The following is a 72,089-nucleotide window of genomic DNA, read 5'->3' as shown; positions in this document are numbered from 1 at the left end:
TGGGTGCTGTGGGGGCCAGAGGGGCAGAGTGGAGCTGCTGCCTGCGCCCAAAACAGGCCAAGTGACCCGCCGGCGTGGTATCACGACACCCCAACTGCAGCTGGGGCCGAAGAGAGTAGCTGCCCACACCTGGAACAGGACCAGCGACACTACAGCGCGTTAGCCAAGTCACCCCATTTGGAGTCGGGGCTGTGCAGAGCCGCTGTCTGAGCCTGCAAGGTAGGAAGACCTTCGGCCCACTTGCAGGACAGGTCCGGTAGCCTGCCAGCGTGTTGGACACGTAGCACCGAGGCAGTCATGTCACACTGGTTGGAGTGGGGGTGGAGCAGAGCCGCCGCCCGTGTCTGGAAAAGGCCCAGCGACCCGTTGGAGAGGCAGTCAGGTAGCCCCATTTGGAGTGGGGGCTAAGCAGAACTGCCGCCCAAGCCCGCAAGGTAGGCAGACCTGCCACCCACCGGCGGAACAGGCCTAGAGGCCTGCCAGCGTGGTAGACTCGTCACACCAATTGGAGTAGGGGCCGAGCAGAGCCACCGCCCACATCCGGATCAGGACCAACGACCTGAGGGCGTGGTAGTTACGTCACCACAACTGGAGTGGGGGCATAGCAGAGCTGCCACCCGCGCCCGCAGGGTGGGCAGACCTGTGACTGACCAGCATGGTAGACAGATCACCCTAATTAGAGGAGGAGCACAGCCACTACCCGCCCTGCAAGGGAGATTTTCCAACTATACAAGAGCAATATAAATAAATAGGGGGAAAATTTCAAAAACACAACAGTTTCACCAAGCAGAAAGAAACGCGAGCAATATGAAAAGACAAGGAAAGAAAGGACCACAAGCAATGCAGGTCAACTCAACTTTAGAATAGGTAATAGCTGCAACAGATGGAATGTCAGATAAAGAGTTCAGGATATACATGCTTCAGATGATCTGGAGTCTCAAGGAAGACATGAGACAGCAATATCAGACAATGAAAGATCACTTTGACAAGGAATTACATAAACAAATCCAGGAAGCAAAAGATCAATTACACAGGGAGATAGAGGTAATAAAAAACAAACAAATAGAAATCCTAGAAATGCAGTAAGCAATAAACCAACTTAAAAACTCAATTGAGAATACTACCAGCAGAGTAGATCACTTACAAAACATTTAAAGAGGAACTAACACCAATACTTTTCAAGCTATTTCAGGAAATAGAAAAAGAGGGAGAACTTCCAAATACATTCTACAAGGCCAACATCACCCTGATGCCTAAACCAGACAAAGACACTTCAAAGAAAGAAAACTACAGACCAATATCTCTAATGAACCTAGATGCAAAAATCCTCAATAAAATTCTGGCGAATCAGATTCAAAAACATATCAAAAAAATTATAAACCATGATCAAGTAGGATTCATCCCTGAGATGCAAGGCTGGTTCAATATACGGAAATCAAAAAATAAGAACCATATGATCATCTCGATAGATGCAGAAAAAGCATTTGACAAAGTACAGCATCCTTTTATGTTCAAAACTCTAGAAAAATTAGGGATAACAGGATCATACCTCAACATTGTAAAAGCAACCACAGGCCAGCATCATTCTGAATGAAGAAAAATTGAAGGCATTCCCTCTAAAATCTGGAACAAGACAGGGATGCCCTCTCTCACCACTTCTGTTCAACATAGACCTCGAAACACTGGCCAGAGCAATTAGACAGACGAAAGAAATTAAAGGCATAAAAATAGAAAAAGAAGAACTTAAATTATCACTATTTGCATGTGACATGATTCTATACCTAGAAGACCCAAAAGGGTCTACAAAAAAACTACTAGAACTAATAAATGAATTCAGCAAAGTGGCAGGATATAAAATCAACACGCATAAATCAAATGCATTCCTGTATATCAGCGACAAATCCTCTGAAACGGAAATGAGGACAACTACTCCATTCACAATATCCCCCCCAAAAATAAAATACTTGGGAATCAACCTAACAAAAGAGGTGAAAGACTTATACAATGAAAACTACAGAACCCTAAAGAGAGATACAGAAGAAGACCTTAGAAGATGGAAAAATATACCCTGTTCATGGATAGGCAGAACTAACATCATCAAAATGGCGATATTATCAAAAGTTCTCTATAAGTTCAATGCAATGCCAATCAAAATCCCAACAGCATTTCTTGTAGAAATAGATAAAAGAATCATGAAATTCTTATGGAAAAATAAAAGACCCAGAATAGCAAAAACAATGCTAAGCAGGAAGTGTGAATCAGGTGGTATAGCGATACCAGACTTCAAATTATACTACAGAGCAATAGTAACAAAAACAGCATGATACTGGTACCAAAACAGGCGGGTGGACCAATGGTACAGAATAGAGGACACAGAAACCAATCCACAAAACTACAACTATCTTATATTTGATAAAGGGGCTAAAAGCATGTAATGGAGGAAGGATAGCATCTTCAACAAATGGTGCTGGGAAAACTGGAAATCCATTTGCATCAAAATGAAACTGAATCCCTTTCTCTCGCCATGCACAAAAGTTAACTCAAAATGGATCAAGGAGCTTGATATTAAATCAGAGACTCGGCATCTGATAGAAGAAAAAGTTGGCTATGATCTACATACTGTGGTGTCGGGATCCAAATTCATCAATAGGACACCCATAGCACAAGAGTTAACAACTAGAATCAACAAATGGGACTTACTCAACCTAAGAAGTTTTTTTCTCAGCAAAAGAAACAATAAGAGAGGTAAACAGGGAGCCTACATCCTGGGAACAAATCTTTACTCCTCACACTTCAGATAGAGCCCTAATATCCAGAGTATACAAAGAACTCAAAAAATTAGACAATAAGATAATAAATAATTCAATCAACAAATGGGCCAAGGACCTGAACAGACACTTCTCAGAGGAGGACATACAATCAATCAATAAGTACATGAAAAAATGCTCACCATCGCTAGCAGTCAGAGAAATGCAAATCAAAACCACCCTAAGATACCATCTCACTCCAGTAAGATTGACAGCCATTATGAAATCCAACAACAACAAGTGCTGGAGAGGTTGTGGGGAAAAGGGCACTCTTGTTCATTGTTGGTGGGACTGCAAATTGGTGCAGCCAATTTGGAAAGCAGTATGGAGATTCCTTGGAAGGCTGGGAATGGAACCACCATTTGACCCAGCTATTCCCCTTCTCGATCTATTCCCTAAAGACCTAATAAGAGCATGCTACAGGGACACTGCTACATCGATGTTCATAATAGCACAATTCACAATAGCAAGATTGTGGAACCAACCTAGATGCTCTTCAGTAGATGGATGGATAAAAAAAAAATGTGGCATTTATACACAATGGAGTATTACTCTGCATTAAAAAATGACAAAATCATAGAATTTGGAGGGAAATGGATGGCATTAGAGCAGATTATGCTAAGTGAAGCTAGCCAATCCTTAAAAAACAAATGCCAAATGACTTCTTTGATATAAGGGGAGTAACTAAGGACAGGGTGGGGACGAAGAGCTTGAGAAGAAGATTAACATTAAACAGGGATGAGAGGTGGGAGGGAAAGGGAGAGAGAAGGGAAATTGCATGGAAATGGAAGGTGATCCTCAGGGTTATACAAAATTACATATAAGAGGAAATGAGGGGTAAGAGAAGAATAATGCAAGTGGAAGAAATGATTTACAGTAGAGGGGGTAGAGAGAGAAGAGGGGAGGGGAGGGGAGGGGGGATAGTAGAGAATAGGATAGACAGCAGAATACATCAGACACTAGAATGGCATTATGTCAATCAATGGAATTGTAACTGATGTGATACAGCAATCTGTATACGGGGTAAAAATGGGAGTTCATAATCCACTTGAATCAAACTGTGAAATATGATATATTACGAAATATGTAATGTTTTGAACGACCAACAATAAAAAAAAAAGAAAGAACACTATTTTTTCCTTAATTGAGTTTCTTGTTTCTGTGAATGAATTTGGGGAATAAATTCCTGAAAGTGGAATTCCTGTATCAATACAGTATATTTAAAATTGTTAAAACACATGGCTATGTTCCATGTTGAAGGAGCCTACCAAATATATTCAATCAACATACTGAGGAAGATCTTTTTGCCTTCATTTAAAAAATTTTTTTTCTTAGTTATACATGGACACAATATGTTTATCTTGTTTATTATTATTATTATTATTTTTTTTAATGTGGTGCTGAGGATTGAACCCTGTGCTTCACATGTGCAAAGCAAGTGCTCCACCACTGAGCTACAACCCTAGTCCTTTTCCAACATTGTAACAACATGAGTTATAATGAAAATTCCTTCTTGTTTTTTATATAGCAGAAAGTAAATCCAGGGACTCATGCATGCGAGGCAAGTGCTCCACCACTGACCTACATCCCTAGACTCTGTTTTGAAAGTTTTTAACACTTTCTAATATGCCATTTAAGTGTGTATTTCCTTTAACTTTCTTGTGTCTAATATTAGTGAGGCCATGCTTATCTTTCCTATTGAAGAAGCATTTAGGAATCTATATTTATCTGTGGGAATTTGAGAAGAGTTCCATAATTTTCATCACTTTTTTCATTGATTTTGGGCGGATGACATTGATGAAATCTAATTATTAATAATTAGTACTTTCAAAAGCATCAAGCATTCCATCTTATATACTTTATTTCCACTTTGCCTGAGTCAAATTCAATTTTTTCCCCTACCATTCATTTCAATATGTTTTCTTGCTTAATGTTTAATTATGATTTCAAATTTTTCACTTCATAACACTTAGCACCATAAGTCAAGAACTCTGGATACCCAGTGTAATCTGAACTCTCCAGATTCCAGGTTCACATTGCCTCCAAGCTTCATTACTTTTCTGCTCCAGGAGAAACACTCATATAGTTTTAAGGCAAGAACATATCAGCAGTCAGAATTGGGTGAAACTTGTGGGTGGGTGGGGGGAGAACATCACTGATTATAGCTCTAGATTGCTAAAAGAATAGGTAGCAGAAGAAAAAATTCAGGAAGAAGAAACTACCTAGAGTGTTGAGAGCCACGGCAGGGTCAAGATGGTGCCTGGCATTTTGCCAGAAGAATGGGTTCCTGCTGCCTCAGGTGCCTGCTATTTTTGAGCACTAGTGGAGTTCCTAGAGAGTTGGGGTGGGTGGAGTTCGGTTGAGTTCAGGTTGATTGCTTCTGAGGTTCCCGAAGTTCAGGTGGAGCTCTCCGGAAGTTCCTGGAGAGTTAGCATGGGCAGCGGGCCGGGTGAGTTCTAAAAATAAAGTTCATTGGTGCTAGAATCTTCAAGTGGCTTGTGATTTGTGCCTAGCCAGACTGCAGCACTAGGGGTCCAGGAAAAAGCAAGTGTCTGGAGCTGCATTGGCAATACAAGTCACAGTGGTCATCCTGGAGTTTGATCTGTCAAAGTTGTGTGCAGTATCTGAAAAGAAAGAAAGAAAGATGAAGAGAGAGAGAGAGAGAGAGAGAGAGAGAGAGAGAGAGAGAGAGAGAAATGAAAGAGAGAGGAAAGAGAAGGAGAGGCCAGTAAGGAAGGAAGAAAGTCCTTTGGATTGAAACAAAATGCCAAACTAATACTACATGCAAAGACCTTAGGGTGAAATTTCAACACAAGAGACAAATACTAAGAACAATATAAATGTAAATGTCAATTCAAAGGATCAACCTTTTGTACTTGGACTTAAAAACCTAGGGAACTAGCATCTCATGTGTTAATTCAAAATCAAACTGCTTCATTCTCTTACACACTAAGGGGTGTAAGGTTTCTGATGCAATTTGAAGTCATCCCTCACTTTCCTTCTTAGTCAAATAAATGCTACAAATAATACTACTTATTAAACCCACTTTCTTCCCAGAATTATATACCAGAAGACCTTAGCACATTCTAGCATACCAGAATTATTTGCTATATATTCATTACAATTACTTTCTGTACTATTTTTTTTTCAGTTATTCCACTGGAGCAAAAATATAGCTGCATTTTGATATTTTGTATACTACCCCTGAGAAACAGTTCTCTGGCTTTCTGAATACTAAATTAATTGTAAAGATAAATCTTGCCATGTGAGTTAGGACAGCACAGGTTTGTAATCTCAGGGACCTAGAAGGCTGACACAAGAGGAATTCAACTTCAAGACAGGGCAGGAAGAGTGGCACACACCTATAATCCCAGTGGCTGGGGAAGCTGAGAAAGGAGGATTGGGAGTTCTAAGCCAGCCTCAGCAAAGGTCAGTTGCTACAGAATTCAGTGAGACCCTGTCTCTAAATAAGATACAAAATAGGGCTAGATATGTGGCTCAGTGGTTGAGTACCCCTCAGTTCAATCCTGGTATGGAAAAAAAAAGAGAGAGACAATTCAGCAACTTCATTAGATCATGTCTCAAAACAAAAACTAAAAATTTCTGGAGATATGTTTTGTAAGGTTGTCAAAAACTAAAGCCCTATGATTTCAATTTCAAATTTTAAAAATGCTAGGAAAAGTAGGGTCCATGAAGGCCATCTTTAGTAGAGTTCCTTGGAGGGGCCCTGGCAGCAAAATGCTCTGGGTGGAGTCTTTAGGAGGATCTATGCCAGTGGGTGCATATCAAGGCCCAAAGTTTGAAGGTTTAGCTTCTGGGGTCTCTTAAGCAGTCTCGCAGTGAGTGCAGTCAAGTGTGTAGTGGCAGCTGTGACCCAGACTGGGAGGCTTGCCATCTTCTCTGGCTGGACTTGATTATCTACTGCTGAGGGCCATTGTCAAGTAGGAATGACGCATCGAAATTTCCTTGCCAAGCGTACCCCATGCTGCTTAGAGGACATTCGATGGGACATTGCATGCATGCTTTAATAAGGTGACCTTGCTCAAGGACCAAGGCGGATCCGGGTTTAGAGCTGATCAGGTTTGAGGAAGTAACCGGCTCCTTGAGTTTAAGGCGTTGCCAGTTTAAAATAATGGGTTTTAGGGAAGTTGGAGGTTGAAGATTATTGCTGGGATTAGGGTGTTCCTGCTGCTTGTTCCCATTGAGTTCTTGTGAGATTAAAATGGGATTTGGAGATAGCCTCGTGGAGTAGGTGAATTGTTCAGGAGACGGCAGAACTCGATTGCCCCTGGACTTGTGTGGAGGCGGTGTGAGAGCGGGAATAAAGAACTGCTGTTTGAACCTACAAAGGTGTGTGGTGGCTCGTGATTCTGGTGCCAAGCCAAGACCTTGGCAATCTACTCTGGCTTCTTAACTCCTTTGAACCCTAAATGCCTGGTCAGACTGTGAATCTCTTTAAGCAGAAGGTTGTAGGTGGGTTTGAATATAAGATAGGCATTGGTGTCAGTTAGTCAACTGCAAGGTGACAGGGCACCCCTGAAACAGCCTTGGGGGAAACTGGTGACAGGGTAGCACAGAAGATCATTTCCCATCTGGGTTCTCAAGACTGCAGTGTATCTGCTTGGAGATGCAGTGCATATACACCAGTGCTCTGGATACCCACCTCTTCCCTGGAGACCACTAACCCAAGCTGCCAATGTGCAGAAAAAGAACAATGAGGGAGAGCCCCCTTAGATTCAGACTTGACCCACTTAGATATGGATGTGGTCTCTAACCACCCAGTGGTCTGAGCCTCCTCTTTCCCCAACATCCCCAGCAGAAGTACACTACACCCAAGAATTTCATGTTTTGGCACAATTTTATTGAGGAAGCCGAAGAAAAGTGCACAAGAGTTCTGAAGCCTCCATGGTAGACTAGCAAACACAAGCTTTACTTCTAGGTGATCCCTTCGAAAACACCTCCAAACATGGTTGCAGGGGAAATCTCAATGCTTCTGGGTCCCAAAGGTTACAGACTCAAGCAACCTCAGGGAGTCTTGCACAGAGGGCCTGAATCCATTCCCAGTAGCCTTGGTTTTTCTTCTGGCTGCTGGTGGGGGCAGGGGGAAGACAGCTCTTAAAAGGGTCACCACCAGAGGTCTTGGCCTCTAGACCTCCCTCACCTGAGCATCTGGAACACAAAGGAGCCCCAGCGGGTGGTCGATGGCAGGGCATCTTCAAGACCCCTGACTTTCCTGGAGTTGCCTGCGGCTTTGAAGACACCTGGTCCAGGACAGGAGGCTCTGTGTCCTGATGCAAGGTGCCCTGTGCTCTGGGAAAGTCATTTTTCCATGACCAGTGCCAGAGAAGAGGCCCTTGGGGTATAGAATGCAGGTCACGGTGCAATTGTAGAAGGGCAGCGACTGGGACCCAGGATATATGGAGCTAAGGGTTGGAGGTCTCTGGAACCCTGTTGCCTGGTCTGCAGTATATGCCAAGCCTGTGGCACACAGCAGGGAAAAAATGCTGCTCCATGGCATTGTGGGCCTCACATCAGGTACCACCAAGTATATGGGACTCAGCAGGCAACAGATTTAGTGTTCTGAAACTTCTCTGGCCTCCAGGGAGTTTCTAACCACCTACAGGAAATCTGGGTGGTGTTTGCTTTAATCCTGAAAGGAAATTCCATTACAAAGCTCAATTAAGGAGATTAGCAACAACAAGAAAAACCAATCATCTGTTAGTCTTGGAATTGGAAGGCAGTCTTGCTTCATATAAGTCACTGAAAAATAGACATTTTTCTTCTGGCTTTAGCGGGGTTGTCAGCAAAATACCTAGAGAATCACAACATCGTGTGTTTGCAACCCTTTTCCTTCCTGAACTCTGTCTGCATGGTAGAATACTTTTGACTAGGAATACTTCCAAAGAGCAATTTAAAAATGGGAAATAAGTTTCTGGTTTCAGATCTGGTGCTTTATTTTCATTGATCTCTCACCTCAAACTCCACTCCATTCAATTTAGAACTTGAGAAACAAATTCCCAATATGATTATAAGAGGGCTGGGGCTTGTTGGAATAAATTAGGCCATAATTCCTCATGAAAGATATTTATGGCCCATTATGGAGACTTTGTAAAAAATAATTTAAAGATAACTGTCAGTATCTTATAAACACCCAATAGGATGAAGGTAGAAATCTGTAATAAAAAGGGAAGTGAAAATTCACAAATTTGTAGAATGAAAGAAAAAATCTGATCAAGCAAAAAAGCACAAGGGAAAAAAGAAAGTACATAGATAACTAAAAAACGATGGGGACATGCTAAGAGCCACAGCCAAGTAAAAATGATGCATGGAGTTTTTGGTTGAAAGGTGACACAAGCAAGCCATTGAGATGATATGATTATGTTAAGATCTGCATTCAAATGGATATTAGACCCCTGCTGTCTTCCTCGGTCTGCTAGGGACTCCTGGAGAGTTCCCATTGGTTGGGGAAGTGTGGTAGGAGGGAATTCCGGAGGTGGGATTTCCTGTTGTGTGTGTATATCAGAGAGAATGCAGCATCCATCAGTCAGCTTATTTCCCGGGAGCATACAGGGCATTGGCGGGAGTTTCAAAAATAAAGTTTGTTCCTGCTTGAGTGGCTCCTGATTTTGCGCCCAGCCAGACTGCAGCAGGAACACACTATATCAAAATTTTTGGGATGAAGCAGAAACAGTGACCAGGAAGGTGTAGTAGTCAGGGTTCTCCAGAGGAACAGAATCAACAGGAAGTATGATTATAAAAAGGAGATTGATTAGACTGACTTACTTAATCAGAAGCTGGATAATCCCCAATGGCCTTCTGCAGGCTGTAGAGCTGGAGGAACCAGTAGCTGAAGCCCCCAAACAAGACTGATCAACAGTGCTCTCCTAGTCTGAACAGAATCTTCCGGAAACTCCCTGAACAATCACTTTCAGAGCCCACTTTGGAGGAGTGAAGAAGCAAGAGTCCGATATCTTCAAGTGAAGACAGCAGCAATCAAGAAGGCGTTCTAAGTCTCCCCCGTAGCCGAAGCAGCCGGACACACAGAGCGAGAGCAGCTTGACTGAGGGCTGCCAAGCGGAGCTCAGAGAGGCGCGGCGGGGGGGATCCTACTGAGCTGGATAGAGGGTGACTTGGTGAGCGACCAGCTTTCAGGCATTCTGTCACCAGCCCCTAGAGCACCTCTGCAACCATGACTGGGCTGCTGAAGAGGAAGTTGGACCAACTGGAGGAGGACTCCTCCTCGTTCTGCTCCTCCACCTCCTCTGACTGCGTCTCTCCTTCCTGCTCCCCAAGCTCTTCAGTCTCAGGTGAAGAGAGCCCCTGGGGTCAGATGCCCCTACCTAAACGGGACTTCTGTGGCTCCCAAAGTTTTACCCCTCGGTCCATTTTGAAGCGGGCTCCTCGGGAGCGCCCATGCCGTGTTGCCTTCACTGGCATCACTGTCTTTTACTTCCCACGGTGCCAGGGCTTCACCAGTGTGCCCAGTCGTGGTGGCTGTACTCTGGGCATGGCCCCTAGCCACAGCGCCTGCTGCCACTTCTCCTTGTGTGAGTTTACACAGGAACAAGCCCGGGCTCGGCGCGAGAAACTCCGTCTGCGTTTGAAAGAGAAGAAGCTGGAGATGCTGCGATGGAAGCTTTCAGCCTCTGGAGTACCTGAGGGAGAGGCAGACCTGCCACTTACATTGGATGCCATCAGTGATGCCTCTGTGGAAGAAGACTTGGCAGAGGCTGTGGCAGGCGGCCTGTTGGAAGAAGTGAACTTCCCACCATACCACCCAGCGCGGCGACGGCGTGCTTTGCTGCGGGCTGCGGGTGTGCGAAGGATCGACCGCGAGGAGAAGCGGGAACTGCAGGCGCTGCGCCAATCCCGTGAGGACTGTGGCTGTCGCTGCGATAGGGTCTGTGACCCTGAGACCTGCAGCTGCAGCTTGGCGGGTATCAAGTGCCAGATGGACCACACAGGGTTCCCTTGTGACTGCTGTAAGGAGGGCTGTGAGAACCCCAATGGCCGTGTGGAATTTAATGAGGCGCGTGTGCAGACCCATTTCATCCAGACACTCCAGCGCCTGCAGCTGCAGCAGGGGGCCGAGAGCCTTGGAGAGCTGGAGGCCCCTGCACAGGGCAGCCCACCCAACCAAGGCGAGCAGGACATGGTGTCCTCTTTCCTGCTGGCCAACCCCCCCCCCAGCAAGCAGTGAGCTGGGAGACAATAGCTGCAGCAGTGACATGAAGGATTCTTCCATGACATCTTCCATATCAGACGCTAGTGAGGCCCCAGAGCAACCCACCTCCCAGGCCTGCCTGGCCTTGGCTTCCAGTCAAGCATGGATGATGACAGCCTGGAGCGGATCCTGAGTTTCAGTGACTCTGACCTTGGTGGGTGGGTGGGGGGACTGTGGGAGGCCATCCTCCCACGTGATTTGAGTTACCTCCCTGGCTGGGTGAGAGGCGCTTAGACACAGCTGTGTCAGAGCTTTCCCCACCCTTCTCCAGGTCCAAGGGCTTTTCCGTGCATAGGCATGTCTGGCCACTGCCCTAAGACCCAGTTGTCACCCCTGACCTTGTGATGCTGCCCCCTTTAATCTTCATTGGATGGAATTTTCCCCAGAATTTTTTGTTCCACAATAAAAGTCCACTCACTGACGTGTTCAATCTCTCTCTCTCTCTCTCTCTCTCTCTCTCTCTCTCTCTCTCTCTCTCTCTCTCTCTCCAGTAAACCTTGCTACCACATTCGGTGGCTTGAGGCTGGAGCTGGGAGGAGAAGTCCTGGAGCTGGTTTTAAAGGTAATTAGAGTCTTGCCTCTTTAAGTGGTTTCTCACCATTTGAATCTTCTTTCATGAAGCCAGCATGTGGCTTGCAGGCTAGAGAGGAGGAGGAAGAGGAAGGGGGTGTGGGGAACCTGGACAACCTCAGCTGCTTTTACCCAACTGACATCTTTACTGGTGACCCTGGTGGCCTGGCCAGCTAGACCCACAACTACTTTGGCTCTAGCTTTGTGCCGGGCATCCTGGATGAAAATACCAACCTAGACGCTAGCTGCTTCCTAAATGGTGGCTTTGAAGGGTTGAGAGAAAGTAGCCTCCCTGGCACCTTAGTGCCACCCAGTGTGGACATCCACCAGAGCAACTCGGTGGACCTCAGCCTATCTTTCTGTGACTCCTTCAAGCTACTCCAGTCTCTGCCAGATTATAGTTTGGGGCCTCACTATATCTCTCAGAAGGCTCCTGGCAGCCCGGACAACTTTAAGGCATCCCATGGCCCCTTGCCTGGCCTCTCTCAACCGGGGGATGGCAGCACTTGCTTCTTGGAGTCCCTCATCGGCTTGTCTGAACCAGTTGCCCTGGCCTCGGCCCCCTTCATTGACAGCCAGTTTGAGGACACTGCCCTGGCCTCTCTGGTAGAGCTTGTGCAGGTGTGAGGACCAGGGTACCTTTTCCCTTCCCCAAGAGCCCTGTTGCTGCTTTTTTTTTGTGATTTGGGGTTTCCCCAAGGTCTGTATGCAACGTTTCCTATTGGTTGGCTCAGCCACAGGTATGGGCCCTCCTGGTTTCCATGAAACACTCTGAATTTATTTATTAAATAAATAAATTTTGTATGCTGAAGAGAGGAGATGTTTCCCCCTTTCAGCGGCCTGGCCCCCTACACCCACACAGTGCTCTTCCACCTCCACAGCATGTGGCAGGAAGAGAAGACATGGCTCTCCTGGAGCTTCAAAGACCTCTTTTCAGTCTCTGTATGATATTCCTTAGCCCAAGGACAGTGAAACGGGGCTAATCAGCCTCTTCAGGCTTCTTATGCCACTCTGAGCCCTAGACCTATGGGGTGGCTAGATCCTCTGGACTGTGAAGACTGTAATTTATTTCCATAATTTATTTGGAGACTGAAGCAGCTTTAGTTGTGCCTCTTTGGTTGCTAAGTAGTGCTGGGGGCAGGGTCCCTTTTGTCCTGCATCCTGTCCTGCCTGGGCTTTGGTGTATACCAGGTGTGGATGCAAGCCCTGTGATCTCCTATTAGTTACCTGGTTCAGAGATGGCTGTGTAAGCAGGTGCTGGGCTGGCCAGTTGTGACCAAAACCCCCTTATGCCTGCCCCACCCAGCCCCTTTGCTTCCTGCCCTCCGATCAACTTTCTCTCCTCCAAAAGGCAGTGGCCTCCATTCCCAGTCCATAATGTAGGAAGGGGAGACTAGATGCTCAGAAAGGGCAAGGGATTTGCCTTTGTATGAACATGACCCTGCAGGGCTTTGGAACACTGCACTCTATCACAGCCCACCATGTACCCTGAGGCCATTTGCTAAGGGGTAGCCCCTAGGGCTTTTATGCCTTTTGTTTGCTGATGTTGAATTATGAATTTTGAATTTTACATTAACTTTTATATTGTCCCTCAGTGTCAGAACTATAATTTATTCATTTCTCTGTGTGTCTGTGCCAAGAAAGCTAGGCTCTGGGCCTGCCCCCTTGCCTAGGCAGCCTTGCCAGCCTGTGCTGTGGGAACACATTGTGCCTGAGCGGACAGGTACCAATAAAGAGGAAGAAGAAGAAGAAGGAGAAGGAGAAGAAGAAAGTTCTAGAAGAATTGCACTTGCATCTGCGGTTGCTTCTAGTTCTTCCATCTTTTTTTTTCTATCCAGCCCACCATACTGACCCACTTTAGGGAGGGTCTCCACTTCAGTTGTGATCCACATGCCAATCATTCCTAAATACACCCTCATTGACACACCCAAAAGTCTCTTAATCATTGACATGTCTTAATCCTATCAAGTTGAATGAATGCTAACATTAACAAAGACTACCAAGACTGGATCAACAAGAACACCAGAACAAATCTACAACTATGACTGAGATAAAATCAGGAATCAAACATAAAGGGAGGCTGAGGATGTAACTCAGTGGTATGGAGTACTTGCAGGGGGCTTTCCCTGTGTTCAGTGTCCACCACTGCAGGAAAAAAAATATCCCCATAAGTGAAAGTTCTGGACATAATGACTTCATCAGTGAATTCCATGAAATATTTAGGTAAGTGATTAGAGAAACATTGCCAATTACTCTCAGTCTCATTCAAAAAATTAAAGAGGAAGGGGGAAAAAGAATTGTAGAACTCTACTCCTAGTTCTACCTGCCAGTGGGTGTATAGAGAACTGTCAGAGTGTGAATTCAAGGAATATTTCAATTGTACCAATATTTCATATTTCTGCCAATAATGTATTTTGCAATTGATGCTGAAAAAGGTAAGCACAAAATAAAGTATTAAATTAGGGACTGTCCTTTATCTGTGGTTCTTCCTGATTGCATTTTCACTGTAAACTCTTAAAAAAAATAAAAGTAGATAAGGATGGCAGAAAATTCAACTACTTTCTTAAAGGTGCATCAACATCTCTAACACATATTGAAAGACCTAAGCAACCTCATTCTACTTGGGACCTCATTTTTCTCTGAAACTTAATCCCTGACCTACTGCAGTCCTAAAGTCAGGAAAATACCACAGAAAAGCTCTGTGGAAACAGTTCTCAGAAAAGCCTCAGATGGTGATTGCCTAAGATAGGCCAAGATATAGAAATATATGAAATTCCAGATGGCCCCCACCTGGGTGTGGTGATCAATATCTAAACTAGAAGCCCTGCAGCTTGGCACGTCTACCCCACCTTGAGACACCCTCACGGTTTAAACCAATCATTTTTAAGTGGGTCAACCCCTTGAACTAACCAATAATCCTTTTCATATTCTTTCCTGCCACTTGATACGCTATCAACAACTCTAAAATCATGTTTTAGAGTTGTTGTTTGATTTTCCCACGGTGTGTGATGATTTGCTAAGAGATGCTATGATGTATGTGGGGTCCCTGCCTTCCCCAAAGAATATATAAAACTGCTGCAAACCCTAGGCTCAGGCCTCTCAGCATCACCAGTTGCTGTGTGTGCATGGAGGACTGAGCTAGCTTGCAGTAAACACTTCTTTGCTATTTACATCCATCTGGGTCTCTGGTGATCTTTTGGAGGTCCCAAATTCAAGCATAACAATATCTGGGTTATCAGTTTCTCTGGGAAAATACTTTGCTTACCGTGTTTTGTCTTCTGGAAAACTCCTTTTGAATCTGAAAAAGTAAAATGTCTCCCTGTAGTCTATCAAAGGTATAAAATTAGGACTTTTGGAATTCACTCTAGGAAATGGAGGGAAGGGTCCAAATGTTCAGACAACTCTGGGATTAATCTGCATGGCTGTTTGGCCCCAGAACAATTACAGAAGTGAAATGAGTTTAACAAGACTTGTAATTAACATACATTTATGATTAACAGGCAAGTGAGAACCTTGTCTGCCCTCTGTGCAAAGGAGACCCCCAGGATCTGTACCATATCCAGCAGACACACACAGCACAAGGCATACTGGCATCCAGGAAACCCATCCTTCCTTTCTCAACCTCCAAAACAAACACAGAAGTGAAAAAAAATTTTTTTCCATAATTTTATTATACAAGGGCCAGAAAATTTTTATGAAAATTCAAAACAGCATAAATTTCTCACATGATTACTAAACTGAGAAACTTTTTAAAAATATTAATTTATTTTTTTTCATTGTAGTTAAACAGAATACCTTTATTTTATCTATTCATATATGGTGCTGAGGATAACCCCAAGGCCCCACACATGCTAGGTGGGTGCTCTACTGCTGAGCCATGACCCCAGCCCTGAGAAATATATATGTTTTAAATACCCTTTCTTTGCAGATGTTCTTCCATTGCATCGTGTTGGCAGAGAACTCATGGCTCTCAAGCCAAGGGGCGGGCAGTGAGCAGTCCAGAGCTACCATTATTCTAAACTCTCTGAGCATGGGTGGGAACCTCAGGCAGCATCCTGCAGACTAGGGTGGGGCTCTTGGCACTCACAGATTGAGACTCTGGAAAGAGCATGGGCAATCTCAGCATCCCTCAGTCCATGGGGGCAGGCTGAATGCTTGTCAGCCAGGTTTTTCAAAGGCATCCTCCTCTCCTGGGGGTACATGGGGCTATTTTGGGGTCTCAAGCATCCTTCCTGGACAAGCAGGTGGCTGTGTACCTCTTATTGAGGTGCTGTGCAATCTGGGTTCATGGAAGGGTCAGGGCGAGATGTGAAACCCACAAGGTCTTAAAAGTATTTGACAGGTGACGTCCTAGTGATCCCAAGAATGAAAGCCCAGCCTGGGATCAAAAGGCAGAAGCCAGGGCCCAGAATTGGATTCCTTGAGGGCTGGCAGTGCCTGGGGCCCTGGAGCTTCATCTCCACAATCCCAGGCCTCCTCCATACGTACAGCAGGGCAAAAGTTTGTCCATAGCTGCAGCTTCTCAGAGGAAGAAAAGTCTTCAGAAACCCCTTCTCTGGTAGTTTCTACTCTTATAATCTCCTCTTGATCTGAACCACAGGGTATAAAGTTGAGGGGAGATAGGATCTCAAGGGCATATTCCTTCATAAAGCAGGATCTCCTAATCCTAAAGGCAGAGCCAATCATTTTGGATGTCAGTGTTCAGTTGAATACATTTTGTTTGTTTATATGTTCAAAAAGATTTTTGAAAATCTCATAATTCCCACTGCTCATTGTGATGGCCCACGCCTGACTACCCTAGTCTCCAAGGAGAGAAAGAGAATGTAGAAGATGAGAGAGTGAATGAGTTAGCCTTGGAGTGTTGTAGGATCAGACAAGGCATGGCACTAAAAATAGCAGGAAACAGTTTTATTTGTCTGCAGCCAGGCTCAGAGGGCACAGCTTTTGCTGTAATCAATCAATCCCCTGAACCTCAAATTCTGGTAGTTTCAGAGTTTTATACTCAGCATGTAAGGGGAGGGGCTCAGAAGTTCACAGTCTGCAGAAGTTCATATAAAAGCAGCTTTTTCTTTCACTGTTTTGGGCAAGTTTACTCTTCAAGGACAACACCTGAAAAGGGGAGAGCTTCTTCTCCCCTCTTTTTTCTCCTCCTGCCTGCTGTTACCATGGAACCCAGTTGGTAACTTATCTTAAAAATGTAGACATCTCTGTGAAGCCCAGCTCAAGGTCAGAGATATTGTTTGCACATTTCTATAAATGACTATACTGGATATGTTTGTAAAAAACTAGTAAGGGGGTATCCAGCACCTGGAGTGCTGTTTCTTCCCGATCAGTGCCCAAGTAAAACAGGGCGACATGAAAATAGAAAGTTTATTTACATTGAACTCTTTTGCTGACATTCCTAAAACCAGCCATGGTGAATATTTTTTGAGAAGCCCAGTTAAGACTCTTCTGTGGAGAAATGTGGTGCCACTTCACTGGGACAGTGGTAATGGGCCAGGGTTAAAGATTAGCATGTTTCTGGGGAGCCTGTTTCCAAGACTACATGGATTTGACCAAGAAAAGCTGCCAGGGCAGGCGACTGTCTGGTTGATTTGCAGCATGGCACTCTCCTGAGGATGAATTTGAGTAGTTCTGTGTCATGGGCATAGGGTTCCAGCAAGGCAGGCCAAGAAACTAGGGATGGTTCTATCCAGGCTGGGTTCTAGGCAAGTGTCTGTGAGGAGGGCAGGCACAATATAGCAACCCCCATGGCCTAGAGAGCAGTTCCCAGTGGAAATGTAGGTTTTCCCACCAGGGTTCTTCCAACTGAGAACATAAGGGGGACTATTGCCCAGAATTTTCTAAGATCAGTGACAAAGGCAAATGGGATATTAATGTCATATCTGCAGATTCCAGAGTTTGCTTCACAGAGGAGTGAATAGTCCATCACTTTGGCCTCTGGGTCAGAAGAAGCAGTGGCAGGGTTGAGAGGGGAGGCAAATGATTGAGCAGCTGCTCAGCATTTGGTGTTTACTGATGGCACTCTTGCACAATCTCAAAGTAGAGTTTATTATGTTGGGTGATGATTGTACTCTTGGAGGCAAACTGCTTCACAAGTTTGGGTCTGATGAACTTTAGCTAAAAAGCGAGCATCTTCACTCTACTCTGCTGTATATCTAGGAAGAACAAATTTAAAAAGAGAAAAAAGAAAAGCAATCATCTTGGATGCAAATATAATAAATCCAATTGTTCTCACTTGTTAATTAGATTAAGGTCAAAATATTTCACAAAGGCTTACTTATCATGCACTCCAGACTCTGTTTTCTTTGTATATGTGATATCCCATGTTCACAGTGCTTCTTCAGGGCATGTACCTCTGCTTCTACAAAGGCTTAATTCATTATCCCAAATCAAACCATAGGTAATGCTGCAACTGAGTCCTCTGTAGAGAACACTGTTAGGAGAAAAGATGGAGATCAATTCTTCAGTCTCGACTGGAATTCTCAGCTACCTGTTTTGTTTCTCTACTGATGAATTCCTAAATTATAAGGACTAAGGGGAAGAGAGAGGTGAGGAGAGCAGGAAAGAGGGATGAGTAGCTATAGAGTTTAAATATCAAATAAACAAATATGTTTCAGATTTAAATTCTTGTCTCAATCTTTAATAGATTGAAGTGTCATTTAAATTTTCTAAGCTCCAGCTGGTGGTCATTGTTCAACCTGTGAAGTGAGAACAAAATTGTTATTTTTAAAAATTAGTTTCAGGATTTTAAGACAGCATAGGTCAGTCAGGCACAGTTGTGGCACACAGCTGTAATGCCAGCAATGGGAAGGCTGAGGCAGAAGGAGTGAAACTTAGTGGTCAGGCTGAGTAAGTGAAGGAGACCCTCTCTCAAAATGATAAAAAAGCCTGGGGATGTAGCTTTGCTCTAGTGACCTGGCTTCAATTCTCAATACTGCAGAAGAAAAAAGGAAATATAAATAAAGTAACAGTTCCTGAGACTTAATACAAAAAATAACCTTTGTAAAGGTATAATCATTCTTATGTGATCATACTGTTACCCTAGAAGCATAACCCGAAAGAAGGACAAATGTATAACTGTGGCCCTTTAAAACATCTCCCTAATGTAAAAGGAATTTTCATGTTCTTCTACCAGAGCCACTTTATTGGTATTTTTTTTTTTTTGAGACAGGGTCTTCCTATATTTCCCAGGCTTTCTATAACTTCAAATTCTCCCACCTCAGGCTCCCGAATAGTTGTGATTATAGGTATGGCCCACTGCTTCCTGGTTATTAGAAATTGGTTATTAAAAATTATCAGAAGCATACATATATTTACATCTTATAGGAACACAGTCCTCTCTGTTTCATGATCCTTTTACCTTCAATGTCATCAACTCTGCATTATTATTCACTTAAGCATTTTCAGAGTGCTTACCTCAGCAAGTTGTTATGAAAAGAGCTACAAGTATGGCATGTTCTCTCTCAAATGTGGAACTTTAGAAACACAAAGTTTACTTGAATGTACAGTAGGAATTATTAGAGTCTAGGAAGTGAGGAGAAGATGGAAGACGAGTTGATGGAAGTGATCAGTGCACTCTGTATGAACAAAGATATAACATAAACCCCTCAATGTTTGTTGTAAATATGTGTCAAGAGATGAATTTTTAAAGCACTACAAAAACACAAAGATGAATAAAACTAATTTTTTTTTCTCCTGTGGGAGCTGGTACAGAATTCTGAAGTCCTAGAGCTCCACCTGGAAAGAGATCACAGTGTGCAATGAAATTCCCCACTTTGGGAAAGCCTTGAGATGGCCAGGACCCAATCTACTTATCTGAGTGTTGCTGAGGAGGATCCTTAAAGTCACAGAAATGACTTCCTTTATGGATAGGATTGGAGACTTCTGAATAAGCACCTATCAGGTCTTGGCAGCCCCAAGCTACTGCAGATGAGGTCCCAGTAGATCAGTGAATGCAAAAGTACAGAAGGGAAGAAGAGCCTGTTGGAGGCCACATGTGTCCCCCAGGGGCATTCCCATAGTCTGCTCCTGCTTTCTTGGTATCTGAAACCCATTTCTACTTCAGATCTGCTGCCCTGTACCGCCCCACAAAGGAGCTCTGCAGATTCACACCTTCCTTGGTTGGGCTGGATGCAATTATAATAAATCCAATTGTTATCAGTTATTAATTAGATTAAGGTTAAAATATTTCACAAAGGCTTACTTATTATGAAATGCCAGTCTCTCTGCTTCTTTTACATATGTGATATCCCATGTTCATAGCACTTCTTCAGGGCATGTACCTCTGCTCCTACAAAGGCTTAATTCATTATCCCAAATCAAACCATAGGTTATCCTGAGGCTGAGAATGAAAATTGGCTGCCTGTGAACTCAAGACTGGCTTTTTTCCAACTTTGAGGCTCTGCAGCCCACTGGAGTTTCCACAGGGGACCTTCTTTCTTCTATACCCGTCTACCTTGTTACTCCTTTTCACCTGAGAGTAGACATATTTTGCTACTGGGAATTATTATGGGACCACTTGTCCTTTTTTTAATATTTATTTTTTTAGTTGCAGTTTGACAAATACCTGTATTTTATTTATTTATTTTTAAGTGGTGCTGAGATTCGAACTCAGGACCTCGCACATGCTAGGCAAGTGCTGTATTGCAGAGTCACAACCCCAGCCCTGGACCACTTATCTTTTATATGTATTTATAGTACTGGGATTGGACTCAGTGGTGCTCTACCACTAAGCCACACATCTAGCCGTTGCCCCTTTTAATTTTTTTTGAGGCAAGGCCTAAGTTTCCCAGGCTGGTCTGGAACTTGCCATGATTCTGCCTCATTCTTTCCAATAGCTGGATTAACAAGCTGGTGTGCCACTGTACCCATCTATGTCAATTTCTTTTACATAATTTATATCTGTATATTTTCCCTTCACTCTAAGGAATATCTCCAACTCTTATCTTTTTTGTATCTGCAATCTTATGACACAAACAAGTAAAACCAAAATGTTCAGCATGGCCAGTCTACCATGTGCTTTTCAAATAGCTGAGGGTAAAAAATTAGCCTTTCAGTTCTATTATCAGGATCATCTATTCCATTTGTTCACACACACTAGAAAGTTATATAACTGCACTGTACTAACTATTAGAAAAACATGGAATAACACCACACAGAGTTCTGCTTTTAGGCTGCTACTCCCTCACCCAACATAAACTCATGAAATATCATTTATTTCCTGGAAGGGATTATAATGCCCTTTCAGAGTCTTTGTTTCTGATGGTGCCATTAGAAGCAGTGGATGATATTCCAAGGATTCTTGTTTTATATTGCACTACCTGGCTCTCCATTCAGTATCTCATTTCTAACACAAATTCAAGAAAATAAAGAAGGAACCTGAGAATGAGGTGAGGCCCTGGAGTTTAATGAAGTCATTAGGTCTGTAGTTCTAGTGATGGCAACTCAGCTGCAGCAGCTTTGTATTCTTTACCAAGGAAAAGACTGGGGAGTGAGCTGAGATGCAAGAACAAGTTGGGAGCTGGGATCTGCCCTGTTCTCTCAGTCTTTGGTCATCCTGACAGGTGTGTGTGTGTGTGTGTGTGTGTGTGTGTGTGGTGGGGGTTAATTAAGTCCTTCTGAGGATGGGTGGGGTTGGAGTGGGAGAGGCAGTCAGGGACTTGTGTTGTCTAGGCTCCAGGCATCCTGCCTGGAAGGTTTGAGAACATAGGAAGAGAAGCTAACCTTATAGGAGAGTTGTGGAAACTTCTGGGGAAAAGAACATAGGAAACAATGGTATAAAAGTAAAAAGTTGGGAAATGCGGTGGAAATAAAGAGACTCAGAACTTACTATATTTTTCTGGAGTGGTGTTCTCAGCCTTTCCCAGAAACAGAATCATGTGGGGAGAAATCCCTCCCTGCTCCACACACACAAAAGAAGCCCCAGAAACCAAGTTGAAAGGTTAAGACATTCCTTGGGGTGTATATTGTGGTATTTTGGGTAAATTTTAATTAATTTCTGTGAGTACATTTTTTGACTTGATACACTAGGATAACAGACTTATTCCCAATGAGGATTAAATGATAGCACATGCAAGGATGATCTCACATTCAGTTATGATTCTGTTTTTTTATGTTTTCACACAGCCTGAGTCCAACACTTACTGCATGGTTGTGTTGTTATATAGGTTTAACACTGGCTCATTTACCAGTGATTACCTTTGGTGAGCTCCCACTCTGCCATATGCTGCATAAATTGGAGAAAAGATAGATGGCATCCCTGACATCTACTTCTTACCCTCAGTGGTGACAATGCTGTCACCTTGTTTTTTAAGTGATACTTTCTCTCCCCAGGTTCGGAATAGTGAATCCAATGATTTCCACAGATTCCATGAGTTCTAGGCGGGTTCAGCTGAGAGACTGCTATTGGCATCTGGGAACCCAGTGGAGTACTTCACTTCTGTGTGCCCTTACCAGGAGGGAGAGGGTGCTCCTGGACATGTGGATGGTAGTGCAGGTGTTGGGTAAGCAGGTGAGTAGCCCTAGTAAAGGAGCAGAAGGCCTTAGGTGAGTGGGGAGCCAGACCACAGCCACAGGTGTACCATCCCAGAGAAGATGAAACCTGTCTTTCAGATACAGTGGCCCCAGGAGATGAAGGGACTATGCTCAGGGTGGGCGCCTGTGCTGACAGCCTCGGAGCCTTGGGTCTTCAGGTATAAGCCTGGGCAGCAGTGCGGGCTTTGCCTCTGCACCACCTCCTTCCTAAGCACAGCTCTTTAAGCTATGTTCTCCAGTTTCTCTTGCCCCAGTTTACCTGTCAACCACTTATAATGCCTGGTGCAATGGGGTTTTCTCCCCACAGGGGCCCAAGTAGCCTTCAGCAGCGACCTGCAGTAGCTAAAAGAAAAAAAGAGAAAGGACTCTTTTAGGCATGCTTAGCGCTTTTTCCAAAAAGCAAACCAGGGGTTTGCAACCTTCTGTCACCACCTAGGGGGCAGCCAGTATAGAGTACCACAATGCCAGAGGCAGTGTGAGGTGGGTGAAATTCCCAGGGAATGACACTTTGCCAAGTGGGGTCCATGCCACTTAGCCTGATGGCAGTTTCCAACCGAAACAAAGTTCTGAGGGGTCTTAAGATAATTGCCTTCTTTGTCTTCATCATTTCTTTTATTCCCCCAAGTGCAAGCCTGTTTCTCAAGTCAGCTTGGCATTTTCTTCAACCCCGACTCGGGGGTGTTGTCCAAGCCCTCCCCAAGGCCACCACGAACTCATCCCTAGTCTTTAAAAACACTAGGGCTCTGACCATAAATGGAAAATTAACATTCCGCAAGTTTAATAATTAGAGAATACAGTAGGAGAAGGTTCACTATAAAATTAATCAATCTCATAAAGCTAATGAACCCTCAGAGCTTCTGAGAAGGTCCCTAGCCATGTAACTTCATAATTGAGGTTTTTCAGTCTTCCTTAAATAGATTTTGCTAGCCCTCCCCAAATTACAAGAGCTTTTCCTCCCTCAAAATCTGGATACACATCTGACTAGACTGGTGATTATCAGAAGTGTGTCTTGGAATTTCAAAGGATATGAATGTCAAAGAGGTGCTAGGAGAGGGGAAAGAGAAAGAAGGAACTAGAAGGACCTGATGGAGAAAGGAAGGAGACTAGATTGGCTTTGGGCTAAAACTCAGAGCTTGGAAGGCCAGAAAAATTGCTCTGTGCCTGGGGCTTCCCTCTGATTCTCTTCCTGCTTGCTGTACTGCCCACTCCATCTCTTTGTGCCTACCCAGGGTCACCATGATGATGCCCTTGTGGGAATGTTGAGTTGCAGGAGATTTAACTGATGACACAGAGTAATATTCCTGGTGACACGGGTATTGTTTTTATTTCTTTTTATTTGACTTAAAATGGTTGTTTTAAATATTTACCAACCTTTAATAACTTACACCCTACAATGTTGAAATTCTTTGTTTTATTTGCAAACTTTAAAACTATAAAAATATCTGTATCCTTTATTATGCATCTTGTATGTTTGTCTTTTGTTACTTTCTATGACTTCTCCAAAACTGATGCAGTTTTAACTTATCTCTCCTATTTGATCAACAGATGTAGGCAGTTCAAAAAGGTTAAATGCCTCAATTCTTTCATTGACATCTACTTTATAATATTTGATTTGTGGCTTATATTTCTATTGGGATGAGATAGATGTGTTCACAATTTCATCTGCCTATGAAAATCACAAATCCCAATATTGGTTTTGCTTATTGATATGAAATGTCTCCATTTTACACAAAACTAATATTTATATTTGTGTCTGTTTCAGCCCCTAGGATATTTATTCTACTACACTGTCTCTTCAGAAAAAATTAAAAAATGAAGAAAAGAGAATGGATTTCAGGTGGCCATATTTGCTACTCACTCTTCTGGAGTGGGCACATCATGTCAGGTGTCATTTCTGATGTTGAAGTTTGTCTTCATACCTGCCTCCCTGGCCTTAAAAAGGGCAGGGATGTCCTTCACCTCCACATTTTCTGCAACTGGCAAAGTACCTGGAGCTTTAGCACTGTGCAAAGTTTGTTGAAGAGCAGAGCAGTTGGCCTGGTGACGATGGAGATGACTCCTCAGCTGATGTCTACTGATCACCAATGGAGCTGAACACTGATTATCACTGTTCTCTCCTCCTTTGCCTCTCCAGAACCAGCCTTTGTGATTCTTATGTCTGAACTCTGAGACCTTTTCTGACTCTGCTCCAGGTCTAGAGCCAAGTCCAGCTTGGCAGTCCTGAGGTCTTGACTGTAGCTTAAAAATCCTAATACCTGTTTCAGCCCTTCTTTGGAGAATTGGCTTAATATCACTTTCATATCCTGTGTCTAATATACAGCATTTGATTTGGCTAACAGGAAAAGCCAGGGTTCTCATCTCAACAAAAGTCTATTTTGTGTAAGATGTTTCCATGTCTCTAGGGTGGAACATTAACACAGTGCTAAGACATTATTATAGGAATGCATGTATAAACTCATTGCTTATACATGGTGGGAATTCAGTGGCAAAAGATGGGTTCCATTTACTCTCTAGAAAATAATTCTTAGGAAGAACTTGCTAGGACCCCGGATGACGCTGTGTACTTCTTTAGTCTAGTGAAAAGGGGGTGCAGTATATCTTCTCTACTTACCATGCTGAGCAGCAGAGAAGCCTCATGCACGTCAAAACTACAGGTCTCTTGAAATATGGGAAGACACAGGAACTAGAAGGGGAGAGAGTGATAGTGGAGAGCTTAGAAGGGTCTCACATCACAACTTCTTCGTTGTTCTGTTTTTTCTTAATGAAAAGTGGATATGGGCACTTTTTTGCCACTTTCTTTGTAAAATTCTGATGCCCCTACATTTCATTCTCTTTCCCGGCCCGAGGTCTCTGCAGTGCCCACCACTCCTTCCTTTCTCTTCTTCTCATGAATGACTGAACACTTTTCAGTGAGATTATCTCTTTATTTAATTTATCTTATTCTGTGGATAATTTATCCTATTCTGTGTTCTTTTTGATCTACTCAGAATGTGTTTTTTTTTTCATTAAAATTTACAACATTATTAAAGCCTTTTCCCTCCAACTCTGGAATAAAAATTTTGTGTTTTTGAAGTCAAGAGAGGAAATACTAGGGGTATGAGGAAGAGCACAGGGATGCATGAGGTCATTAACATCATAGAAATTCAAAAAGTGAGTTAAAATATTTCATTAGTATCCTGTCACATATTAAACATCTGCCTTCTCTCCAATGCAGGTAGGTAGATAGATAGACAGTTATATCTTAGTGACTCTCAAACACTGTTGGTAGGAATATATAAGATAACATCATTTGAAAAAAAATTATGAGAGCTGAGGGTCCAGCTCAGTGGTTGAGCATTTTCCTGGTGGGCTATAGGCTCTGGTTCTGATCCCCAAAGCCACAGAACACATGGTGTTGAGAGCTGAGGAAAAGAGTGGAAGAGAAACCCAATAAGGCAACACAGATTAAGCATTTCAGTGGAGATATTTTATGTATGTAAGTGAGAATGTTTTTAAAACAGAAATTATAAAGGGAGGTGGACTCACCATTATACTTCTAGTGTCTAGAGGTAGAACACCCATAATTTTACTCCTCAGAATGCCTGACTTCTTTCTTGGCCTAGTTCTTAGAGCAAAAGTTGAACAATATCATCTGGGCTAGGTGCTGGTGTTATGGCTCAGTGGTAGACCCCTTGCATAGCATGTGTGAGGAACTGGGTTTAATCTTCAGCACTACAATAAAATGAAGATATTGTGTCCAACTACAAAAAAACAAAACAAACAAAGCAAAACAAAACAACAACAACAACAACAAGGGGCTGGGGCTTTGGCTCAGTGGTAGCGCACTTGCCTGGCATGCATGAGGCACTGGGTTTGATTCTCAGTACCACATATAAATAAATAAAAGATCTATCAACAACTAAAAAAAATTTAAAAAACAAAACAACAACAAAAACAAAAACAAATAAACAAACAAACAAAAACCAGTTAGGCTTGGTGGCCCACTTCTGTAATTCCAGGCACTTGGGATGCTGAGGAAGATGGATGGCAAGTTCAAGACCAGCCTCAGTAACTTAGGAAATTCCTAAACAACTTTACAAGACCTTGTCTTAAAAAAGAAAAGAGCTAGACATGGTTGTACATGCCTGTAATGCCAGTGATTCAGGAGGCTGAAGCAGGAGGATGGTGAGTTCAAAGCCAGCCTCAGGAATTTACGCTAAACCCTTAATAACTTAGTGAGTCTGTCTCAAAATATAACCTAATAAGGGCTGAGATGTGGCTCAGTGGTTAAGAACTCAGGTTCAATTCCCAGTATAAATAAATGAATAAATAAATAGATTAGATTTGGGCTCAGTGGTTAATCTCCCCTGAGTTCAATGCTGGTACAAAAATTAAAAGTCTAGAAATCATAGGAACAATAGGAAAGCCCACTTTATCCCAACACTGGAAAGCAAACTCTTAACAATGGTATGATCTAAAGTTAGTATCTCAGAGAAGACTTGCCCCATCACTAAAGCTGCCTTTATTTCTGACCAGGGAAAGCCCTATTCCCTGCTGATGAAATAAGTTTGTTATTTTGTTAAAAAATAATTTTTTATTTAACTCTTTTTACAAGTATACATGTTTTTTGTTTGTTTGTTTGTTTTTTACTATATTCTTCCTTAAAGATAGATTACAATTTACTTTTTTTGAATTAAAGGACAGGGGAGTTTATCTTGTTATACAAACTATCTATACTGATTTCACATAACATGGTAACAATTTATGAAATGTAAAAATAATCTCTCTGCCTTTCCATTTTTGAAACCACTCTATTTCTAGTCTTCAGATAATACTGAGCCAAGCCATGTGTAAAGGTAAAATTTCCAAGCTGATTCTAAACCGCAGAGCCTGAGTTAAAGTGTAAAAGACCAGGCATCCTAAAGTTTCCAAAGTGCAGAGATTGGGTTAAAAAGTAAAAGACTAGGTATTGTTAGAGTCCCTCTGCTACCCCCAAAACCTGTAATCCCTGTAGCTGTTAGGACAATACTGGAACTGCCCAGTAAATATTTCCACTGACTTTCTGGTTGTTTAATAGCTAAGGGTTCCAAGTTGCTTGGCACGTAGGCATTGCAGGACCTAAACCAATCAGTTTGAATGTGTACCCCACCTAGGAGCACCAATCACTCCTGCCCTGATTGTTCCCGCCAATGTATGCACTAATCCTGACTCAAGGTTGTTGTTCAATTTTCCGGCGCCTCATGATGATTTGTTCTGATGTATGCAAAGCCCCCCACCCTCTCCAAAAAGTGTACTTAAGCTCCGCTTGAACTCTGCTCTGGGCTGCTCTCCCTTCTTGAGTGAGCACAGAGTCCCAGCGCGCTGGAATGGATCCCCAATAAATATCCCCTTTTGCCAATTGCATGGAGTCAGTCTCTTGGGTGGTCTCTCCCTCCGACGTTTCGCCAGACCTTTACACATGGACCTGTTCTTATCAGCTGTGCGCTGCTACCCCCAAGGGCCAGGCCCTGGAGGCAGGAAGGAGCCCACCAGGGAGCCTGGGGCTGGAAATGAGATTGGTACTAGAGCTCTGGGTGAAGTTGTTGGGCAGCCTCTCACTCTTCACCTCTGACTCTTAGGCTTTGCCCCCACTGAGGCTGTGTCACCACAGAATCAGCCTCCACCCCATGCCTTGTCCTTGAAGGGTTAACTTGCCCAAAACAGTGAAAGAAAAAGCTGTTTTTTAGTGAATTCTGCCAACTGTGAACTTCTGAGCTCCTCCCCTTATACACTGGGTATAAAGTTCTGAAAATACCTGAACTCGGGGTTCAGGGGATTAATTAATTACAGGGAAATTTGTACTCTGTGAGCCTGGCTGCAGCCAAATAAAATTGTTTCCTGCTATCTTTAGTGTCCTACTTGCCTATCCCTAAACACTCCCAGGCTAACTCATTCACTCTCTCTCTATCATCCTCTACCCTCTCTTTTTCTCCTTGGAGACCAGAGTAGTTACGCTGGGGCCATCACAATCAGCAGAGGGGATACTGAAATTTTCAAAAATTGTTTTAAACCTAGCAATCAAGCAAATCTATTTAAATGAACACTGACATCCCAGATCATTGGATCGGTCTTTAGGATTAGGAGATCCTGCCTTCTGAAGAAATATTCCCCTGAGATCCTATCTCCCCTCAACTTTACACCATGTGGTTCAGATCAAGAGGAGCCCAGAAGAGTAGAAATTAGCAGGCAAAGAGTCTGAAAACTTTTCCTCCTCTGAGAGGCTGCAGCTATGGACAAACATTTGCCCTGCTAAGTGAGAGGCCTGGGATTATGGAGATGAGGCTCCAGAGCCCCAGGCACTGCCAAGCCCTAAAAAAAAAATCAGATTCTGGGCCCTGGCCTCTGCTTTTTTATCCCAGGTTGGGCTTCCTTTCTTGGGATCTCCAGGACTTCAACTGTGTAATGCCTTTTAGACATTGTGGGTATCTCAGCTGGCTCTGACACATCCATGGACTCAGATTGCACAGCACCTTGAGAAGGGGCACACAGCTGCCTGTCTCTCCAGTACGGATGTGTGAGACCCATCAGTAGCCCCAAGTACCCCCAGGAGAAAAGGATGCCTCTGAGAATCCCAGCTCAACAGCATCTAGCCTGCCCCTATGGACTGAGGAATCCCAAGATTACCCATGCTCTTTACAGAGTCTCCCTCTTATGTGCTAAGAGCTAACCACCTCAACTCTGCAGGATGCTGCCTGAAGTTCCTACCCATGCTCAGTGACTTTAGAATAATAGGGGCTCTGGACTGCTCACTGCCCGCCCCTTGGCTTGAGAGCCCTGAGTTCTCTGCCAACACGCTGCAATGGAAGAACCTCTGAAAAGAAAGGGTATTTAAAACATATATATTTCTCAGGGCTGGGGTTGTGGCTCAGCAGTAGAGCACCCACCTAGCATGTTCGGGCCCTGGGTTTATCCTCAGCACCATATATGTATAGATAAAATAAAGGTATTCTGTCTAACTACAATGAAAAATAATAAATTAATATTTTTTAAAAGTTTCTCAGTTTAGTAATCATGTGAGAAATTTATACTGTCTTAGATTTTCATAAAATTTTCTGACCCTTGTATAATAAAACTAAGGAAAAAAATTGTTTTTCACTTGTGTATTTGTTTTGGAGATTGAGAAAAGAAGGGCGGGTTTCCTGGATGCCAGTATACTTTGTGCTGTGGGTGTTTTTGCTGGATATGGGACAGGTCCTGGGGTCCTCTTTGCACAGAGGGCACTTTCTATTGATTCTGTTTCTCTTGAGAACCCTGACTACTACACCTTCCTGGTCACTGTTTCTACTTCATCCCATCAATGTTGGTACAGTGTGTTTTCTTTGTTATTAGATATCTATGTATATTCTTCTATCCCTAGTGCTTTTTTCCTTGATCAGAAAATTATGATTTTTTTTTTTTTTTGCTTTCCACAAATTTGTGAACTTTAACTTCCTGTTTTTATTATGGATTTTTAGCTTCATCCTATTTGGTGTTTAGAAGATACTGGCAGTTATCTTTAAAATATTTTTTACAACATCTCCTCTATGGGCTATAAATAACTTTTATGAGGGATTGTGGCCTAATTTACTCAAAGAGCTCATGTCCTACTATTATCATTAGGGTTTTATTTCTCAAGCTACGTATTAGATAGAGTGTGGGATGAGGTGATAGATCAATCAGATTATAGCACCATATCTGAAAACCAAATTTCATTTCCCAGTTTATATTGTTTTTTGGAAGTACTCCTGGTCACAATTATTCTATCACACAGGCAGAGTTCAGGAAGGAAAAGGGTTACAACCAAACCATGTTGTGATTATCTATGTATTGTGTTGACAATGCTTCTAAAGCCAGAAGAAAAATGTCTATTTCTCAGTGTCTTGCATGGAGCAAGACTTCCTATTACAGTGACTTACAGATACTTGTTGTTGTTGTTAATCTCATTAATGGAGCTTTCTGATGGGATTTCATTTCAGGATTAAAGCAAGCACCACCTTTATTCTCAATCTGTGGCTAGAAACCCATTGGAGGCCAGAAGAGTTTCAGAACACCAAATCTGGTGCCTGCTAAGCCCCACATACTTGGTGGTACCTGGTGTGAGGCCCACAACACCATGGAGCAGCACTTTCTCTGTTGTATGCCACAGGCTTAGAATTCTGCATACAAGGAGCCAGGTCTCCAGAGGCCTCCAACACTGAGCTCAATATATCCTGGACCTCAGTCGCTGCCTTTCAACATCCAGCAACAAGTTATCTCTTATGACAGCCACGCCTTCCACAGCAACCTGAATTCCATACCCCAAGGACCTCTTCTCTGGCATTGGTCATGGAAAGACGACTTTCCCAGAGCACACAGCATCTTGCACCAGGACACAGAATCTCTTGTCCTGGATCAGGTATCCTTGACCCAGAAGAAGCCGCAGGCACACATAGAAAAGTCTGGGGTCTCTAAGGTGCCCCACCATCAACCATCTGCTGGGGCTCCCTTTGTTTCAGGTACAAGGGTGAGGGAGGTCTAGAGGCCAAGACCTCTGGTGGTGGTGACTTTTGTTCGGAGTCCTCTTTCCCCTTCCCCTGCCAGAGGCCAGGAGAAAAAAAGCTGGGAGTGGATCTGGGCCCTTTTGTGCAAAACTCCCTGAAGCTGCTTGAGCTACAACCTTTGGGACCCAGGAACACGGAAATTTCCCCTGCAACCATGTTTGGAGGAGAGTTTTGGAAGGGATGAACTAGAAGTAAAGCTTGTGTTTGCAAGTCGACCATGGAGACTTCAGAGCTCTTGTGCATTTTTCTTCTGCTTTCTCAATAAAATTGTCCAAAATGCTTCAATAAAGTCTTCATTCAATTATACATGAGTAGTCTGGAAGTCAATTTATGAAACCCCAGGATGAAGCCTTAACTATAACAACATAAATACTCCAAACTCCTCTTTGACCTCTACTACCATTCCCTGCCATGGACAATTGACACTCAATTAAACTGATGAGAAAAACAAGGCAAACAAGTCTAATCCCACTGTTCAGTATGACCTAGCACCTAGGCCCCTCTAAATCCAAATCCCCTCAATTTAAAACTTACTATATTTCAGGGAACGGGAAAGTTTAAAAGTCCATGTTCATGCTAATGAAGGCATTTACATCCCTTGAAGCTCAGCCCAGTGTAATTTATCTTTTTATTTTTTTGAGACAGGTTCTTGTTCTATTGCCCAGGGTGGCTTCAAAGTTCTGGGCCCAAGCAATGTTCCTGTCTGAGTCTCCTGCGTAGCTTGGACTATGGGTACACATCATGACACCCTGCTGATGATAGTTTGCTAAAGCCACCTGAGTTTGGATCTTGAAGTACAATCTATGAAGTCTCTTACACTGGACACAGCCCACCAGAGCAGGATTCTGTCACTGCCTGGACATGTCTGACCTAGAGCTGATGTCTTGGATCCCATGGTTGTCAACTCAGAGGCCCAAGACTAGAGATTTCATTTTGGTGTCCTATCTTAGTTAATAAGAAAGTAACTGTAGACCATTTAAAGGATACTTATTGATGCTGATTCTCTCCCCTCCTCTGAAGGTCACATTAAGTTTTGAAGAAACACCAGCAAGTGGCCACCCATTTACAAATTCAGTTACCACACTACCCTCATATCTCCAGAGATTTCCACTGGTTCAGGCCACAGCTCTGACCTGGGTAATTATCTACTTCCTGTCCCAGATCTACCTATACAGCTTCCCATCCTGATCCTCTACTCATCCCCTCAAGATCAATAGACAAGCAGTGAATAAAGGAATGACTTTCATCATCATGAAAAATTTAATCAGATTAGAAACTATGAGAATACTCAGTCCATCTAAAAGAAGAGTTCCTTAACAAATTAATTACACAGAGTTTTTCTTATTCAAGAACCTTTAAATCATTCAGGAGAGAAAGAACAAAATAAGGGATTATCAGCACAGCCAAGATTTCAAGTCCACAGGGACAGTATGAGGGTTTCCACTGGAGTCTGTCAGGCTCTTTCTAGGGCTTTGGCTGAAGGGCATTATACTTCAAGGCACCTCAATATGGTGTTCCTTTCCTTTCAGGGTTCCTCTGGGATGTAAGCCTCGGTTTTCAGCAGTTTCCAGGGACCACCTGGGCTCCAGGAGACAGCGTGAGTGTGTGTCTATCTAATTGCCCAGGCAATGGCACCTCCTGGGAGGTTCAGGGCTCATTATGTCCCACTTATAGTAGTGCTTGCCTCTTCTTGAGGTGACTGGAGCTCCTGAGAAGTTTCAATCACTGGCTGCTGGATACTAGGGTCTTGAACTCGGTGCTGGTCCATCTTAACTTCCTGCTCCTGTGTAACAACATATTCTGTTAGTACACTACCTAAGTTCCCCAAAGACAGCTCCCTGCTTTGTATAAGCCCAGTGAGGCAGTTGGCTTACTGGAAAATTCACATCTCTGCAGCTCTGGAGGCATTTGCAGAAGTGGCAGCTCAGTGCAGAAAAATTATCCAGCCCAGGGCCATGCCTATTCTGGGTTCAGGCCTCGGGGAATGAAGGGCTCTGGACAAAATCTCCTAAGAGTCAGTGATCCCAAGGTTGACAGGTAGACTGCCATAACTTCAGCTTCCCTATATGCCAAGGTGTGCACCTGGCCTAGGAAAAGGAGCAACTCATTCAGTCTGGTATGAACTGCAGCTTTTCATAGTGTTCTGTCCTGTAGCTGACCTCAGAAGTCATACCCAATCATGTGGGAGGGACATTCATTTGCATTATAAATTGATTGAAGAACCTGATAGGATTAAGGTGAGAGTGGACCAATCCTGAAGGCATTTTGGAAATTCCTTGGTTTTGATTGAATTAGGGAAAGGATGGGTGGATGAGGTAGGACAGAAGTGAGGCTCTAGTTCTTTCTAGTTTCAATTCACTGTAAAAATTCTTTCTCTATTTCAGATAAACATAGATTAATTAAGCAGGCATGGTGGTGTACCTCTGTAATCCCAGTGGCTTGGGAAGTCAAGGCAGGAGAATCTTGAATTCAAAGCCAGCCTCAGCAAGGGCAAGGTGCAAAGCAACTCAGTGAGACTTGTCTCTAAATAAAATACAAAAAAAAAATAATGAAAACCACGCAATTACTTATTAATTATAATTATTAATTATACTCTTAAAACCATAAGCTAATTCATCCTGGAGCTGGATGGAAAAGCTAAATTTTCAAGCATACATAGCTAAGCAGGGAAACAAGTAGGGGAGCAGGTTGTGTTGAGAAAAAAGAGAGTCCTATGGCTATTTAGAATTGTAATTTTTCTAATCCACGTCTAGATTTCCTGCATCAAAAGGTATCTAAATTTCCTCTGATTTTCCTGTCTAAAGAGCAAATGAATGGAATTAATGCCACATTTTGTATATTGGTGTGTTTTTTTTTCAGGAGTCTAAACTTTTTAATGTAAATATGTGTATTCTATCCTGAGTTGTTCTCCTTTACATACCCTCCCTATTTTCATTGCAATTCCTCCCATTTCTATTTTATTGAAATGTTTATTTAGTCAGCTGTGATGGAGCACATCTGTAATCTGAGTAACTGAGGAGGCTGCAACAGGAAGACTGAAAGTTCAAGGCTAGCCTCAGCAATTTAAGAACATTTTATTGTCTCCCTCTCCCCCACACTTCCTCCCTCCTTCTTTTTCTTTCTTTTATTCTTCCTCTGCCTTTTCCTCTTTTTCTCTTCTTCTTCTTCCTCTTTGAGTTCTTCTTTTGTGTGTGTGTGTGTGTGTGTGTGTGTGTGTATGCATGTGTGAGTGCATTTTCTTCTTTTGGTTTAGGAAAAATTGTTGTTTTTCATTGAGAATCATCTGAATGTGGCAGAGGGAGTTCATGTATGACTTAATCTGGACATGAGCTCTATAAATGTGGCAGTATATCTTGGGTTCTTTGTTCATCTAGAAACATTCAATGACAGAAAATCCACATCTAAACTCTCAAGTTCAGCATTATTTTATTCATATGTAAGTATGTCTGCCAAAATCAGCGATTTCTTTTGGTCAGTGGACCTGTGTCAGCTCCATTGTTTGGCCTAGACACACCAACCACATGTTAACAGTGGAAGGGCACATAGTGTTATTATTTTTTATTTTTATTTTTGGTTACTGATGAGTGAATCTAGGAGTACTTACTACTGAGTCTATTCCCAGGTTCCTTTTTGCCGCAGTCCGGCTGCAGCATAATAACCTGGGGGTGACGAATAACTTGTGTACGTTGATACAGCAGGAATGGAAGCCATTTATTGTAGGACAACAGAGCTATTTATACATTTTGCACAGCTTATCTTAATTAGCATAAACCAGATACATCATCAACCAATAAGGAATCGCCACACTTAATGGCTCGATTTTGTTACTTCACAAACCATTCCCTCTGGCATTTTGCCAGGCACCATCCAGACTTGTTTACGAACTCTAACATTTCCCTGGCAAAATACCACGTGTTATTTAGACTTGTCTACAGACCTTAACACCTTTTAATTTTCTATTTTGAGACAGGGTCTCACTAAGTTGCATAAGGCCTCACTAGGTTTCCGAAGGTGGCCTGGAACTTGGGATCCTGCTGTCTCAGTCTCTGGAACTGCTGGGATTAAAGGCATGAACCACTATGCCCAGTCACCTGGTTCTTTAAAGTGACATCTTTCAGATAGTTTTTGGCCATTTGGATATGCATACCCTTGATGGCCTTGAAAGTTTCTTTGTTTCTAAAAATGAGCACAAAGATTTGAATCTCTTGTTTGTAAGATTTTGTGGAGCTTTTTGTATCAAGACAATAGTGAACCATTTTCAACAGATCACCTCTGACAAGTTATAGGAAGAGGAGTGATTCATTCTTCAGGTGATTTATATTTTTAATTGATGTAAAAATTTCAGGGGAAATACCCAATTTTATTTAGAAGAAATTTTAACATTTCCTGTTTTTTTCTTTCTTTTGTTCTTTTTTTTTTCTTTTTTGGTAGCATTGGGTATTGACTCTAGGGCTTCATGCACGCCAGCAAGCACTCTACCACTAATCTGCACTCAAAGTCCCCATCTGCAAGTTACTAAGATCTTTTAATGTACATTTCATCTCCTGCTTCAAACTCTGACAGAGTAGCCTCTGATGTGCCTTAGCACACCCTAATTCTCCGTTGTCCTGCAGTGAACATTCATATTGCTGCTGTCTCCCATAACCACACATAATTGTCTCTATGAACCTGTGGGAGAATTTCTCTAGGGCAGGTGACCATCAATAGAATTGTTCCATAAAAAGTGTATGACCTCAATTTTACCGATAATTGCTAGATTGTTCTTTAGGGTGAATGCAGCATTTACTTTCCAATAGTGGTGTGCATGCACACGTTCCCCACAAACACTTGGAATGACCCAGTATTCTGACATTTGCCAGGGGCTTTGTGGCTCTGTAGAGGTTTGCTCTGGTGCTGATGGCTGCCTGTCCAGTATTTTCTAATTTCTGAAAGTCTTTCTCTATGGGTCAGTTGCTGTGTGATTTTGAGAGACATTCTCTGATATTCAGTCTGAAATCTGCTTTTGCATTTGATCAGATTGCTAATATTCTTTTATCCCTTGTGTGTAAATTGTGTATATTCAGTGTCTGTTCCTAAAGACAGAAGGAATACAATCGAGCTTTTATATTCCACTTTGTGTCTTTGAGCTTATTATAGTCTCTCATTTTTAACAACCCCAAAAGAATGGACTTATGTTTTATACATAAAATAATACATTTCCTGTTAGGCTGGGGTTGTGGCTCAGGGGTACAGTGCTCACCTAATATGTGTGGGGCCCTGGGTTTGATCCTCAGTACCACATAAAGAGAAATAAATAAAGGTGTTGTGTCCATCTACAACTGAAAAAAAAAATTTTTAAATATATTCTCCATAAAAAAGTATTTAAAATCTTTCTGCTTTTAGGATGTTTTTATAAGGTTAGTTTTATAAAATTTTTATTTGAGCAAATATCAGGTAAAAAAAAAACCATGTCTTTCAAAATTTCACCAAGATATTTTGCAATTTTTTTTGTGTGTGTAACCCTTTCCATCAAGAAATAAATTGTTTAAATACAGACATTTATACATTTTCTATATATTTTAACTCATTACTATAGGAATCCTGGGACCAGAGGCAGACATTCTGCCTTCCAGGACCTCCTCTTCCTGGTTGGTAATAAACTGGATCTCAGTGACACCAGTCTGAGAGATGTTAGTATCTGAGAGAGGTGTGCTGGACAGGGACAGCCTTGTGGGAGTATTAGTCACTGGAGACTCCAGACCCTTCCTTAGGTAGATGGAGGATACAAATACTGTGCAAAGAGATACACTTCCCAACTAAGGAACTCCTGCTGTCCCACATATTCTTTCCTATAGTTGGATAGATTTGTTTGAGGTCAAAATTTGGGGCTCCTTTGCATTGCTTTCCCTGGATACTTTCCATACCTCTGTCCAAAGGAGACCTTCTCTAAGGCTCTGATGTGAAGTCCACAGCACAGCTCAGAATCAGAGCTCTGTCTCCCACCTCTTGCAGCACTCCTCTATCTTTCCTTCTCTCTTCATTCTGTCTACTGTTGAGCAAGGGAACCAAATATTTATGAGGGCCTCTAAAAATAACATCAATTGCCTACTAGTAAGTAAACAAGGAGACTTTGGAAAGTGATATGCCTTACATTTTTCTGGAACAGAAGTAGAAATAAAATCTACCACCACTCAGTACTCCTAGGACTCAGTGGTCATGGGTCAAGGTTAAAAGTCTGCATGTCTCTGGGGAGTCTATCTCTAGGACTATATGAATTTGACTAAGAGAATCTGCCAGGGCAGGTGACTGCCTCGTTGCTTTGCAGCATGCCACTCTCCTGAGGCTGAATTTGAGTTCTTTGGTGTCATGGGCATAGGGTTCCGGTAAGGCAGGCAGGTAGAACTAGGGATGGTTCTATGGTGTGTAGGCTCTAGGCAAGTGTCTGGGTGGAGGCATACCCAATATACCAGCCCCCATGGCCTTGAGAGCAGTTTCCAATGGAAATATAGGCTTTCCCACCAGGGTTCTCCCAGCTGAGGACAGAAGGGGGAACTATTGCCCAGAATCTTCTAAGCTCAGTGACAAAGGCAACTGGGATCTTCCTGTCATCTCTGCAGATTCCAGAGCCTGCTTCACACAGGAGTGAATGGTCCATGACTTTGGCCTCTGGATCAGAAGAAGCAGTGGCAGGGTTGAGAGAGGAGGCAAAGGATTGAGTGGCTGCTCAGCATTTGGTGTTTACTGATGGCCCTCTTGCACAATTTCAAGGTAGAGTTCAATATGTTGGGTGATGATGGTACTCTTGGCAGCAAATTGCTTACAAGGTTGGGACTGATGAACTTCAGTTGAAAAGCAATCATCTTTACTGTCCTATATATCTAGGAAGAACAAATAAAAAAAAGAGCAATCATCTTGGACGCGATTATAATAACTCTAATTTGTATCAGTAATTAATTAGATTAAGTAATTAATTAATTAGATTAAATAGATTAAGGCTAAACTATTTCACAAAGGCTTACTCATTATGATATGCCAGACTCTCTGTTTGCTTTCTATATGTGAAACCCCATGTTCACAGTGCTTCTTCAGGACATGTACCTCTGCTTCTACAAAGGCTTAATTCATTATCCCAAATGAAACCATACATAATGCTGCAGCTGAGTCCTCCATAGAGAGGACTGTTTGGAGAAAAGTTGGAGATCAATTCTCCAGTCTTGACTGGAATTCTCATCTACCTGTTTTGTTTCTCTACTGATGAATTCCTAAATTATAAGGACTAAGGGGAAGAGAGAAGTTGGTGTGGGGAAGGGATGATAAGCTATAGACTTTAAATATCAAATAAGCAAATATAGTTCATATTTAAATTCTTGTCTCAACCTTTAATAGATGAAAGTATCATTTTAAATTTAAAATTTTTAAGGCACAGCTGGTGGATATTGTTCAATCTGTGAAGTGAGAACAAAATTGTTAATTTTAAAAATTATGTTTTAGGATTTTAAGAAACCATAGGTCAGTCCAACATAGTTCTGTCACAAACCTGTAATCCTAGAAACTAGGAGGCTGAGGCAGAAGGAATGAAAGTTTGAGGTCAGGTGAGCAACTGAAGGAGACCCTCTCTCAAAATGGTAAAAAGCCTGGAGATATAGATTTGCTCTAGTGACCTGTCTTTAATTCTCAATGATGAAAAAGAAAAAAGGACATATGAACAAAGTAACAACAGTTCCTGAGACATAGTACAACAAATAACCTTTGTAAAGGTTTAATAATTCTTATATGATCATACTATTTATTATCCTAGAAGCATAATCCCAATGAAGAACAAATGCATAACTGTGGCCCTTTATAATATCTCCCTAAGGTATAAGGATTTTTCATGTTCTTCTACCAGAACCCCTTTATTGGTATTTTCTTTTAGAGACAGAGACTTCCTGAATTTCCCAGACTTTCTAAAATTTGAAGTCCTCCCACCTCAGGCTCTTTAATAGGTATGATTACAGGTATGGCACACTGTTGCCTGGTTACCAGAAATTGGTTATTAAAAAATAATCAGAAACATGTATATTTTATATCTTATAGAAACACAGGCTCCTCTGTTTAATGATCCTTTTACCTTCAATGTCATCAATTCTGCATTATTATTCACTTAAGCATATTCAGAGCACTTACCTCCGCCCGTTGTTACGAAAAGAGCTACAAGTATGGCATGTTCTCTCTCAAATGTAGAATTTTATAAACAAAAAGTTTACTTGAATGTAGAGTAGGGATTATTAAGTTCTAGGAAAGGGTGAGGAGAAGATGGAAGACAAGTTGGTGGAAGTGACCAATACACTGTGTATGAATGAAGATATAACATGAACCCCTTCAATATTTGTTGTAAATATGTGTCAATAGATGAATTTTAGAAGCATTACAAAAAACAAAGATGAATAAAACTAAATTTATTCTCTCCTGTGGGAGCAGGTGCAGAATTCTGCAGTCCTAGACTTCTACCTGGAAAGGGACCACAATGTGGGGGGAAATTCCCCATCTTGGGAAAGCCTAGAGCAGGCAAGAACCAATCCACTTACCTGAGGGTTGCTGAGCAGGATGATTGAAGTCACAGAAATGACTTCCTTTATGTATAGGATTGGAGACTTCTGTATAAGCACCTATCAGGTCTTGCTATCCCTAAGCTACTACAGATGAGGTCCTAGTCACAGTAGATCAGTGCATGCAAAAAGTACAGAAGGGAAGAAGAGCCTGCTGGAGGCATGTGTGCCCCAGGGGTGTTCCCAGAGCCTGCTCCTGCTTTTTTGGTCTCTGAAACCCATTTCTATTTCAGATCCATTGCCTTGTGCTGCCAGTCCCACACAGGAGCCCTGCAGATTCACACCTTCCTTGTTTAGGTTGAAAGGTACAAGGTGGAGTGGTGGCCAGACGGAACCTGGAATATCCAGCTATAGTAGTGTCTTTGTGCACGAACACTTTCCATCTATGCCCTTCATTTTCTAGGGCCTTTAGGAAGTTTTTCAAATTAAATCAGCCTCATTTGGTCTATAATAAGATAATGAGATTTATATTAAGTGATTATAGTAATTGTGAGGGATTTTTTAAGAAGTATTTATTTAGTTGTAGATGAACACACAGTCTTTATGTATTTTTATGTGGTACTGAGGTTTAAAACCGGTGCCTCACACATGTGAAGCAAGCACTTTACCACTGAGGTACAGCCTCAGCCCAGGGAATTTTTCATTACATTTTATCCCCTCTTCAAATAAAAGAAAAAGAAAGTAAAAAGTTATTTCATGAATTTAGTCAATCATTTGTAAAGCAGAAGAACAAAACCTTCAGTGAATGGGAAAACAAAACCCTTTTTTTTTCGCCATTTGCCTTCAGATTAAGCCCCAAGAGTAGTTCCCACAGCCTGCTCCTGCATTTTTGGTCTCCGAAACCCATTTCTATTTCAGATTCACTATCCTGTGCTGCCAGCCCCACACAGGAGCCCTGCAGATTCACACCTTCCTTGCCCCAACTTTTGCCTTGCCATTTTCAAACTTAAGCTGTTAACAGCACCAGTATCTGCCTTAGGCCCTGACTACTATCCTACTCCTATCATTCAGAATCCCATAGGTGAGTTATCACTATGTCTATCATCGAAAGCATATCATTTCTTATGAAAAATTGACATTTTCCCTCTTATCTTGTTTTATTTAGAGTGAGAAAACAAAAGGGCAATATGAAAGGCAAAGGGTGAAATATGAAAAAAAAGGTCTCTGCTCAAGAATCAAGGAACTGGCAGGGTTGTGGTTCAGTGGTAGAAGGCTTGCCTGTCACATGTGAGGCACTGGGTTGGATCCGCAGCACCACATAGAAAATAAATAAATAAAATAAAGGTCTTGTGTCCACCTGCAAGTAAAAAAAATTTTAAAAAGAAGAAACTTAATTTTGATTAGCAATTGAAAGTGTTTGGATAAACGGTCTCTACATTTCTTTTATCGCCATTAGATATAAAAGGATTCTTGATCTCCCATTGTTTATTAATGTTCTAGATTTACAAAAAGGTTTTTTAAAAATAGATAAAAATATATATAAACTCATAGCTTAAGTAATAGATCATGATAAATTGTAGCATGTATTTATTAATCACTAAAGGCCACTGAAATAAAAACAATGTTACTGAGATGTAAAAGAAATTTTCACTACCTAAAATAAAACTTTTTTCCCAGCAGCATCAATAACCCAGAGTATGTCCTAACATTTGAATGGGTGGATGTTGGAGCACCAGGGTGCTGAAGACCAGTGTGTCTCACTGATCCAAAGCAGAATCAAGAGGCAGAGGTTTGTGTTTTCTGGCCTGCCTAATGGCACATTCCATTCACACCTCACCAAGCAAAGATCTTCACTTCTGTTCTTTTCACTGGTGGTTGGTGTGCTGCAGCAGCCAGAAATAGGGTTCTGTTTGTGAATGGAAAACAGATAAGGCTGTCTTCCTCTTCCCACTTTCTGTCCTGTGGGCCTGGGTCCCACTGGCTGTGGTTTGTAGTCTACTGGCTACTGTGAGCTGTTCCCTACTGGGAGGCCTTTACCTGAGGGCTGGCTGGAACTGCACTCTCAGGCTCCCCACAGACCTACTGAATCAGAATCTCCTGTTAAACTATGAGCAAGTGACTCCTTTGGCTTCAGAGTTTAAAGAGCACTCTGGGAGTTAAAGAATGATTTTCCAAGGGTGCTGAAGCCAGAATTAGACAGGCAGTCAGTGCAGATAGGTAAATCAAGTCAGGTCAGAACTAGGAGGCCAATTTTGTGTGAGTCTGGGAAATTGGTGACTATCCTCTGAGGATCTTATCAAGAACCTGCCCCTGCTCCAAACTGTTGCTAAGGTAACCAGTCCCAGGAATTTCCCCCACTGCCCTACTGGGAGCTATAAGGTTGTTAATGTGTTTTTGTCTACTCCCCCTTCAGCCCACATATTTCACACCTTTGGCCATACCATCAAGCATTGCTGGGTCAAGTACACAGGAAAAAGAAAGTTAAGGGGGAAAAGTAGGAGAATAAAGGAAGCCTAGGACATATAAAAAGGGCAGAACACCAGGCTTCTTGGGCTACCAGGATATCAGCTATGCCCCCTTCCTCTCAAAAGAGAAGTCTTTTAAATAAATCCTACTTCATATGCTTGTCTCGGCATGCTTCTATAATGTTCAAACTTCAACATGTGGGGAAGCAGCAGTCCTCACCAAAATCCAGCAGTATCATATTTGGAGGTTCTATGGAGGTCTACACTGAGGTAGGCTTCTCTCCTTGCAACCTGCATCTGCTTCAGATGCATCTTTCAGTCTCATTTATTTTGAAGTATCATGGGCACCTCTCAGTTATTTAAAGACACTTAGAGAAGCCACCACTCTTCAAGACTAGGTTGAAAGGTTTCCTGGATAAGGCAGCTGTAAATCACCCGTTAAACAAAGAGCAGGCAATTAGAGGTCAGCTGAAGCCACTTCCTCTCCTCAGGCCACACTGACCTACCGACCCTGACCAACCAACCCGCAGACCCAAGGACTGAAGAAGGAGGGGGCCCCCGCGAGGGGAGGGAAGGGAAGGCGAGGAAGGGGCCCCTCGAGGATGAGGTGACAGCAGACAGCACAAGGGGTGGCACAAGGGGCACCGAGGGGAACGCGGTAGGGGGCCCAAGCAAGGGGCCCCCAGCTCAGACACGACACCAGGCCATGCGACTCCGAACTGGAGCACGAAGGGTCTGGCATAGAAACCTCAGGGATGGGGTAGGGGCAGCACGCAAGGCCAGAGGGCAGGGGAGGGGAGGGAGTGGAGGGAGGGCATCGCGCAGGGGAAGGTCGGCGCAAGGCCCACGTCCTCTGCCAGGTGTCAGGGTTCGGGCAGGGAAGGGGGCCCGGGCCAGGCGTAGGGCTCCGTTTCCCGTAGGCAGCCTGCAGGGCGCCCAGGCCGGCCAATTCCACTCCGCTGCCCCAGGGGAGCAAGCACATCCTCAGAAAGGGACCGGGAACAAACCAGGGCCAAACAAAGGAGGGCCCCCTGTGGGGATGCAGGGGGTCCAAGCCGGGGGTGCGGGGAGAGCCAGGACCCAGTCGAGGAGCCCAGGCCAGGGGCAAGCCAGGGGAGGGGAGGGTCCCGGCAGTGCAAGGGGAACAGAGGGGAGGTGGTACAGGAGTGGGCCCAGGCATGGGGGGCGGAGATCATGGGACAGGGACAGCGTCCTCAGGCAGGGCAGCCTGGCTCAAGCAAGGAGCCGGGCCCTGGAATGGACAGCCAAGTTTGGGGGGGGGGGGTGGGGGCGGGGCCGCGGCCCAGGGCGGGGACCTGGGCTCAGGGGAATGGAACAGGGCTGGGGAGGGACGGGAGGGAGGGGAGGGCAGGGGGAGGTAGGCTCAAGGCCCGGGTCCACTGCCGGGGGTGGGGGGGTGGGGGGCCAGGCTTGGGGAGGGGGCCGCGGGCTGGGGGAAGGCAAAGGGCCCGGGCAAGGGGCAGGCAGGGCTACCTTGTCCCCTAGGGAGCCCGCAGGGCCAGGAGGCCAAGGGAGCACCCTGGGAAGGGGCTCAGGCAAAGGGGCGTGGCAGGGACAGGGACCAAAGGAGGGTCCAGGGAGGGAACAGTGCGGGGCCGCGGTGGGCGCTCAAGGCGGGCAGTGGGGCAGTGGGGCCAGGACCCAAGCAAGGAGCCCAGGCTAGGCACCTAGAGGAGGGCCCATGCCAGAGGAGAGGGAGGCAGAGCAGGGAAGGGCCAGGGCGGGCAGGCGGGCGGCACTGGTACAGGGCAGTGCAGGCAAGCCAACTGGAGCAGGGAGGCGGCCCAGGCAAGGGGCCCGCTGTCAAAGCCCAGGGGCGCACTGAGCCCCGAGGGCCACAAGAGGCTCAAGCCAGGAGCCTGGCCAGGGAAGGCAGAACCAGGGGCGAAGGGCCGGGGCAGGGGGCTCAGGAAAGTGGGCGGGGCTGGGGAGGGAAGCGGGGTGGGGGCTGGTGCCAGCAGCGGGAGGCAGGCTCGAGGCCCAGGTCTACTGCCAGGGGTCAGGGTTCGGGGTGCGGGACCAAGAGCCCAGGGAGAGCAAGGGGCCCAGGATTTGAGTAGTCCTCTGTGTGTTATAAGGTGTTGTTGCCTAGATGAGTATCTTGGGATAGGTACCCTCAGAGTTTTGTGGCCTTTGATTCCTTCCTGAGGGTTAACAATTTGTGGCTGTGGCATGTGTATATTGACTCAAGCTAGGAACTTAGGCTATTTACACATTTAGTTAGACTTCAAAAGATAAAGTGATGGAAAATGCTGGTACTAGTAATGTCAAAATCGATTCACTTTTTAATATCTCAATGAATAGGCACTATAGGGAACTAGTAATGGGTCCCTAGTTATCTTCATATATCCCTTATTCTTTTTAAAAGGTAGTATTAATAGGTATCTGGATTAAGATGGTCCGAAACTCATGTTTATTGGTCCTGTAGGTGCTGAATGTAATACTAGAGTTCAATGGTGGCTGGTGCAAGGCCTAGGTTTACTGGGATGTGCTACGGTTTGAGGAGCAGGAACGAGAACCCAGACTGTGCAACGGGACCAGGTATTGGGCAGGGGTATTTTTCCCATAAGTAGTCCTCTGAGCCCTGATGTCAAGTTTTCTCCCCTACCTCAGGTGAATATCTTTTGACAGGGACCTGGAAGATTGTCGTGGCAAGGGACAGGTGCAAAAGCAGGGGCCTAAGTGATTGCAGAAAAGAGAGAGAAGAAGGAAAGAAGACTGGAGCCCCAGTAAAGTAATCAGAGGAATGTCCGATCAAGGAAAAAGCATTTAATTGGAGTAGTGCAGCAGTGCAAGGGTTCCACAGTACATGGGAAACCCATGGGAACAGATGGAGTCCAAGCAAGTGGCCCACCTGTCAGGGTACATGGAGGCACTACTTGAGAAACGCAGCCAGCGGTTCAAGGGAAGTGCCCTGCCCAGGGTTGTAGTGCCAAGGGTTGCAGTTAGGCTATGGTATGGGTTGCATGTATGGGGAAAGAGATAGGAGATCTTGCAGGGAGTGGTAGGATCAAGGCCCAGGCCTACTGCCATATGGAAGGTTTGTGTAGCAAGTCCAAGGACCTGGGTAAGAGAAAACAAGAGAGTGGAAGGGCAGATGGAGGATAAGGAAACTCAGGGGACTTCAGGAGGCTGCCCAGGCAAGCATCCCCCCTCAAGTAATGGGAGTTTTGGTTCAACAAGTGTGGCCAGGGCTTCAATCAAGGAGACCCAGATTATGACCTGCTCAAGGGGAATGGGGACCAATTTCTGAGAGTCCAAGGGGCCCAGTCTAGTGGCAGGTCTAATGTCCTGGGACAACAGGCCATGGAATAGACATGGCACTTTTGACTCCATCTCTCCTTCTCCCATGTGAAGTAGCTATTCTTAAATATGGATCAAGTAAATGGGCCTACCTACTTTAGGGTATGGCAAAGGGCAATGGAAGTGCACAATTTCAGAACAGGAATGGTTCTTGCAAGGGTTCAGAGAATGGACACAAAGAAGGAACCTCACAAGGTAACATGTAGTGGTTTCACGCAAGTGGACAGGCAGCTAAGGATCAAACCAGGAATCTAAGCAAGGGGCTAGACAGGGCAACAGATGAGATGACCAAGGTGATTCCAGAGGTTTACACCAGAGATCCCATGCAAGGGGTCACCGCTCGATGTGTTGGATAGATTGTTAGCAATGGCCTCAGTGGAAGACTCAGTTCCAGGGACCAAGCTCAAGGTGATCTGTACAGAGGATACATAAAGAAAGACATGGTGGAGGGGTAGAGGTCCAATGCAAAGAACAGGGGGAAGTAAAAGAAGAAATCCTGCAGGAGGCGGTCTGTGAAAGCTTTGTCCACTACAAGGGTGGGATTCAGGGGTAATGGTTGACAGAGTACGTGGCAACCAGGCAAGCGGTAGGGCTATGTTCCTGAAATAGGAGACTCAGGATTGGACAGGCCACCTTCTCCCTTCCACTCTCAATTGTGGAGGTAGGCATTCTTAAACAAGGAGCATGCAAAGTGTCCTGGCATGGGCTTGGGGCTGGGAGACGAGCAAGAAGAGGGCATGGTATCAGAACAGGAAGGGTCAGTTCAAAGTGTGAGAGCAAGGAACCCAAGCATGGGACCACACAGTACATTAGGGCAAGGTGACAAATAGCCAGGGCTCAAGCCAGAATCAGGCAAGGAGCTGGATGTGGCAATAGGACAGGCAAGCAAGGAGATGCCAGAGGGGCACAGCAAAGGGCCCTAGCAAGTGGTCCCCCACCAAGGGGCCCTGGGCAAGAGATAGGCATCAAAGGGTTCAAGTTAGGAGTTCAGGCCAGGGACTAAGGGCAGAGAGCACAATTAGAAGGAAACAGGCATGGGATAGGGGAAATATGTATGGGGAATGGCAAGGAAAGGAAGGGATCCTGCAGGAGGAGGTCTGGGAAAGCTCAGTCCACTGCCAGGTCTCAGTGGTCTGAGAACAGGGCCAAGGGGCAAGGGAATGCAAGGATGCAGGGGGCCCAGTCAAAGGACAGGGCTAAGGTCTCGTTAAAGGAAACCAAGGAGGGGGAAGGTCAATTTCACACCACACCCCTACTGTAGGGAGGCAGCCTTAAACAGGGAGCTGGCAAAGAAGCTTGGTACAGGTCTGAGGCTTTAAAAAGTGCAACAGGAGGGCACAGTGAGGTGGGTGAAAGGGAGGCTAAGTGCAAGACATGAAAGAAAGGGCCCAATCAAGTAACCCAGGCAAGTAACTGCACAGGGAGTCCATGCAAGGGGACATGCAACCATAGCTCAAGCCAAAAACCCAGGGAAGGGACCAGGCATGGTTATGCCACAGGGAATATGAGGGGATGCCATAGGTATGCAGCAAAGGGGCCAAGCAATGTGCCCCGCCAGGAGACATGTGGCACATGGTGGACAGCAAGGGTCTCAAGTGAGAAGCCAGGAACCACACATGCCATGACTGGTGTCATGGGCACACACAGGACGTGGGACTGAGGTAGGGGGCAAATGCAAGGGGGGCTGGTTGTGAAGTGATCATACAGGATTTTGCACTTGGCCCAAGTCCACTGCCACATCTGAGGTTTGGGGAACAGGGCCAAGGGTCCTGAAGCATCCCCATGTGTGGAGAGGCCAATGTTGCTTTGGCAGCTTGAAACGGGGGTCTTGCAAAGTGGCCTGGCAGGTCCTTGGGATAGGAGAAGAAAATGGGGGAGCACAAGGGGGCCATGTAAGGTGCTGGGACATGGAATGAAGGTGTAAATTTTGAAAGCAAGTAGCCCAAGCAAGAATCCCATGCAAGGGAAACACAAGGGGACATTCAGCCATGTGCTGAAGCCATGAACCCAGGACAGAGCCTAGCTAGGCAATGTGACATGGGAGTGGAGGACAAAGGGGGTACAGGATGTCTCCTATGAGTTTCCAGGAAAGTGGCTCAAGGGACGATCCCAATCCAGGTGTCTATGCAATGTCTCAGGACAGATGTGTAGGCTCAAGGGAACAGTGGCACCATGGCTCAGAGCAAGAAATCCGCTCATGTAATTAACCCAGTCAATGGAATTGTATTTTGCACACAATTGGATCTAAGGGATCCACAGAATCAGTCTCTCAAGTAGGTTCCCAACTGGAATTGTTTCAGTGCTCTTGCCAGCAAAGGGCCCTAGCAAGTGGTCCTTGGCAAGGGAACGTCTGAAGCACTATGCATTGGGTGCTGAAGTTGTGCATGAAGATGCCAGTTTGTCCTCTTGTCATGGGACTCAATCAGGAGCCTGTCTAGAGGCATTGCTATATCCTGGTAGAAAGGGTTAAGGATGTGACCCTGGGAAAATGAATGAGGCAAGAAACATGAGCAGAGATTGGGAGTTTGGTTGTCCCAGATAAAGTTCCGGTGCAAGGTTCATGGATGTGGGTCTTGGAGAGCTAAGGTAGAATGGAAGTGATATGGACACATGGTCATAGAATTCTGGAAACACAGGGAAATCCTTTTCAAAAACAATGATTTGTTAAGAACATGAAGGTAAAGGTAGGGACTGGTCTGTTCACAAGTCTGGGAAAGAGGATGTGGTAATGGTCCCAAGTAAGGGGCCTAGGACAATGTATTTTGTTTTGTCAGTCACATTCACTTGACTGGGCAACAGAGATAAGAGTCCCTTACAAGGGTCAGGACTGTACCTTGGACAAGTATATAGAATAAGTGGCCCATGTAAGAGTTGGGGCAATGGGCCTAAGGAAAGAATCTGGTCACCTAGAGCAAGGATGGGAATCTATGGCCATGGAAGTTGTACACATTGACATGGTAATCTTGTGAGGCCAATTTGTTCAGACCAGGAAGTACACATGGGAATGGGATAATGGCACGGGACTGGTGCAGGGAATGGCAAAGAAACGTAGCAAGGGTCCAAAGCAAGAAATCTAGGCAACAAGTGTAAGGAGCCAGTAACATACAAAAGGAAGAGAAGTTGGGGCACAGAGGGGGGGTGGCTTATGGAGTATCTATCTGCAGCTTCCCCCGAAAAAGGGCACAACGCTTGTACTTCCAAGCCACATCCCCATTTCCAATGCCCACACTTGCACTGTCCAACTGGATCTTATTTCCTGCACTCATTCCTACTTTGCACCTGTGGCCTTTCCTCATAACCCTATTTCTCACACTTGCATGGTAGAACCGAGAGGCCTGATTGCCTGTAATATTTCCAGCTCTGCTGCTGTGTCCCAGAGTTCAGCCCCAGGTGTGACAGGAACCCTGCAGTCCCATGACAATCCAATCCCAGGAAACCCAAAGTCCTTGTCAACCCCTTACTCCCACCCCTCCCCACTACTTGTATGAGGGAAGGAGATTTACCATCTGAAGCAGGGACATCCGGCTTGGCCACCAGTATAGCCTCTCAGTCTGGAAAGGGCTTCTTCCTCTTCATTTCAGTCACATGATTCTCACACATCAGGTACTGGTTAGGAATGAGTCAAACTGGCCCTTCCTGGAAGTCTGACATACGAGACTTCCAGGAGTGAGGCTTCTCCTCAAACCTCAGTTTGTTCGTGTGAGAATGATGCAAACCCATAAAAAATGCTGAACTGTTGACAAAAGCGTAACCTCTGTGGTCCCAGTTACAGTCATATATGACATAACATTTCAATGAAGATCAGTTTATAAGTTGGTCCCATTAGACTAGATCACCTAGTGATGACTTACTTTATGTGGGTACATACTCTGATGTTTACGTATGGACAAAATCACCTCAGGATGCATTTGTCATAAAACATTCCACCATAGAGTAATACCATAAGTGTATGCCTGTGAACAAGCACTATTCTGTTCCAGGAAAATCCTTTTTATAAATTATTCGTACTTAGATGCCTTAAAATTAAAATTGTCTATTGTGCTCCAAAAAGAGGCTAAGGTAGAAAAGCTACCTAAAATTATACAGCCTGCTGCCTAAAGCTAGGAATGTCAATCCCTGATTTCTTGCCTAGCTTATATCAGGTCCCTGGTTTTAATCACCAGAATGGCAAGAACAAAACAAGACTTAGAGCCTTAGACTGCTAAGTCTACCAACAATATGGGGCCACCAAATCAGAACAAATTCAAGTGAACTTGCTCTTTCTCATCTCAGATATATATATATATATTGCTCTATGGTGAACATGTCAATCCTGTGGTTAACATCATAGGATCAATGCCCCTGCTATAATAACCTCCCTCATGTCCTGCCCTTTATGAGTCTGGGTCTCTTCTGATACTATAGACACTTGGACGGACAATACAAAGTCATGCAACAAATTACATCATGAAACTCAGTTACAACAACTAAATTATGCTAAAATAGAACCAAAAATAGAATCTGTTTTTTTTTTTTAATCTGGAAAGCCCATGGTTAAGGGAATGCCAACATGTTCCACAGGTGTATGTTTATGAGGGTTCTGACTTTACCAGTGGGTTAATCTATTAGATGGCTTAATAATTTGAATGGAACACAGTGAGGTGGTGAAAAGTATAGGCATATGGGGCACCAATGGAGGAAGTAGGTCATTATGGGTTTGCCCTTGAGGACAGTATTGGTCCTTGGTTCCTTCCTCTTCAACCCTGCTTCCCCAATGCCAAAGGCTGAGCAGTTTTCTCTACCATACCCTTCTGCCATGATATTCTGCCTCGTTTGGGTGCCAGATCAATGGTGCTAACTGACCACAGAATGAGTCCACTGAAACAAGGAACCAAAATAAACTCTCTTTCTCAAATTTGTTCAGGTATTTTGATCACAGCCATGAAAAACTAACATAGCATCTTTATATTTTTTTTCATGTGAGGTTATTCTTTTTAATTTTTTTTAGTTGTCAATGGACATTTATTTTATTTATTGATATGTGGTACTGAGAACCAAACCCAGTGCCTCACACATGCTAGGCAAGCGCTCTGCAGCTGAGCCACAAGCCCAGCCCTGAAGTTATTCTTAAAAAATATTTAGCAAATATATAAAACCTCATATAACCACAAATATTGACTTAATAAAGTTATTAGTTACACCACCAGAAATATACCACTTGCCTGAGTCTCTGTTTCTCACAATTGATATCCTGGAAGCTTTAACATATAGGAACTTGATGACAAGTACCTATATAAAAGTATTTTAATTTTTAAATACATAACTGAAATTCTTATTAATTTTAAAATAAAAGCACTTGGCTTATTTTTCTTTGAAATCTTTATACTGAAAATATAAATGTGCCTCCAGGTAAGGAAACATCCACCAAGTGCTTAAAAACATGAACCAATTACAAATGTATTCCTTAAATATACCTTATCTTCATTTTTCTTGGAAAACCTATACTCAACCATTTGAGTTAATAGTCAATGGAAATTAAAGTTGATCATTCCTTTCCATTTTATAGAAGATAACACTCAACTATTAGAAACAGTTAAGCATAAAAACCAAAATTCCTGAGCACTGATAACTATATGGAATACAACTATTTTACTTCATTTGGCAAATGTTGATGGTACTTAACCATGAGCCAGACTTTACAAATAACTTCTACTGAATTTCCATTACAGTCCTAATATGGGTATATAATATCTATCATTTTTGAAAACACACAAGTGACCAAAATTCTTATCCTCCCATATCAATATCATGTGGTCAATGCCCACAGGTCAAGTACAAACTCCAAAGTAAGACAGACCACCAAGAGATCCACCAAGAGGTCTAACACAGAAAGAGGGTCCACCTTGTTGCATCCTTGTGGTCCAGGCCACCTAACAACACTTCCCTTCCAATTCCCTCTTCCAGACCCTCTTTACCACCAACCACACACCCCTGTGTACATTTTCAGCTGCACGCACCCTAGGACTTTGTCCAGCAGGTTCTTCACCTGAGTACTCACAGTTTGTAGAGACCAAGAAGGGCACTGGCTGTAGCTGGGGAGGTGAAGGAAGGAGGTGTGAAAAGTCCAGTTTCACTTGGATCAAAGCTGAAGGACAAATGGAAGAGCTCATGTATGCCAGGCCTGGGAAGAACTTCAGTGTCCACTGTACTATCCCACTGCTTCCTCTCAACCATCCTCTCAACAACTTTGCAACTTACTGCACCATCTACTAATTTATTTCCTATTCCCAATCTCTCCCCCACTAGAGCTTATAACCTGTTAAGAGCAGCATTTTGCCTGGTAAAGAAACTACTGAAGCAAGAGCCTTACACTCTAGATTGAAAAGGATCACATTATGATTTGGACATGAAGTGTCCTGAAAAACTGTTAATGCAGAACTATTCAAAGGTGAAATGATTAGACTTAGAGCTGTGACCTAAATCAGATCATCTTATTTTGAATAGAGTAATTGGGTGGTAATCATAAGCAGATGGGGTATGATTGAAGGAAGTAGGTCACTGGGTACCTGTCCTGAATAGGTCCATATTTCTTATGGCCTCTTCCCATTCCCCTTTCTGTCTCCTGGCCAACAACAATGGGGCAGCACTCCTCCATCATGCCCTTCCACCATGACATTCTGCCTCACTTTGGGCCTGGAGCAATGGAGTAAGTCCACCATGGACTGAAACTTTCAAACTAGTTGTTCTTGTCATGTACTTTGTTGTTAGTGACAAAAACCTGACTAACACAGGCCATAAGCCTTGTCTAGAGGAAGTGAAGGATACAGGAATGCACAGACTAGAAAATGCCTCCTTGGAGGGCCAACCAGTAAATAATTCTGCCTTGTGGGTCATCCAGTCTGCACCACTACTCAACTGTGCTCCTGTGCCAAGAAAGCAGCCATGACTGTGTTCCAGTAAAACCTTACTTAGAAAAACATGTGGCAGGCCAAATTTGACTCACAAGTAGTCATTTCCTAATGAAATAAAGTTCAAGTACAGAGAAAAATGCCATGATTGGGTTGGGTGGATTGGTCAAACAGAAACAACAATGGCAGAGGTTTTAACAAGTCTAAAAGTGACATAAAAACCTGAAAAAAATTTCCCCAGGCTGGGAGTGGTGGCTCTTACCTGTAATTCCAGCAGCTCAGGAAGATAAGGCAGGAGGATTGTGAGTTCAATGTCAGCCTCAGCAACTTATTGAAGCCCTAAGCAATTTAATGAGACCCCTGTCTCTAAGTAAAAACTTAAAAAGTGTTGGGTAGGTGAATAAGTAGTTAAGCACCACTGGGTTCAATCCTCAGTACCTAAAAAAAAAAAAAAAAATTAAAAGAGGCCACATTGCCAGCTAGAGACAAGACCACAAATATAAACATTAAGAACCTGAATCTAATATTGACCTCATAGCCTCAGGAACATATTTTTTAAGATCAACACCCACTTGACCTAAATAAGAGTTTAACACAGGTACAAGTGAATTCTATAACCAGCCTCATGGCTGACCTAAAGGTCACAAGCATCCAGGGACCAGACAGTAGTAGTGAAGAACATTTCTACTACCTGAAAGAAAGAAAGAAAGAAAGAATGAAAATCCAACATTCCTTATTCTCATGAAAATCATTAGAAAAATAACTGAATCAGCAATAACATTGTATGAAAGTCCTTTCAGGGCTGGGGATATAGCTCAGTTGATAGATTGCTTACCTTGCATGCACACCACCTTGGGTTCAATTCCTAGCACCACACAAAAAAGTGTCCCTTTCACAACAGACATAAAAAGTTAAAACCTCAGGAACAAACAACATAAAAAATATGCAGAGCCAAACTTCAATAAGGGGCACATGTGGTGACTGGAGTGAACACATGCCCTGAATGGGTCAAAAAAACATTAATTTTGAAAACAAGACGTCATATGAATGTAATTTTAATCAAAATAACAAACTTTAGGGGTAAGATAAAGTTGTTGGAAAATATTTTTGAAGAAGTGTGGAGAGGAGGCCAACCTTGTAAAGAATAGCTGTGATCAGTGGGAACCTGGTGTGAATGCTTCGTCTCTTTCTGGACCCCACAGTCCTGCTGGCAAGAGCAACCAGGCTTTTTTGGTTGGAGGGGAATGGTGAGGACAGTGCTGGGGATGGAACCCAGGGTCACTCTATCATGGAGCAACACTTGTGGCCATTTTTATTTTGAAACAGCATTTTGTTAGTTGCTGAGGCTTGCTTCCAATTGCTGGTGCTTAAGCTTTCCCAATCACTAGAATTACAGGCATCGGCCACCAGGCCAGTCGGGTTCTTCTTCTAAGAACTCATTTTCTCCACCCACTTACCCCTTACAGCTCCTGGGTAGCCTTTTCAGACTCCAGAATGTACACAGGCTTGGAATAATGGAACCTTATGTCCACCTGTCCATGGGTTGATCCTGGAACCAAGGCAGAGGGTGCCTTGGTTTTGGTGCTGGGCCATGTGTTATGTGACTATGAAATGATTCTAAATACTTCTAAAGTTTGATGTTTTGGGAGTGTGTTCCCTCCTCGCTAGAGCATGATGTGTTGCCAGACCTCATATGTCCCATCAGACTCCCCACATGTCAGGTACTGACTGATCTAAACTACTGAGCTTCAGAAAAGATCCTAACTCAAGAGTTTGACAGACACCTTGAGAGTTTAGGTTCAAGTAGAGCCACACTGTCATGTGAAAGCCCATGTCACTTCTCTGAAAGTCTAGAGCCAAGCAGTGACAAGGCCTCATCAGCTGCGAATTAATCTCAGAAGCCTCTCCCACCAATACCACCTGCTACTGATAGCAATTAGAGACCTTACCTGTTATTGTGACTGTCCACCGAGGTGGTCAAGCTGGCTTCTCCAAGAACTGCTCCTATACAGGAAAACCTCAGCTTCAATGAGACTTACTTTTCACAATGCCTGTCTCCATATTAATTGAACAAGGGGGTTTTAAGAATTTTGGAAACCATTACTATGTGGTTAAAGTACTTTGTCTACTTGGTGTATTCTATGAGGCTTTTTTCACATTATTCTCTCCCCTCTGAGCATTGTAAACCTACACAACAATTCCACTGTATTTTCAACTTTGATGACCTGGAAAGAATTTCTAAAAGTGGCACAAACTATAAGAATTCTGTGCCATGCTCACAAACTTCCGTCTAATTAGTTGAGTAGCATAAAGCTGTTCTCACTATAAATTGTGATATATGCACTGCCCAGTACCTTAGGATGATGGCATAATTGGTTTTTTTTTTTTTTTTTGACCAGTAAGTATATAAAGGTAAATGAGTAAATTACTAATCTTATTCTTTTAATTTTGAAATTTGGAAACCATTCTCTATCATAACAAGCTAGAAAATTTTAATTACTTATTTATTTAGGTAACAGGAATTAAACCCAGAATAACTAATCGCTGAGCCTCATCCCCAGCCCTACTTTGTGTTTTATTTAGAAATGGGGTTCCACTGAGTTGTTTAGGACCTTGCTAAATTGCAGAGGCTGGCTTTGAAGTCGTGATCCTCCTGCTTCAGCCTCCTGAGCTGCTGAGATTATAGGCATGCACCACCACACTCAGCTAAACTACCAAATTTTAAATGAATGGTATATATTAAACAATAGGTTGGAAGCTAAGTATGGTGGTCATGGAATCCCGTGACTTGGGAGTCTGAGGCAGGAGGATCACAAGTTTGAATCCAGGTAGGAAACTTAGTGAGACCCTGTCTCAAAATCAAATTTAAAATAACTGAGGCTATAGTTCTATGGTAGAGCACCCATATATTCCCAGTCTAGCAAATTAAGGTAAGAAAATCTCTACTATCTACACCTAGTAAATTAAAGACAAACAGACAATTTCATATCATACAGATGATTCAACTAGAACCTGTTTACATCTCAGAACAAGGCTTATGTAAGCACTTTAGAAGTCTCTTTTCAGGTTTAAGACATCAGGAATACACACTGCCTTTTATGAAAACCTGTTAAGGTCAATGTTAAGGTCTGTAAGCAAGTCAGGATGGCGCCTGGCATTTTGCCAGAGAAATGTTAGAGTTCATAAACAAGTCTGGATGGTGCCTGGCAAAATGCCAGAGGGAGTGGTTTGTGAAGTATCTGGTTTATGCTAATTAAGATAAGCTGTGTAAAATGTATAAATACCTCTGTTGTCCTACAATAAACAGCTTCCACTCCTGCTGTATCAATCTATGTAAGTTGCTGGTCACCCCCGGTTATTTTGCTGCAACTTTTTTCCTGATAATCCTTCTTCTTCTGAACTTTCTTTTTCTTTCTGACTAGAGTTCCTAGGCTTTTATCAACACATGTCCTAACTCTTCTTGGTTCCACTGGGGTGCCTCTTTCCCTTATCAATTTACTTCTCACCCCTTCCATATTTTCATCATAAAGACAAAACAATACACTGAGACAAAACAAGACACAAACATACTGTATCAATCTTCTCCATTTTCTCAAAATGGCCATTTTTCCTCTTGCCCTATCTGCCTAGGGACGAGTAGATTGCTCCCGTCCTATCTTTGAACGGGCAGCATTTTTTTCCGTCACTTACCCCCGAGTGTCCCGGGGCTCCCCGTAACGGGCCACCATCTGCTGGAGTCCGGCTGCAGCAAAATAACCGGGGAGTGACGAGCAACTTACATAGATTGATACAGCAGGAGTGGAAGCCCTTTATTGTAGGACAACAGAGGTATTTATACATTTTACACAGCTTATCTTAATTAGCATAAACCAGATACATCAGTCAACCAATAAGGAATCTCCACACTTAATGGCTCGCTTTTGTTACTTCACAAACCACTCCCTCTGGCATTTTGCCGGGCACCATCCAGAGTTGTTTATGAACTCTAACATTTCTCTGGCAAAATGCCAGGCGCCATCCTGACTTGCTTACAGACCTTAACATAAACCCAAACAACTGAGTGTTGTGAAGGCACTCATCTCACAGGAAAAATTTATATACTCATGGGCTAATGATGAAATTTCCACATTCTTTATATTCTTACTGCCTCTGTCTCTATTAAATGCTTTAATACCTTGCTTAAATAAAAGCTTCAATTGCTTACTAAACCCTTAAAACAGAGGCAAAGACCAAATTTCTATAGCAGGCTATAAAATCATTAAAAAAAAAAAGAGAGCCCGTGGCCCCCTGTAATCCCAGCAATGTGGGATGCTGATGCAGGAGGAATGCAAATTTAAACCCAGCCTCAGCAACTTAGGGAGGCCCTAAGCAACTCACCAAGGCCCCATGTCTAAATAAAATATAAGAAACTGGCTGGGGATGTGATGCAGTGTCTCTGGGATCAATCCCCAGTACCAAAACCAAACAAACAAAGATATAGACACAATAGCAACACTCATGTGAAAACATTACTACCAGCAAGGATCACCGATACATCTTATTATACATAAGATCACCCTTGATTATCATAAACACTTGAAAAGTCTTAATTAAAAAAAAACAGGAGAAGGCTGAGGTTGTGGCTCAGTGGTAGTGAGCTTGCCTAGCAGGTGTGGGGTACTGGGTTGGATTCTCAGCATCACATATAAATAAATAAATTTTAAAAAAGGTCCATTGACAACTAAAAAAAAAATATTGAAAAACAAACAAAAAACATGAAAGCAAAGCACAGTGGTAACCATCTGTAATTCCCTCTCAGTCACTAGGGGAATAAGGAAGGAAGACAGAAAGTTAGTGAACAGTCTGGGCAATTTAGGCCTTATGCCAGAATAAGCAATAAAATCTGCCATGGCTAAGCCAAGCGAGGTAGTGGAAAACTATAGTCTCAGTGGCTCTAGAAGCTGAGGCAGGAGGATTAACAGTTCAAAGCCACTTTCACCAATTTAACTATTCAGTAAGCAAATCAGTGAGACCATCTGTAAAAAAATATTTAAAAAGGGCTGGGGATGTGATTCAGTGCTTAAGCGCCCCAGGTTCAATCTCTTGTACAAAACAAAACAAAAATCTCAATGGCTGTAGCTCAGTGGTAAAACTCCCGTGGATTCAATCACCAGTATCAAACACACACACACACACACACACAACGAATGAATGTCCAACTTGTTAATAAGGTACACACATTTCTAGCAACTCTGCAAATAGAGGAAGGAGGAATCAAAGTTTGAAACCAGTCTCAGCAACTGAGGGAGACACTGTCTTAAAATAGAAAGCAAAAAAGGCTGGGGCTGGGGCTCAGAGGCAGAACACTCGCCTGGCATGCCTGAGGCACTGCGTTCCATCCTCAGCACCACATGAAATAAAATAAAGTTATTGTGTCCCCACCTATAATTAAAAAACAAATATTTACAAAAATAAAAAATAAAAAAATAGAAAGCAAAAAGGACTTGATTGTAGCTTAATGACAGACAATATCTGGCTTCAACCCCTAAATCCTCACAAGAAAAAAAAAAGAATGTTAGCCCATGACTACAGCTCTGAATTCAACCCAGAGTCCCACCAAAAACATTTATTATCATTCATTAAATTGTTTAAGTGGGCTGGGGTTGTAGCTCAGTGGAAGAGTGTTTGCCTAGCATATGTGAGGCAATGGGTTTGATCTTCAGCACCACATAAAAATATACAAAAACAGAGGTATTGTGTCAATCTATAATCTTAAAAAATATTAAAAGACATTGTTTAAGTTATAAGAATACTAGAAAACAAATATCTTTACAAACAAGAAAAACCAGTTAGAACACAATCAGGGAAAACTCATCAGGAATAGACTCGGAGGTGGTTGGGCCTCCCTATACGTGAACACTAGACATTAAACCCAGGGCCTCCACTCATGCTCAACATTCACCCTAGACCCTCAGCACAGAAATCAGCAATTCTTAAAAATATATAACACCTAGGAATAAACTCACATGCAAACTCTACAGTTATAAAACAGCAAAACTTTCCTGAAATGAGAAAAAACTTCACCCATCTGGAGTCAAACCTCTATTTGGATGAAAATCATAAGGAAAACAAAAGACAAATACCTAAACCTGGACGCAAAAGGAACCAGCCTGTAGTCCCAGCTGCTCAGAAAGCTGAGACAAGAGAACAACTTTAGCCCTGAACTTTATGGCTAGCCTGCACAACGAAGAAAGACCCTCTAAAAGAAAAAAAAAAGAAAGGAAGAAAACAAACAGCAACAAATATGAAATAACTCTATTCCGGAGGTGAGGCCAAGGATGAAAAGTTGCAGGCTAGCCTGCTTCTAAATAAAAAATATAAAGGGCCAGGGATAAAGCTCAGTGGTAGATCACCCCTGGATCCAATCCCTAGTTCCAGGAAAAATAAATAAATAAAGTAGTTCACAAACAACAGGGCAGGCTGGCATAGTGGCACACATGTGTAATCCCAACAGGGAGGCTGAGGCAGGAGGAGCACAAATTCAAAATGAGTGTAAGAAATTTAGTGAAGCTTTAAGCAACTCAGCGAGACCCTGTCTCTAAATACAAATAAAAAACTGGCTGAGGATGTGGCTCAGTGGTCAAACTCCCCTGGGTCAATCCCCAGTATCAAACACACACACACACACACACACACACACTAAAAAAAAAAAAAAAACAATGAATGTCCAGCTGGTTAAAGATGTACACTCCTTTAATCCCAGCCACTTTGCAAAATAAGGAAGAAGGAATCAAAGTTTGAAGCCAGCCTTGGTAACTGAGGGAGACATTGTCTTAAAATATAAAGTAAAAAGGGCTTGAAATTTATCACAGTGGCAGAAAAATCTCTGGATTCAACCCCAAAATTCCCACCAGAAAAAAAAAAAGTTGTCCAATGAGAGCAACTCTGAATTTAATCCCCAGTTCCGCCAAAAATAGAGCATGTAATATTATGATCTGTTAAATTAAGTCATAAGAATACTAGAAAACAAATATCTTTATAAACAAGAATAACCAGTTAGAAAACAATTTGTTAGGAATAGAGGAGTGGGTGAGGGGTTGGGGAGGTGTTGGCATGGCGCTTTACGTGAACTCTAGACATGAAACCAGGGCCTCCACACGTGCTCAACATTCACCCTAGACCCTCAGCACAGAAAACAGCAATTGTTAAAAATATATAACACCTAGGAATAAATTCACATGCAAGCTCTACAGTTATAAAACTGCAAAACTTTCCCGAAATGATGAAACACTTCGCCCAACTGGAGTCAAACCTCTATTTGGATGAAAATCATAAAGAAAACAAAGACGAATGCCTAAAGCTGGACCCAGAAGGTACCAGCCTGAAGTCCCAGTTGCTCAGAAAGCTGAGACAGGAGGACAACTTGAGCCCCAAACTTTAAGGCAGGCCTGGACAACATAGGAAGACCCTCTTCTAGAAAAAGAAAACAAACAACAACAACAAATATGAAATAACTTTACTTTGGAGGTGAGACAGTAGGATGAAAAGTTGCAGGCTAGCCTCCTTCTAAATAAAAAATAAAAAGGGCCAGGGATAAAGCTCAGTGGTAGATCACCCCTGGGTCCAATTCCTAGTTCCCGCCCAAAATAATGATAAAAAAAAAAAAAAACATAAAGCAGTTCACAAACAACAGGATAGGCCCCAAAACAAAAAACAAACACAAGATATATGTACAATAGTTGACACTCCTATGGAAACATTACTACAATCACCAATACAACTTACTATACATAAGATTACCATTGATTATTATAAACACTTTAAAGGAAAAGTCTTCATTAGAAAACATGAGAGCCAGGCACAGAGGTAACCATCTGTAATCCATTCTTAGTCAGTGAGAGGGAACTAAGGCACTAAGGCAGGAGGAATGAAAGTTAGAGAGCAGCCTGGAAATTCAGACCTTCTGCCAAAATAAGCAATAAAAATTGTCATGGCTGAACCAGGCAAAGTAGTGCACACCAGTAATCCCAGCGGCTCCGGAGGTGAGGCAGGAGGATTGTGATTTCAAAGCTAGCCTCAGCAATTTAGCAAGTCACTAAGCAACTCAGTGAGACACCCTGTCTCTAAATAAAATATTTTAAAAGAGCTGGGGATGTGGATCAGTGCTTAAGCAGCCTGGATTCAATCCCTAAGGAAAAATAATAACAACAAAAAACCAACCAACCAACCAACAAAAACCCCACATAGGTGTAGCTTAATGGTAAAACTCCTCTGTGTTGAATGACCATTATCAAACACACAGACACACACACACACACACACACACACACACACACAAGAAAATTAATCCAGCTGGTTACAGAGGTACACTTCTTTAATCCCAACAACTCTGCAAACTGAGGAAGGAGGAATCCCAGTTTGAGGCAAGCTTCAGCAAGTGAAGGAGACATAGTCTTAAAAAGTAAAAAGAGGGTGTGGTTGTGGCCTGCCTATCACATGCCAGACACTGAGTTCCATCCTCAGCATCATATAAAAATAAAATAAAGGCAGTGGGTCCAAGTACAATTAAAAAAAAAAAAACTTAAAAAAAAGTAAAAATGACTTGGGATGTATCTCCGTAGCAGAAAAATATCTATGTTCAACCCCTAAATCCTCAACAGAAAAAATAAAAAATAAAAGCTGGCCCGTGAGTGCATCTCTCAATTTAATCCCCAGTTATACCAAAAAGAGAGCATGTATATTATAATTCATTAAGTCATAAAAATGCTAGAAAACAAAGAATAGCCAGTTAGAACACAATGGGGGAAAACTCATTAGGAATAAATGAGGGGTTAAAGGGTTGGAGGGGTGTTGGCGTGGCATAAAGCCTGGGCCTCCACACGTGCTCAAAATTCACCTTATATCCTCAGCACAGAAATCAGCAATTATTAAAATATATATAACACCTAGGAATAAACTCTCATGCAAGCTCTACAGTTATAAAACTGCAAAGCCTTACTGAAACTATAAAAAACTTCACCCAGCTGGAGCCAAACCTCTATTTGGATGAAAATCATAAGGAAAACAAAAAACAATCACCTAAACCTGGACCCCGAAGGCACCAGCCTGTAGCCCCAGCTGCTCAGAAAACTGAGACGGAAGGACAACTTGACACCAAACTTGATGGCTAGCCTACACAACATAGGAAGACAAGAAAGAAAGAAAGAAGCAACAAATATGAAATAACTCCTCTCCGGAGGTGAGGCCAAGGATGAAAAGTTCCAGGCTAGTCTGCTTCTAAATAAAAAATAAAAAGGACCAGGGATAAAACTCAGTAGATCACTCTTGGGTCCAATCTCTAGTTCCAGAAAAAAAAAAAAAAAAGAACCATAAAGCAGTTCACAAATAACAGGACCAGCTGGCATAGTGGCACACATGTAATCCCAGGAGAGCTTGGGAGGCTGAGGCAGGAGGAGCACAAATTCAAAATGAGCTTAAGAAATTTAGTGAAGCTTTAAGCAACTCAGCGAGACCCTGTCTCTAAATATAAATACAAAACTGGCCGAGGATGTTGGCTCAGTGGTCAAACTCCCCTGGGTTCAATCTTCTCCAGTATCAAACAAACACACACACATACACCACACACACACACACACACACACACACACACACACACACACACACAATGAATGTCCAGCTGGTTAAAAAGGTACACTCATTTAATCCCAGCAATTCGGCAAAATAAGAAGAAGGAACCAAAGTTTGAAGCCAGCCTTGGCAACTGAGGGAGACACCATCTTAAAATTAAAAAAGTAAAAAAAATGAAAAAAAATGTTGTCCAATGAGAGCAGCTCTGAATTTAATCCCCAGTTCCGCCAAAAATAGAGCATGTAATATTATGATTCATTAAATTAAGTCCTAAAGATGCAAGAAAACAAATATCTTTATAAACAAGAATAACCAGTTAGAACACAATGGGGAAAAACTCTTTAGAAATAGAGGAGGAGGTGAGGGGTTGGAGGAGTGGTTGGCGTGGCGCTGCACTTGAACAGTGGGCATTAAACCCTGGGCCTCCACACGTGCTCAACATTTACCCTAGACCCTCAGCACAGAAAACAGCAATTGTTAAAATTTATAAAACCTAAGAATAAACTCTCATGCAAGCTCTACAGTTATAAAATTGCAAAACTCTTCTGATACCTTCTTTTAAATGATGAAACGCTTTACCCAACTGGAGTCAAACCTCTATTTGGATGAAAATTATAAGGAAAACAAAAGCCAAAAACCTAAACCTGGACGCAGAAGGTACCAGCCTCTAGTCCCAGCTGCTCAGAAAGCTGAGACAGGAGGACAACTTGAGCCCCAAACTTTAAGGTTAGCCTGGACAACATAGGAAGACCCTCTTCCAGAAAAAGAAAACAAACAACAACAACAAATATGAAATAACATCTCCGGAGGTGAGGAAGTACGATGAAAAGTTCCAGGCTAGTCTACCTCTAAACAAAATATTTAAAAAGGCCAGGGATAAAGCTCAGTGGTAGATCACCCCTGGGTGCAATTTCTAGTTTCAGAAAAAAAAAGGAAATAATAAAAGAACCACAAAGCAGGGCACAAACAACAGGACAGGCCCCCAAACAAACAAAATAGTGACGCTCCTGTGGAAACATTACTACCAGCACCAATCATCAATACAGCTTACTATACAAAAGATTACCATTATCATAAACATTTTAAAGGAAAAGTCTTCATTAAAAAACTTGAGAGATAGGCACAGTGGTGACCATCTGTAATCCCTTCTCCGCAACTGAGAGGGAACTAAGGCACTAAGGCAGGAGGAATGAAAGTTAGAGAGCAGCCTGAAAATTCAGACCTTCTGCCAAAATAAGCAATAAAAATTGTCATGGCTGAATCAGGCAAGGTAGTGCACACCAGTAATCCCAGTGGCTCAGGACGGGAGGCAGGAGGATTGTGAGTTCAAAGCCAGCCTCAGCAACTTAGCAAGTCACTAAGCAACTCAGTGAGACCCTGTCTCTAAATAAAATATTTTAAAAGGGCTGGGGATATAGCTTAGTGCTTAAGCGCCCTGGATTCAATCCCCAGTAAAAAAGAACAACAACCAACCGAAAAACAAAAAAACCACATAGCTGTGGCTTAATGGTGAAAACTCCCCTCGGTTGAATCCACAGTATCAAACACACACACACCCACAAGTGCGCACAACTGAATGAATGTCCAGCCCGTTACAGAGGCACACTCCTTTAATTCCAACAACTCTGCAAACTGAGGAAGGAGGAATCCCAGTTTGAGGCCAGCTTCAGCAACTGAGGAAGACATTGTCTTCAAAAGTAAAAAGCGGGGCTGAGGTTAATGCCTCAGTGGTAGAGCGCTTGCCTCCCATGTGTGAGATAAAGAGTTCTATTCTCAGCACCACGTATAAACAAATAAATTAAGGTTCATTGTCAACTAAAAATATATTTTTACAAAAATGGACTGAAGATGTAGCTCAGTGATAAACTAGTCCTAGGCTCAATCCCTATTAGCAAAAATAGTTTAAACAAACAACGGCAGACTAGAATGAAGAAATATCTGTGCATTGGCTCATTCAGGCTTCTAAAACAAAATCCCATTGCATCTCTATTTTACAAACAACCATTCATTTCTTACCATTTTGCAGGAGTAGAGGTTGGAGATTGAACACAGCTTCCAAATTACTTAAGACCCCTTTCTGCAGGCTCCTCACAAAAGGGAGAATCACTTTGAACCTCCTTTACATAGCCACATTCATATCCTGGGGTGTGGACTCCACCCTCATGGTCGAAGGGTCCTCCCCCTAAGAGATAAGTTTCAACACACTAATGGTACACTTCTGGTGTCACCACTCCCTCCATAGGGTGGAGTAAATTAGAGTGCATCCAAACAAAATATCAACTCAACCTTTGGGAAGTTATTTAGACCACGGGACAGACAAACTTTTCACGTTTTGAGACAACTAAGGAAATCCAAACATCACCAGTGTGACAATAATAATGAATTACTGTTGATAGTCTTCAGTTTTTATGAAGACTTAGCTTTGAGAGATACACAATAGAACATTTTTTTGAGAGAGAATTTTTTAATATTTTTTTTTTTTTAGTTTTCGGTGGACACAACATCTTTATTTTTTTTAATGTGGTGCTGAGGATCGAACCCAGTGCCCCGCACTTGAGCCACACACCCAGCCCCAAAGAGATACACAATAGAACATTTAATGCAATGGTTTGGCTGCCCATGCATGGAGAACTATTGAAGAGGGGCAAAGTGGCAAAAGCACAATCTCTCAACTTTTGTGAATATCGAAAATGCTCCAGGGCTGGAATTGTGGCTCTGTGGAGGAGTGCTCATGTTGCACGTATCGGGCACTGGGTTCCATCCTCAGCACCATTTAGAAATTAATAAATAAAATAAAGGTACTATGTCCATCAAAACTAAAAAAAAAAAGAAAATGCTCCACAAATGTTCTTTAAGTTATTTGTGTTTCCATTTACTGAAATGAAAACCTTAAGACAAACTGTCACATACAGTAGCAGGGAAAGAGCCAGGTGCGATGGCGCACGTGTGTAATCCCAGTGGCTTGGGAGGTTAAGGGTGGAGAGTGCAAATTCAAAGCTAGCCTCGGCAACATAGTGAAGCCCTAAGCAACTTTGAAAGACCCTTTTGCAAGAAAGAGCAGGCTGCATCTAAATTGAGCAGCAAAATATCCAGGACCTAAGGAGAATGCTTAGCATAGTATACTATGCAAATAATGTAAATTTCCAAAGGCGCCACCCAGTCATACAGGAGTTGAAGCACAGGTCACAATCTAGGGGGAGAGGGCATGTTGCTGGAACAGCCAGAACACCCACAGGCTTCCTAATAAGACAGACAGCTCAAACCCTGAGGCATAAGGATAGTTTCCATCCCTTTGCACCCACCAAGAGTTCTTCTGATGCTAAAAATTTTAAATTATAATCCCTTCACTCCACAGAAGAAGTTCGTGATACAGGTACCACCACCCTTGTGTTCACAAGGAAATGAAAGGCCAGGAGTTTGTGCTAGATTCAGCATCTCTCCCCACACTGGACTTTAAAGCCCTTCTAAGAAGGTCATCCACAGGCCAAGAATAGAGGCTCATGTTTGGAAGTCAACCACTAGGGGAGCTGAGGCAGGAGGATTGAGAATTCAATGCCAGTTTCAGCAATTTATGAGGCCCTTAGCAATTTAGTGAGACACTGTCTCTGATTAAAAAATTAAAAAAAAAATGGTCTGGGGATATGGTTCAATGGTTAAGTGCCCCTGGGTTCAGTTCCTGGTGCCAATAAATAAATAAGAATCAAAATTTTAAAATACCAGGGAACAAAATGTGACTTCATTCAGGCAAATTTATGTATTATATGTGCATGTTAAACACAAATCCCATGGTGATACCCTCAAATTAACTATGAAAATATTTATACTGGAGTCACATTAGACTATGATTTTCACGACTGCTTCCTAATGAGATCTTTCTACATCACTTGAATTTTAAAAAAAAAAAACCTTTATTTTCACAATTTAGTAAAATAAAATTATTTCATTTTCTAAATGATACAGAGCCACAAACATTAAGAAGATCTACTAAGGTGCTAGGGGCATAGTTCAGTGGTAGGGTGCTTGCCTAGGATTATGAGGCATATTTGATCCCCAATACCAAAAAGCAAAAAAGAACTATAAGGGGCCAACAAGGAGGGGATTAAAGCTGCAACCTAAGGTCAGTTGAGGGTCACCCCCAGAAAAATCCAGAAACAGCAAGGGGCAACAGAAGCAGATACCTTACACAGACAGTGGGCAGAGCAGGACATTTCAGAGAACCACAGACCAATCAGAGTCAGGAGAAGTAGGGAGGGGTTGAGTGAGCAACCAAAGAATTCTGATTCTCCTTTGCAAGACAAAGGAAAGAAAGAGCAGGCTGCATCTAAATTTAGCAACAAGACATGCAGGACCTAAAGAGAAGCTCAGCATAGTATACTATGCAAGTAATGTAAATTTCCAAAGGCACCACCCAGTTGTACAGGAGTTGAAGCACAGGTCACAGTCTAGGGTGAGAGGGGATGTTCCCAGCACAGTGAGAACACCCACAGGTTTTCTAATAAGACAGACAGCCCAGACCCTGAGGTGTAAGGGTAGTTTGCATCCTTGAGCTTGCAATCCTCTTTCCTCAGCCTCTGCAGAGGCTGGAATTACAATAATGCTAAACACTGAAGATGAGTGAAGGCAGACTGGTATCTGCCTTCATGTCAAAATGATCATCTCCACACTAACAATTACTTATCCCTTTCCCCCACTCCCTCAAATGCTGCTCCAAAGGGAGTCACTTTTCCATCTGTTAAATTTTCCTGAAGAAATCATTACATTAAGGTACCCTCCAGGAGATCTGGAAGAGCTCCCCTAACCCATGTCTACAAACTAGGAGCTCTAAGCTCTTTGGAAGTGCAAAACTCTAGAGATTGCTTAAGCATGATAATCCCAGCCCTCTACTCAAGCTGCATGTGTGTTGGGGAAGAGGAAGAGGGTACATTTTTTCTTCCCAAAACCAGGAAGAAAAGATTCTTAGTAATTCAGAGCCATCTCATCTCTTAGGCTACTTCTTTGGAGAATATAAAGGCACTTTTTTTTGGAGGGGAGGGGGGACAGCACAGCCGGAGATGCCAAAGTCAGCAGGGTAGAGGTAGAAATAGCTCTGGAAACTTCTTTTCCAGGGTTTTCTTAGATTTCTGATTACTTTCTTGTTTATTCACCCTTTCAGAATTGCCTACTATGTCTTCAGAAATCCGTGTACTCAGGGGGAAAGACAAGCCCATGAAATAAGAAGTTTAGGAGAGTAATGTACATGTGAGTAGTCCTAAAGGTATGGGGGATAAATAGGTGTTGTAAGACTGGAAAACGCCGCACCACACGACACAAGATTACCAAAGAGTTTAAGTGGAAAACTCTTTGGTAATCTGTGTCATGTGGTGCGGCGTTTTCCAGTCTTACAGGTGTGGCAAGTTATGAACATGGGACCTGGAGCTTCTTGATGGTACAGAACAAACAGGAGACTCACAAGGAGTTCAACAATGTAGAGGAGCTTCTGAGACCCTAGGACTCAAGGACAGTTCAGTGGACCCCTGATGCTGGTGAAAACTAGGACTGGGGATGTAACTCAGTGGTAGAGTGCTTGCCTAGCATGGGCGATGCTCTGAGTTCTACCCAAGTGTGGGGGTGGCTAGTGACACACCAGCTGAAAACTTTTGGGAAAGGGAGTGCATGTTGCACTTACAAATTTTGATTATTGCCTTCTCTTCTCCAAGACAGGCAAGAATTTAATTCAAACTGATGCCCTAAGTAAGCCAGATTGTGTTTTTAGATTTGTTGTTTTATATGTGTGTGTGTGTGTGTGTGTGTGTGTGTGTGTGTGTGTGTGTGTGTGAACACACGCGTGGTACTGGGGATTCCACCCGGGCCTTGTACATGCTAGGCAAATGTTCTATCACTGAGCTATACCTACCCAGCCCATCTTTTCCTATATCAAGCCAGGGTCTTGCCAAGTTGCCCAGGATGGCCTTGAAGTTCCTGATCCCACCGTCTCAGCCTCTAGAGTAACTAGGATTATAGACAACAGGGCCCAGCCAGATTCTGCTTTAATTTTAGGTGTTGATGCTGTTACTGACAGTCAACCAGATAACCTGCCTGGCCAGCAGCCCTGCAGGCAAGACTCAGCTGCCCCAATGCATAAGAAATAAGAAAGCAAGGAAATACAAATTTTATGTCTGTTGACCAAATTGGGAAGAAGCAGCTAGATTGTTTCTCTCCAGGCCCTAAAGAAACTGTAGAAACTCAGAGGAACAAAACTCTTAGAAACAAAAGACTGGAGATATAAATGTACAGATGTAGCTTGGTTATGCTACATCTGTACATATATATCTATGTAGCCAGAGAATGTGTGAATTTCAGCTTCCTTGGGAGGAGCTTGGTCAGGACTTGCTCTTAATTTCAAAGGGGATCTGTTTCAATATATTTATTCATTTGAATTTAACAGATCCTCATTGGGATCAACTTTAACCATGTCCCTATGAGCACTTTTCTCAACTAAGCCTCACTTTACACAGCCTAGTTTAGACAGAATCTCTCTACCCTGGCTTTTATCACTGTCAGTATTTAATCAAATTCTTCACTCTTCCCACCCTTGATGTCTCATCATCCTAGCCTGCATTCAGCAAGAATCCTGCTTAGTAATTCTAGTAAGAATCCCTCCTGGGGCTGGGGATGATGTGGCTCAAGCGGTAGCACACTTGCCTTGCATACGAGTGGCCCAGGTTCGATCCTCAGCACCACATACAAACAAAGATGTTGTGTCCGCTGAGAAAACTGAAAAAAAAAAAAATTAAAAAATTCTCTCTCTCTCTCTCTTCCTTTTTCTTAAAAAAAAAAAGAATCCTCCCCACCCTTGATGTGTTGTAGTAATTTTCCATCCACCATTGCCACCAGCCTGTTCCTTGACTATACTTGTGCTCAATGTCAAAAACAAAAACAAAATAATCTTCCATACTGCAAAAGTCTTAACACTTTGACCTATCACAATAGTCCTCAATAAAATCTTCCTTATTGTTAATTAGGGTCAGATAAATTTTTATTAAAAAAAAAGAAAGCCCTGCCTATTCTAGACAGCACTGACATGCATCTCTAAGAACTAAGAGACACTTAGCAGAATCTTATTACTTGATAACCTGAGGTGAGGGGGTACAGGACCAAATCAAAGGACACCACTTTCTCAGAGTATTTTTTTCCATTTCTTAGACGAGGGAGAAAGAGAGAGAGAGAGAGAGAGAGAGAGAGAGAGAGAGAGAGAGAGAGAGAGAGAGAGAGAATAAATCACATCCTTAAATGCAATAAAGTTATGATATGGAAAAACACCAAAGTGTTTAAAATAACAATATCCCAGTAATCATTCCATTTTCACAATAAATTAAATATGGATTATTAATTAATTTCATATTCATATCCTTCCATAATGTCTTAACTTGAAGTCATTCTCTTCAGATAAATGGCCTTGATCGGGAATTGGACACAATACCCTGGCCTCATAGTTGTGTTACACTATATCCCAACCACCTCTTATCATAGCCTGGGCTCCTCCAGGACAGGAGCTCTGATTAGGAGTCAGGATGGGAAGCTGCTCATCACAGCTGAGCATAGGCTTCTAATTCCATTATCACTTGAAGACTACCAGGTACTGGGTAAGTGTTGTGGCTCAGTGATAGAGTGCTTGCTTGTCTAGCACGTGTGAGACCTTGGGCACGACATAAAAGTAGATAAATAAAGATATTTTGTCCATCTAAAAATAAAAATTAGGGAAAAAAAAGAGTAAAAGGTACAAAATGTGGACCATGAGTAGCTCCGGACAATATTTTGGTTCCTTAGATATCCAATAATGTAAATAAGTTATGAAATTTGTGCCTAGAACTTTTGAAGTTGTAACTTTTATTTTTTTATTTATTTTGTTGTACTGGGGATCAAAATCAGTGCCTCCCACTTGCTAGCCAAGCACTCTATCATCAAGCTACATCCCAATCCTTTTTATTTTGGAATTACATGTGGGAAACACTACAATGCACAGAAATTTAATTCTTTAAAAAAATTTTTTAATCATAGTTGGACATAATACTTTTATTCTATTTGTTTATTTGCATGTGGTGCTGAGGATTGAACATAGCACCTCACATACTAGGTGAGCACTCTACCACTGAGCCACAACCCCCACCCCAGAAATTTAATTTTTTTTAAAGAGAGAGAGAGAAAGAGAGAGAGAGAGAGAAAATTTTAATATTTTTTTTTTTTTTTAGTTTTTGGCGGACACAACATCCTTATTTGTATGTGGTGCTGAGAATCGAACCCAGGCCACATGCACGCCAGGCGAATGAGATACCACTTGAGCCACATCCCCAGCCCGAAATTAAATTCTTTATTGCCCCTCTGGTCAAATTATGTCTGGTGCTATTTCTTTATATCATTATTTGATCTCAGTTAAAAAAAAAAAGAGAGAGAGAGAGAGATTCAAGAAAATTTAAGTACTTGTCCAAGTGGTAATCACATTTCCCCAGTGGCAATCAACACAGATTGAATATTATTATATAGGCTTTAAGATTTAAAAAAAATATATTTTTTAGTGTTGACGGACCTTTATTTTATTCATTTATTTATATGCCATGCTAAGAATTGAACCCAGTGCCTCACACATGTGAGGCAAGCACTCTACCACTGAGCTACAACCCCAGCCTCAGGCTTTAAGATTTTTTTCCAAGGATGTATATGCATCTATGTGTCCATTTATAATAAAGATAAAGACTGCTCTGCTTCTGTTGGAGGATAAATCCCAGATAATTGTAGCTTATATTATTTCTACAGTTTTTGTTATTTTAGAATTGATTATAAAGTGCTTTGTGTTTGGGCATTCTATTAACTTAAGAGCAAGTTGAAATTCTTCTTCTTCTTCTTCTTTTTTTTTTTTTTTTTTGGTCGTGGGGATTAAACCCAGGGGCACTTAACCATGGAGCCACATCCCCAGTCCCTCCACTTTTTTTTTTTAGTTGTAGATGGAGACAATATCTTTATGTATTTATTTTAAATATTTATTTTTTATTTTTTAAATATTAATTTTTTTAGTTGTAGGTGGACACAATATCTTTATTTCATTTTTATGTGGTGTTGAGGTTGGAACCCAGTGCCTCACGTGTGCTAGGTGAGCACTCTACCACTGAGCCACACCCCAGCCCCTTTATTTATTTTTATGTGGTGCTGAGGATCAAACCCAGTGCCTTGCATGTATGAGGCAAGCCCTCTCCTACTAAGCTATAGCCCCAGCCTGCCCATCTCTTTTTTATTTTTAAATTTTGAGACAGTGTCTTGATAAGTTGCTCAGGTCCTGGCTAAATTGCTGGACGTCATCTCAAACTTGTGATCCTCCTCTCTCAGCCTCCAGAGTCATTGAAATACAGGCATAGGCCACCAGGATTACAGACATGTGCCACCAGGATTACAGACATGCTACTGACACGAGTAGGAATTATTGATGGAACGATTTTTGTAGCAAATTTATAAGAAGAGAAAGTAGGTGGGCCCAGTGGCACATGCCTGTAATACCAGTGACTTGGGAAGCTGAGACAGGAGGATTACAAGATCAAGACCAGCCTCAGGAACTTAACAAAGCCTTAAGCAATTTAATGTTGCTGTCTCAGAATAAAAAAATCAAAAAGGCATGGGATGTAGTTCAGTGGTAAAGACCCCTACGTTAAGTCCTCAGTACAAACAAACAAACAAGAAAAAATAAGAAATGAGCCCTAAGTTGTCTTACAGTTTTTTAAAAATGTTTTTTAGTTATATTTGGACACAATATCATTTATTTATTTATTTATTTATTTATTTATTTATCTATCTATCTATCTATTTATTTATTTATTTATTTATTTTAATGTGGTGCTGAGGATTAACCCAGATCCTCACACATGCTAGGCAAGAGCTCTACCTCTGAGCTACAACCCCAGCCTTTTTTATGGTTTTTGATCTAACAATTTTTTAACCTTTCTAGAATGATTCCATATGTACTTTTTCATTTGCAAGTTAAAATTCTAAGTTAAAATATAATTTAGGTTATAATTAGTGATGTACACATTTTATGAAAACATTTATTATGTAAATAAAACTTTAATAATCAATATATACACATTAATGCCTTGTGCATCACCCTCAGCTTATGGTTCAGGATGGTGGTGATGATGATGATTATGATGATGATGATGATGATGATGACGATGATGATGGCAAGTATGATGATGAAGCCTGATTTAGTTAAGAGTATGCTCTCTGGCCAGGCATAAAGGTTGGTGCTTTCCTATGGTCCCAACTACTATGCAGGCTGAGTTCAAGACCAGACTGGGCAACTAAGAGAGTCTCTATTTCAAAATTTAAAGAGACTGAGGGTGTAGCTTAAGGGTACAGTGCTCCTGTGTTCAATCCCCAGTGCCAGGCAGGGTGTGGGGAAAGAACAGTTGGTGGAAATGGATTGATTGAATTTGAATTCCTGGCTCTTACTCTTACTAACTGTGCTGTATCAAGGAAGTTACTTATCTCTGGACTTTAATTTCCTTATCTATGAGAGGTCATGATGATCATGATCATGATAATAATAATAGCCCATAGGATATTTATGAGGATCAAATGAATTAATATCTGCATCGTTTTAAA

General features: G+C 42.7%; 2 long non-coding RNA genes and 1 pseudogene across 5 annotated transcripts; 1 reads left to right on the top strand and 2 right to left on the bottom strand.

Annotated features, from left to right (window-relative positions):
• Positions 1-9,987: 9,987 nt before the first annotated feature.
• LOC101957176 (cysteine/serine-rich nuclear protein 1-like) lies at positions 9,988-12,228 on the top strand (annotated as a pseudogene).
• Positions 12,229-16,496: 4,268 nt separating this feature from the next.
• On the bottom strand, positions 16,497-18,511 carry LOC144370268 (uncharacterized). The gene is made up of 2 exons (XR_013430180.1): positions 17,882-18,511; positions 16,497-17,759 (listed from the first exon to the last, which is right to left on the bottom strand). It is a non-coding gene; the product is annotated as an uncharacterized LOC144370268 (long non-coding RNA).
• Positions 18,512-31,921: 13,410 nt separating this feature from the next.
• Positions 31,922-63,622, bottom strand: LOC120891913 (uncharacterized). 4 transcript variants are annotated; one of them, XR_013435127.1, is made up of 9 exons: positions 63,480-63,622; positions 53,807-53,861; positions 52,492-52,548; positions 52,120-52,295; positions 51,008-51,094; positions 36,805-37,531; positions 36,578-36,702; positions 33,096-33,197; positions 31,922-32,457 (listed from the first exon to the last, which is right to left on the bottom strand). It is a non-coding gene; the product is annotated as an uncharacterized LOC120891913 (long non-coding RNA). The 4 variants fall into 4 exon arrangements; XR_013435126.1 differs by having other exon boundaries at positions 37,112-37,531; positions 63,480-63,618; XR_005736501.2 differs by having other exon boundaries at positions 36,578-37,531; positions 63,480-63,620.
• Between the last annotated feature and the right edge of the window lie 8,467 nt (positions 63,623-72,089).

This window comes from Ictidomys tridecemlineatus, chromosome 2 (assembly GCF_052094955.1).
Source record: "Ictidomys tridecemlineatus isolate mIctTri1 chromosome 2, mIctTri1.hap1, whole genome shotgun sequence".
NCBI classification, from domain to species: domain Eukaryota; kingdom Metazoa; phylum Chordata; class Mammalia; order Rodentia; family Sciuridae; genus Ictidomys; species Ictidomys tridecemlineatus.
The sequence above is the reverse complement of the archived record's forward strand: the minus strand, read 5'-3'. Positions and strand labels throughout refer to the sequence as shown.